We start from the raw sequence: 72089 nt of genomic DNA, 5'->3' as shown, positions 1-72089 counted from the left end.
TAGAGCTGGTGCCCTTTGGAGCTCTTCTAGGAAGGGTGGGGTATATGAAGTCTGAGATGGAACCTCGCCATGAGACTCTCCCCGAGCCCTGGTAACTCGTGGCGCTCGACTAGTTGTCTCACCAGGCACTGACTTTTCCTTCTGGGCGGTCGTACTCTTTGGAGGCATCGCTGAAAATATAACATATCGTTAGGAACATGAATTCTTGTATCGCACGATCTGAGATAAAAAGAGAGGATAACATCCTATATATCCTGTAGCCTTCTGTCTATAAGTGTGGTGCACAACACACCCATAAACAAGACTCTACTAGACACGGTCTGTAGACAACCCTAGGATAGAACGGCTTTGATACCACTTTTGTCACGACCCAAACCGATGGGCCGCGACGGGTGCCCGAGTCCTACCTGTTAAACACCCCTAAGCATGCGTCTAAGATATAAATTTGAATAACATCTGCTGAATTATGAAAATAATGTACATGAAGGAAATCTACCCAAAAAAACATACAGTCATATACGTGCAACTTACGTAGGGCGAGTCGACAATGCTGCTATAGACAACTATACATCTCGAAACTGGAAGCCAGCAAGGCCACATACTATCCAACTAGACATATTGTCTACAGACCTCTAATAGAAATATAACTGTACAAAGACGAGACTGAGCCACGTCATACCCATATATATATATATATATATATATATATATATATATATATATATATATATATATATATATATATATATATATATATACTGATCACCATAAGAAGGGGGACCGTCAGCTTGCCTACCTGCACATGCGGGCATGAAATGCGGGCCCCGTGAAATAGGGCATCAGTACGAAAAATGTACTGAGTATTTAAGGCATGAAAATTGGTATGTAAAAGACATAGATGAAACATGGAATAAAGAAACACATCTTTAAATCTGAATAACTTTGTAAATTCTGAAACATTTATAATGTCATACACGTGCGTATAAATGTCATGCCATGCATAAGTATAGGTGTACATAATATCATCAAGCCATTGAGGGCATCCCATCATATCATCTCGGCCACTGTGGGCAACATCATCAACATATACCAACTGATCAGGTGGTGGTGCGTATATAACGCCGTAACATTTTCTCATATCCCATATACATATATTTACATATATACGTGTATATAACTCCATCTGGTCATGGGCCAATGCACATGTATAAATGGGTGAAATGCATGAAAAATACGTAAAAATCTCAATATTCCTTCCGAATAAACTTTTTTAACTACTTATTATTCTGAGACCCATGAACAGAAGATAATAATAATTCACATGGGGAATAAAAAATATAGACACCCCTAGTATTTCTATGAATAGAGTAATTTATGGAAACTGTGCGTTTGCCCGTTTCTTCAGTATAATTTGGACCATGCCAAAAGAAAGAAGGGATGACCTTAACATACCTGGAGTAGGAAAAACTCCATATAATATCCCGTTGAAAATCTTCATGGATTGAACTTAGAACCCCAAAAATTAGATTAAGCTTCTGCGTTTTGAAATTGTTGAATGAGATTAGCTTCTGTTCTTTTTTGAATTTCTTGAATCGAACTTAGCTTCTGTTTCTTTAAACAAATTGAGTCCTTATACTTTGAAGACTTTGGACTATGAAAATGCAATATCCTTACCTTTGGATTTTTGATGTTTTGGTCTCATTTTGTCCAAATGAATGGATAATACCCTTTTAGTTGCTAAATCCCATTAATTCTTAGGTAGCCACATAGGGCAATATAAATGCTTAGTCACTTCCAATATTTGTGGCTTCTTGCCACGTTTTAGGGGAATAATTTATAAATTTTTATCCACTTATTAGTTAATTGGTAATGTCCCGTTAACCGGTAATTAATCAATTACCCGTATAATTAAGAATTATCTCAAATTATCTAAAAATACTACTCATTTTTAATATTATCACGACCATATGGTACCTTGTATGGTACTAGTCCATAATTATCGGGTAGTATCGCTCGACCCGTACTTTATCCCAAATTGGTCATTTTCAACGAAATCGTTTTCTTTAATTCGTGTACCCTTTTATCCTTCATGACACTTATTTCTCGCTTATTATAATTAACATAACTACACTAACCTCAAGATAATCTCATCCCCGAGACTACGTCGATTAACTAAAGACGAAACTTTTAACGTACGAAAACACGAGATGTAACAACCATAATTCATGGTTCCTCTCAAATATTTCATTAGTCTATCTAATGTAGACCAATACTCTCTGTTGGGTTATGAGTATATCTACTCAGTCTACACACAATATATGCTATATTAGGCCTTGTAAAATTCATTAAATGCATCAGACTCCCAATAATCTGAGCATATTTAGACTGAGCAACTAGGTCACCATTATTCTTTTTCAACTAAGAGTTAGCATCAAAAGGAGTGCTCACTGTTTTGACATTAAAATATTCAAACTTCTTAAGAAGTCTCTCAACATAATATTTTTGTGATAATATTATGCAATCTTCACTCCTTATAACTTTGACTCTCAATATCATATTTACTTCACTCAGATCTTTTATATCAAAATTAGAAGACAAAAATAATTTAGTACTTTGCACAATATTTAAACTTGTACCAAATATAAGCATGTCATCAACATATAGATATATTATCACATAATCATTGTCTACCACTTTAGTATAAATACACTTATCCACCTAATTGAGGAAAAACCGTCTTTTAGTAAGACTTGTTCAATTTCTCATACCACTGCTTAGGATCTTGTTTAAGGCCATAAAGAGATTTAATTAATTTACAAACTTTATTTTCTTGTCCAGGAATGATACAGCCTTCAGGTTGAACCATAGAAATTTCTTCTTCTAAATCACCATTTAGAAAAGTAGTTTTGACATCCATTTGTTGGATAAAAAGCTTACGGATTGAAGCTAATGCAATTAAAATTCGAATAGAAGAAATTCTAGTCACTGGTGCAAATGTATCAAAATAATCCATATTTTATTTTTGCCAAAAATCCTTTTGCTACTAACCGAGCTTTATATTTATCTCAAATTTCTTTTTGAAAATTCATTTACAACCAATAGGCTTTGCACCAAGAGGTAAATCAGTTAAAATCCATGTATTATTTTTCAAAATAGAATCGATTTCAACTTTTATTGCCTCTTTCCAATATTTAGCATCTGACGAAGATATAGCTTCAAAATAATTTGATGGTTGATTATTAACAAGAAAAGTTTGAAAATCATTTCTATAAGAAAAATATTCTTTCCTAGGCCTTTTGCTCCTTCTCAATTCCTCATTAGAGGTAATTTCACTATTTCTTTTATATGAGACATTTTATCAGACAATGGATACATATAGTCAAAGAACTCAACATTTTTTATCTCAATTATAGTATTGTAATCAAGCACATCACTTTTTAAAACAAGAAATCTATATGTAGCACTATGTTCAGCATATTCAATAAGCATGCAATCAGTAGTTTTAGAACCTATTTTCCTCTTTTTAGGTTCAGGCAAAAGAACTTTAGCAAGGCACCCCCATACTTTTAAATATTTCAAGTGAGGTTTATAATCTTTCCATAATTCATAAGAAGTTTTGCCGGTTCTTCTATGCGGTATTCTATTTTGTAAGTGATATGCAGATAAAATAACTTCACCTCACAAATTATCAGGAGGATTAGAACTAACTAACATAGAGTTCATAATCTCTTTCAATGTTCTATTTTTCCTTTCAACTACTTCATTTGATTCAGGTAAATAAGGCGGAGTTACTTCATGAATTATTCCATTCTTTTCACAAAAATCATTTAAAGATAAATATTCTCCACTTCTATCAGATCTAATTCTCTTGATTTTTCTACTAAGTTGATTTTCAACCTCAGTTTTATAAGAAATAAAAGCGTCATATTTATTTCTAGGCAAATACAACTTAGTATATCTAGAAAAATCATCAATAAAAGTCACATAATATCTTTTACCACCTCTAGTCATAGTCTGTTTTAAGTTGCCTAAATCAGTATGAATCAAGGATAATAGTTTAGCTTCTCTATTTACAGAAAAATAAGTCTTTCTAGTACTTTTAGCTTCAGCACATATTTCACACTTGTTAATATTATTTGAGTCTAAATCAGATATTAATCCTAGCGACTGCATTTTGTTTATATACGCGATATTAACATGTCCTAATCTAGCATGCCACAAAGAAATTGACTCAACTATATAAGCAGAAGAAGATGCATTTTTATTGCTAGTATCGAAAATATTAAGCACAAATAAACCATGGTTACAATATTCATTGCCCTCAAAAATATCATTTTTGGTCAATATGACCTCATTATTTTTAAATGAAACCTTCACTCCAACTTTTCCTAATAACCCCACAGAAACCAAACTGGTTTGGATATTATGAACATGCAATACATCACTCAGTTGTCACAATCCAATTTAGGATCGTGATCGACGCTTCAGAGCAAGTGCTCCCAAATAAGCCTTATCGGTATTTTATAGAAAAACGGACAGAGTTTTCCCAATTTTTGAACTATTCAAAAAAATTTCTGTCTCATGAACAAGTAACACCCAACCAATATTCACCTAAATCAATCAAAAACTTCATCAACTAACCACAAACAATTCTCCACCACTATTAATCAACTATTTGCAGCACAATAATATTAAATCCATCTCTAAAATATGATAAGAAAGTATAATACTAGTCACATGTCTAAATAATGAACCAATACTCACGATACTAATGAAAATGACCAACGGAGCGACTCTAAGAGTTTTACAGAAAATGCCTGTAACAAATAAATAAAAAATTTGCCCACGTGAATAAATGTGGGGCTCACCAAGAACTATCAAATTGTGCGCTCTAACTAACGAGATCCTGCTTGCGTCAACTGATGTCTCTGGAAAAAAAATAGCGAGAAGTGAGTCGCTAGCTCACTGAGTAATAACACTTACCCACAACCATTTTTAATTAGGGACAAGTCAGAAAATATGCTAGTATATCAAACATAAAATATCATAAGAATGCCCTTTTAAAAACAATAAACAATTTTCAGTCTCATCATGTTTTTCATGTAATATAATTCAATTGATAATTCAGTAATAAACTTGATGAACACTGTGTCATATCAAATCTTTGTGTTTGGGAGGTTTACAAGAAAAGATCATGTAATCTATATTACTGTGTGGACCCCTTCATAAAAGAAGTCAAATATAACTGTAGGTCCTTACTCGAGGGAAAACTATAACTGTATACTAGTTCTACCTTCCCACTAGCGAGGGTTTAACTGTAATCGGTAATCTGTAAATACAAGGTGCACCAGGTCTTACGAACCCGCTGTTAGCTACGGGATCCTTCAAAGTCTCCTCCCATTTATACTCTTTCTTGTAAATAGTAAATACTCGTACAAAAGCATTTTCAAAATAATAAAGGGCATATCATTCCTTATCAAATCTTGTAATTTTATTTCGGTAATAGTAATCATGTCTCAAGTAACAGTAAAACATGTCTAGTAACAATTAATACTTCAAATAACTGTAACATCTCAAGTAACGGTAAAACATATCTAGTAACGGTGAAAATATTTAGATTAATCGGTAAACATCTCAAGTAAACTGTTCGGTATTATATCAAGTAAAGGACTTGTCCCACATGCAATTTCAAAGCATCGGTAATACATTTATTTTGAAAATCATATATAAACCATGCAGGTTATGAAAACACAAATTATGGTAAGATTACTACTCACAATACTCGTATCGAAATACCAAACGCGTCACCTCGAGCACTTCGTTCGATTTCTTCCACTACCTATATTATTACATAACCAATAGACAAATCAACATTTTGAACTACCTGTAAAGCCGAATCAATCCTGTGAAGACAAGGGTATTGTTCTTATATTTGGACTAATAGTATTATATGTAGAGGACCCAAAAGAAACTGATTTGTTAGACCAAAATAGCTAACAATACCCTTGTCTTCACTTGGTGTTTCACAAGCATTCATAATTTCTACACCAAAGTGCTTGCTAATGGACTTATAGAATCTTCATTCATCCAATAGAAAATTCATAACCGTGTTATCTTGAAAATACCTTAAATTCCTTTTTCCTTGTTTCTACCCTTAGTAAAATAATAATTAGTAATAGGATAAGTATTGGGTCAAGGAAGAGAATCTCAAAGAAATTTACCAAGGAAATAGATATTTCATATTACCTTCGTTCTTCTACACAGAAGGTAACTCAAGAATGACCTTGTGGATTTCTCAAATCTACAGTCACTTTAATTGGCTTCCAGTTGTGAGAAGCTAACAGCTTCTATGTTTGCTCTTCGTCTGCCTCACCTATCTCTCTCAAAAAAAAATTCTTTCCTCATGGTGTTAGTTTGCGTCGAAGATATGTGCTTCGTTCCCAATCCCTAATTTTTCGATCATTGTGTTTGTAGAGAATATAATGTCTCTAAGTCTCTTGTTGGTTGGGTTACGATTCCTTTATCGTAAGTGTCGTTTCTTTTTTTTCTTTTAATTTGCTCATGACTAATATGCCCTCAATTAGTCTGGGGTATCTTTTATCACCTCTAGTCATAGTCTGCTTTAAGTCGCCTAAATCAGTATGAATCAAGGATAATAGTTTAGTTTCTCTATATACAGAAAAGCAAATCTTTCTAGTACTTTTAGCTTCAACACATATTTCACACTTGTTAATATTATTTGAGTCTAAATCAGATATTAATCCTAGCGACTGCATTTTTTTATATACGCGACATTAACATGTCCTAATCTAGAATGCCACAAAGAAATTGACTCAACCATATAAGCAGAAGAAGATGCATTTTTATTGCTAGTATCGAAAATATTAAGCACAAATAAACCATGGTTACAATATTCATTGCCCGTAAAAATATCATTTTTGGTCAATACGACCTCATTATTTTCAAATGAAACCTTCACTCTAACTTTTTCTAATAACCCCACAAAAACCATATTGGTTTGGATATTATGAACATGCAATACATCACTCAATGCTAGAGTTTTACCAGGTGTGAGTTTGAGAAGAATTTTTCCTTTCCCAAGAACACGAGTTGTTCTTGAGTCACCAAGATAAATAGTTTCTTCTCCTTCCTCAACTTGTGTGTAAGATAAAAATTCATTTTTGTTTGCACAAATGTGCTTAATAGCACCAGAGTCTATCACCCAATCTCTCACAGTGGCCACATTATTTATTTGGAAAATGACCACAACAACTATATTATCCGCTTTAGTCAAATTTAATTTTAACTTAGTGAGATTATCATTTATCCCAACTCTTCTCTTGCATTGAGGTGCATTTTTGTTGAAGGTTTTAATTTTAGCATTGGATATATAACCATGTCTATTTACATACATGTGTTTTGACATTAGTGTATGCCAAAGTTGCGGATGCAATAATGTATTTGCAACACCATGGATATCTGGTGAGACATCTAGAACAATAGCAGCAGAGACAATACCAAAATTGGTAGCAACATCAAAAAAATTCGTAGTAGTATTACTTGCCATAGTTTCTTAGATTGTGGGAAAATGACACCGAAAAATAACGATAATAATACTGCAATAATATTATTTGTAAGCGAAAACACACGGATTTGCTTGAGTCGTGCTAGGCACTATCCTAAAAAACTATTTCAGCAATGTGAAATGTTTTCTCAGAATTAACAAGCCTATCTCTATTTATTTATAGGATACATGAATCAACAAAATATTAATATAAAACTTTCTAATATAAAAGTATTTTTTGTCAAAGTGGATTTCTAGAGAAATTATTTTATGAATGTAGTAGTTTGTATTTGGTCAATTAATTTAAAATACCTTTTTTAGTATTAGAATATTTTTTGTCAAATCTATCCAAAAAGTAATTTTCAGTGTTAAATTATGAATAGAAACATATAAAAATTCAATTTACATGTTGTATAAATAAATGATTTACATTTTTTGAGTGATGTGCCACTTTATTATTCTAAAGATCGCGTGCAAGAAATAGGAGAAGAGACGCCGTAGAAAAAATGAAGCGAATACAGTTATATTTATATTCTTAGTAAAATTTCTATTGTCTTGAAAAAAAATAATTTTTTGCTTTTACTTCCAAATATAACCTACAAAACATATGCTTCCTCATCATAATAGAAAAATTATATTTGCTACTATTCAAAATCACTTATTTAATCCTAGAATTTTGTCCACTTACATCAACTCTTTAAAATAAATGTTCTTTTAATAAGCGTTTTTAATTTCCCTGCCAAACAATGTACAATTAGCGGGTAATTATGGTTAATCTAATAACATAAGGATCAAAAGCAAAATAAGCTAGTAATACAGGGACTAAAGATACTATTCGCCCTACTATGAAACAACGGAAGAGGGAAAAGTGAGTTGAAGTAAAGAGATAGAAGAAGGTTTAGCAGAAAAGGAACGGAAGATTCACAGAAATGGCCCCGCAAAGGACTGGTCTTAGCTGAATATTCTAACAATAATCAATCATTAACTTTTATTTTTCACCGCCAGATAAGAATTTTAAACTTAAAAAAATTGAAAAATTATGTCCATCAAGTTAAAAGATGAAATATTTTTCTAAGATGAGTTAAAACGAAACATTCCGCCAAAATCAGGCCCTTTGGGGACACGCCCAAACTTTTGAAGGAAACTTTCTTCGTTCAAAAGTTTGCTTGTGTCAACCAAGCTTTCTTGTGTCAAACATTCAAAAAATTTTAGGTACTTTCTTCGTGGTCCTTGAAAAATGAATTGGTGGGCACAAAATAGAAAGTACCTAAAATTTTTTGAATGTTTGACACAAGCAAAGCTTGGTTGTAAACTACTCCCTCCGATCCATAATAAGATCCATAATAAGGGACTAATTTAATTTTTTTATTTTAATCTAAAATAAGTATCTATTTATATAATCAATAAAAAATTTAATTTATTTTTTCAACATTACTCTTATGTACGTATCCCTAAAAATTCATTTACTCCTCACATTTGAAAAGAGAAGTAAGTGTTACTATAACTATGCTGCAATATTTAATTAATGGTAGTTTAGTTAAACTAATTATTTTTATCTAGAATTTAGTATTTTTTTAATGAATATACCAAAAGCAAATTGATTATTTATTATGGACCGGAGAGTATCCAAAAGTGAGAATTTGATCATTGAAAAGCCATATTTTTCGTCGGTTGTCCCGAAGGAGCATTAAAAAGTCATAATGGAATGCTACTCTGGCGGCTAGCCCGCAGCCTAAAAAACACATTGGTTTTGCATTATTCACCAATTTTTTTAAATATCAGACGATTTGTTTGGCTGAAAAAAGGAAATTGAACAAGAATTAGTAAAATTGGTTTTTGTAAATGCAATTTTTTCCTTACAAATTCCTTTTTTTTTTGCTAGAGATTAATTTTGATCCAAACTTAATATTTGTCCTAAGACATTTATTTGACATATATAAATTATTAAGTTAGAACTCAATAATTTCAAAGAACTAGAATCTAAAACCTATAAATTTAAAATTCTGGCTTTGCATTTGCTTCTCGATCAACTAAGTATTCTTAAATAAGCTGCTTGATATATAAAATTCCAATGACAAAATTTGTACACTCAAAAAGAATCTAATTGTTGTTTTTGATTAGCTATAAAATTTAAGCTTCCATTTTATTGCGTTACTATTACCTTTATACGCTTTAATTTTGATTTTAAGATAATACTAAAATGATAGTTCTCTTCAGCTTATTATATTTGCCTAGTGTGGCTCTTCAGCTTAGTATTATTTGCCTTTTCACGCCTTCAATATTTGAAGTCAAAGCCTACCTCGGTTGAATATTATTTTCTCTTCCTTTTTTAGCAAACAAAATAAAAATAAAGAACCTTTCGCCAACCATACAGCACTCCACTTTTCTAGCAGCAGAGTTCTTTTTCCATCCACTTCCCACCTTGGGATCTATTTCCTCTCTCTATTTCTCCCTAGGTAAAAGGTAACCCTCCCTTTTCTTAATCTTCATTTCCAGAATCTGTTATTCAATGATTTTATCAGTGATTTAATCTGCTTTCACGATCTTATTTGAATTCATTGGTGATTAATTTTCGACCTTTGGCTGATTTTTATGGAACAATTCCTCTTCTATGTCCTCGTTTTGGAAATGCAAGTGTGTGTCGAATTTTCACGCGATATTTTTTGAAAATTGACGATTTTGTTTCGTTTTACTCTTTTTTTTTGGGTGATAAATAATTAGGAATTGTGGTCATAATATGGCTTTTTTATAGCACTAATTAAACTTTATTTGCAGTTAATTTGTTGATTTTTGCGAGCCATGGTGTTCTATCGCGGCGTTTCTCTGCTGTCAAAGCTGCGTTCTCGAGCGGTAAGTTCAGTTAATGATTTTAATTTACCTTTTTAATTCCTTTTGCTGAAGTGCGTATATTCCTGACTTAACATCCAATTAATTATTGAATTATAGGTCCAACAGACAAATCTTAGCAACTCTGTGCGCTGGCTTCAAGTCCAAACCTCTTCTGGTCTTGTAAGTTCTAACGTCTCTCTGTCAATATATGCATCTCCTTGTATACACATATTTCTCCGTGATTAATAAGCTTGTGGATCAACCAATCATTTGCCTGCACTTCAATCCGTGGCTAGCTGGCATCGGCTATATAAAAGTTCTCATAATTAAATAAAACATAACCAATCATTGTTGTGTTGGGGCATCTTCATATCCAAAAGACATTATTAGTTGACATTTGTATGAATATATGATGTACATACTTGGAATTGAGGACATTGAGAGGGAACCAGAGAAAATTAAGTAGAATACTTATCACTTGTAATAAGAGATGGTGGGAGAATGGTTTGGGAAAAACTGAGATTGCCATTTTAGGTGATGCCTTATGGTAAATATTGAGCTGTCTATTGCAGGTGCATCATCTTTCATTTCCTTTTCCTTTCTGTTCTTGATGTTAAATTACGTACACAATGTATTTTAAGAATTAGTGTCATAATATCTGAGGAAATATATCGATCATTTAATCTGAGGAAATATATCATAAGTTAACTAACTGCTTTTTCCCTTTTGTTTTAAAATTTCTGGATTTTGATGACCATTACCTCAGGATGAGAAGCTGGTTTGAGTTTGTGATAGTGTTTTTAAATTTATTTCCCTCCTTTCCATTTAAGCACATGGGCTTCTAGCTTATATAACATCCTTTATGGAAATAGAGATTTTGCAATGAAGACACTGCAGAAACACTATGAAGGCGTTAGGATCTGATATATTGTGAACAAATTGACTACCAAGATAATGAAATTACTGGTTCTTCTTAGTGTTTGGAGTGAATGGCCTGCTTGGGTCAAGTTAGTCTGCCACTTGAGTAGTTGTGTAAGCAAATTAATTTAGAAGTTGCATTTGATGTAATAAGCTAAATTATATGTTTGGCCAACTACTTTTCTTCGAACTCTTGAAGGCGACGGCTCATGAGTGGTTATAAATTGTAATGTAGTTATAGGCCCTCCAAGTGTAGCAATTTTTTTGTCTCGGAACTTTGGAAGTCACCTGATATTATTGTTGCAAATTGACTAGTCCACTAAAGCTTATATCTCTATGTGCATTACTGTTACTATATATTGTGCTATCAGATTGCTAGTATTTATTGTTATGCCACAGAGGAGAAATAGACGAGAAGGAGAGTCATTAGTGTTTAAAACCTGGGCTAATAGCCATTGTATGGTTGATTGCTTACCTTCTTTCTTTCCGACTTTGATTTGTAATGTCCAGTAAATTTCCGCCTGAACCTCTGCTGCCATTGTTTGCTATTTTGTCTTTCCACGCTAGAGGACAAATTAATGAGGCAGAAGAGTATATAAATTCTATCTAATTAGAAGTACTGTGGTGAACTTGAAATGATAAATGCAAAATGTTTTACCCTTCATCTTTTAATTACTTCTTCTCGCACTTGGTTCTTAATGTCTGCATAATGGTCATATTAATAAATTTATTTGACATAGGATCTGCGTTCTGAGCTGCAAGAATTGATTCCAGAACAACAGGTATATCTAGATTCATTTTCTTTTAGTTACCTTTGATTGCAGAGTTTAAGTTTCATATATACTGAGGCACTATTTACTTCACATTTTCTTTATGAAATTAATTTATTGGTTATGTTTTTTCTCAATTATACGGGACAATGTTTTCTCTATAACATGGTTCTTTCTCCCTTTGACCAATGAAAATTACTTTACATAGAGAAAAAGAAGAGGTCATGTTTGTATGCACTAACAGGGGCTTTCATAAAGTTGTGAGGTCTATCATGTGATATATGTATATGATATATCCATGTTTATGATTTCCTGATTCTCTAATTCTTGTAATTATGTTCGTTTTCATTACAGGATCGCCTAAAGAAGCTCAAGTCAGAGCATGGAAAGGTTCAATTGGGAAACATCACAGTTGATATGGTAAATAGCTGTTTAAGTTAATTATAAGTTTGGAATAAAATGAATGATATAAGTCTGAATTGACATTTGTTGTTCAATTTGATAGGTTCTTGGTGGAATGAGAGGAATGACAGGATTACTGTGGGAAACCTCATTACTTGACCCCGATGAGGTTACATTCTACCTAATATTTATCCGATGGTGAATGCAAGTAAATCGCAAAAACATATTGATTTCGGTTGATTGCTTCTGCCCCACTCATTACCTTTGCTCTATTCTCTCAGGGAATTCGCTTTCGGGGCTTGTCTATACCTGAATGCCAAAAGGTATTACCTGCAGCAAAGCCTGGGGGAGAGCCCTTGCCTGAAGGTCTTCTCTGGCTTCTTTTAACAGGAAAGGTGAGCTCTTAAGTGCTTAATTTATCATATCACCAGTGGAATTTGAAATAGAATTCACTATAATTGCTTCAATATGGCTATTATTGTCACTGAGTTCGAGTATGAATTAGTAAGGGCAGTTCAAAGATTCTCTGTTGAAGGGCTCTTAAGCCCTGGGTTTGGATTAGATGCCCTTTTTCTGCAGGTAGTTAGATTTCTTTTCTCATTTATACCAATCCGGACCTTCTCTAAGCATAGGATACTGCAAGTAGTGTGCACAACTGAATGTGATTCGTCCTAGAGAAATTGTTATTGGTGGCCTTGAGGTGGTTATAAATGCTTGGATTTTCTATAAAAATGCTTAGATTTCAAGACTATAATTATTTCTTTTTCTTACTCTTGTGAAGGTGCCATCAAAAGAGCAAGTGGATTCATTGTCTCAGGAATTGCGAAGTCGTGCTACTGTCCCCGGTACTTTAGCTTGTCTATTGTATTTTTCCTGTTCATCCCTTTATTGAATGCTGTTGCTGTTAGTTTGTGAGCTTCTACGATAGAGTTATAAATCCTTAAATTTGAACCTTTTTATTATCAATCAGTTGCATAATATTCATTCATCAGCACCACTTGATGTTTTTGTTTTTCTGAAGTTGTATCAGTAACTTTATTGCTGCAGATCATGTATACAAAACTATTGATGCCTTACCAGTCACAGCTCACCCAATGACTCAGTTTACTACTGGAGTCATGGCTCTTCAGGTGAAATTTGAACCATTTTATTCTCTTTGTTTCCGCTTTTAGTAATTTCCTAATTATCATGTATGCACGTAGATCCTTTGATTTGAGTCTGACGTTGCTGATACCAATTATTTCGTTGCTTGTCCGTAATTTGGTGATATCATGCATGTGCACTGATCCTGATTTAATTTGAGCTTGACGTTGTTGATCTTCAGAACAGACTATTTGGGTGCTTCTCAGCCAAATACTGTGATATAGGGAGTGTGAAGTTGGTTAACCTCCTCTTCAAATATTTGGAAGAAAAACTTTAACTTGATGCCTGCGCCGATTGGTTCTGTGAACTTGGAATCCGTAAAGACTCTTCATCTGTTCTTAGGTTCTCGCTAACTTGTCGTGTAATCAAGGACAGCTTGTCCTTTCTTCCTTTGGTATTCTTCCACCTGTGAAGAGCGAAGAATTTATCTTTTTTCTACTTTATGTTTAGTGTATAAAAGATATGTAGCATCATGAAGCAGCTCTGAGTCGTGGAAATTCGTATTCTACTGTTCTTATTGTTTGTGGATCTTTGAATACCTTGGAATTAAAAGATGAAAGAAGGAACCTCATCTGTGATTAACTCGTGAAATTGGTGGTTTCATTTGTTGCAGTCTTATTAGGAGATTTCAACCCTCATTTCTGTTCTCTCTGCAGGTTCAAAGTGAATTTCAGAAGGCATATGAGAAAGGGATTCACAAATCAAAGTGAGCCTTGTCAAAGCCATCTCTTGAATCTGGTTATTCGTTTTCCATGAAAACACTAACACTATTGTATCTTTAGGTTATGGGAACCGACATATGAGGATTCCATGAGTTTGATTGCTCAAGTTCCACTTGTTGCTGCTTATGTTTATCGCAGGTCAGATTATTGTATGGCAACCAGTTTTCATTTTTCTATTCTCTTTTGTCCCTCATTTGTGTTGCACTTAGAAGGAGATGACTTTCTAATCTGTTTTCTCTCAGCTTAATAGCTCTTGGTTCTGAGGTTTTAATGTTTACACGAAAAGTTAGCCCGTGAAATTATGTGCAAACTGACCCTTTGTTTACACTGTGAAGGATGTACAAGAACGGCAACACTATACCTAAGGATGACTCACTGGATTATGGTGCAAATTTTGCTCACATGCTTGGTTTCAGTAGCTCTGACATGCATGAGCTTATGAAGCTCTATGTCACGATACACAGGTTAATTTGATATCTGGATTATGATAACTACTTTATGATGCTTGCATAAGAGTATTTAAAGTCTATCCTGGGAATCAGGATTTCTGGTTGCGTCTATGTCTATGTATCAGTTGGCACTGATTTCATTTGTGTTGCAGTGATCATGAAGGTGGTAACGTCAGTGCTCACACAGGTCACTTGGTGCGTACTTCATTCCGTGTTTATGGACAAACTAACTGTTTACTAGTGGTTTAAGTCTTGATATGGGATTTTTTGTCAAATGGGATTATACATATACAATATGTTAAGCCTCGTTACGAAGCAATGAAGTTTCATAAGTCAGCATTCTTTTTATCAACTTTTTCAGTAGCACTAATTGCACTTAAATTCAGGTTGCTAGTGCTTTGTCAGACCCTTACCTCTCCTTCGCTGCTGCTTTGAATGGTTTAGCTGGACCACTTCATGGTTTAGCCAATCAGGTGCTTTGTCTGCTTTATAACTGTTGTTTCTTTCAATACTGCTGTGAATGCACACTAGGTTTTTCTCTGGCTGAAATTTGCTATGGCTATTGCCATACGCGTATCTAATAATTATCCCCATTGCCCAACAAAATGAAGTGGGGTGTGGTTTAACAACAGCAACTACTACTACTACTACTACTACGCCTCAGTTCCAAACAAAGTTGGGGCAGCGATATGAATCCTCACTTCTTTCTTTAAGCTCAAACTCATATCATCATCATTGCCAAAATAGAATAATAGTAGTGAAAATACAACAACAACAACAACAACAACGACCCAGTGTAATCCCACAAGTGGGGTCTGGGGAGGGTAATATGTACGCAGACCTTACCCCTACCCCGAAGGGTAGAGAGACTGTTTCCAGGAGACCCTCGGCTCAAAAAAGCAATAGGAGATGATATATTAGTACCATAAAAATATGTGATAAAAATAACCACAATATACAAGAGACATGAAATATGAAATACGAAATACGAAATACGAAATACGAAATACAAAATACGAAATACGAAATAGATGGCTGGTATAGTACAACTAGAAGGTAGAAGGTAGAAGGTAAAGCCCTGCATCAATAGACGACCAATGACATAGTAGTGAAAATAAGTTTTATATATACATATATATATATTATAGTAATAATAATTAGAAAAATAGTAATATTTAAAGCTTATTCCTAACTAGTAAGTGGTGTGTGGTTTAAGATGGAAAAATATGACGTTAAATTCCAATGAGGAGGAAAACAAAGATTCTAGTTACTAGATGAACAAGCTCTTTTCTCTAACTGATATTCTTCATAACTGGCATGCAATGGTTGGAGCTACACTGTATGTCTCTATTTATATTTTTCAAACTATAATATTAACAGAAAAGCCAAAATAGACTCTATAATTGATGGACTGGTCTCTGGTTATCTGGCCAGCTGTTCAGTAAATTTCTTCACTCCTCCAAATAAATTCCAACTGTTCATCATATTGTCCCATATTTAATAAGTATGCTTTATTATCCCCTCCCATTTAAAGACTGTTTTTTAACTATGTTACTCAATCACTTAAAATTTCACTATCTCCAGATGGTATGCCTTTTTGTCTAGTTCTATTAAATTCAGAGAATTCCAGTAAGCAGCGGTTTGCTTAGCTATGTTTTTATAGTGTGTGTGATTTATTTTACCTGCATTCTGCATCTGTTGGATGATTACAATCTTGACCCAGCTGCCACTTTCTGCTTTGCCATCAGGAAGTTTTGCTATGGATCAAATCTGTTGTAGAGGAGTGTGGGGAGAACATTTCCAAAGAGCAGTTGAATGACTACGTCTGGAAAACATTGAAAAGTGGCAAGGTAGTATATGAACCTCTCTGCATGATACTACTACAGACTGAGCTAGTTTTATTTTTCAACTCACTGATTGGAGCTCGCCTTAGATGAAAAGTTTGACCGCCTTCACATGTTATTGAGGTTCAAAAAAGTTAATTCTCCCTTCAGCATATTTTTTTATGTCATACAGTATTCGAAAATATCAAAATGTTTATCATATTCTATTTGTCTCATTGACTGCTCTTCTAATCATGGTTACTGAACTTTACTTCTCAAACGAGATTTCGTAGTTGGCCTTGTCCCAAACAAAACTTTCCTTTTAGCTTTTATTCATCGGATCTTTAATGTGTTCAGCTTTCAAAAGGTGTTCTCTCTCTCTCTCTCTCTCTCTATATATATATATATATATATATATATATATATATATATATATATATATATATATACACACACACACACACACACACACACACACACGTGTGTGGGGGGGGGTGCGCTCTCTCTCTCTTTCTCCCTTGTTTTATTGAAAGGGTTGGGATGTTGGTTAGGTAGATGACGGCAAACTTTATAGTCCTGAACTCATATTGTTGAGTTTGACATGCTCTATCATTCTCAAATTGCAGGTTGTCCCTGGTTTCGGACATGGAGTTCTGCGCAAGACTGATCCAAGATACACATGCCAGAGAGAGTTCGCTTTGAAGCATTTGCCTGAAGATCCACTGTTTCAACTGGTTAGTACTTAGAAACCTGAAGCTGTAAATTAATGAATTGCTCTTCAATTCAATGTGTTTGATCTTCCCATTGTGTTCTTTTGGCTTTCATTCTTGCAGGTTGCAAAACTCTACGAAGTTGTTCCTCCAATTCTTACAGAACTTGGCAAAGTAAATCTTTCATCTACATTGTTACTGAAATTGCTTCAGCCTTTAATTGTAGTTTAGCATGATTGGTTGTACACTGCTTTTTCTTTGTTTTTTTTTTGGTTCGGGGAAGGAAGAGCATTCAAGTTTTGATAATAACCCAAAAGCACCAGTAAGGTGATTGACGTAAAATTTTGGAAGAACTTAAATATGGACTAATATTTTGGAGGAATTTAAATATTTAGGTTGTTAGGTAATGATAACTTCTTTCGCGTGTCTGAAAATGGGATTGAGTGAGGTAGCAGTATCTTTATCCATTGTATGTAAGAATTTCCCTTTATCTCACTAGTCATTGTTTCACTCAGAAGCTTTGTATCTTTTATCAGATTTTTCCTCTGCCTTCCTGTTTCATATGAAACTTCAATAAAATCACGTAATCAGATTTGTCATTTCATGTGTCTTAACCATAGGCAGAATGCTTTTGTTTATTGACTGGATTCTTTTGCAGGTTAAAAACCCTTGGCCAAATGTTGATGCCCACAGTGGTGTGTTGTTGAACTATTATGGTTTAACTGAAGCAAGGTATTACAGATTCATATTGCTCACATAATTGAGTGGTTGTAAATGGCTCTGGATACTGATGTCTTATTCCTTTCATTTTTTGTACAGATATTATACGGTCCTCTTTGGTGTATCAAGAGCTCTTGGCATTTGCTCTCAGGTACTTTCTACGGCAGTTACTTTTTTTTTTTGGGGGTGCCTTCTCTAGTCCTCCGTTGACTTCCCTTGAAATTTTACTGATACTTCTTTTTGATCTTTACAGCTAATTTGGGACCGAGCTCTTGGATTGCCACTAGAGAGGCCAAAGAGTGTCACAATGGAGTGGCTTGAGAACCATTGCAAGAAAGCATGATTTGTTTGAAATCTCTGCGAGCATAAAAGCACAATGTAAAATCTTTATGAATAATTGCTTGAGAAAGCAGTTTTTTCTTGGAGCCAAGGTAGGTCGCATTAGGAGTGTTCATCGATTGGCTTAGTACGGTTTTGAAAGATTTTGGTTGTGTATTTTCAGTTTCGGTTTTAAAAATGTTATACCAATACCTTATCGATATAAATTCAATATGATTCGATTTTTTACTTTTGTTTGATTTTTGCGATTCCATAACTTTGGTATTACTCTTTCCCAATTGTGGTTCTTTTGTCAAAATTATAGACCAGGTATTTAATCAAGACTAGTCTTAGGGTATGCGTTTTGCAAATGTTTCCTATATCAATAAATATACCTTCTTAAAATATTAAAATAAGCAACATTAAACAAAGTGAATGAAATACAAAATAAAAAATGAGTTCCTAAAATTGATAGAATGTTAATTTCACTTTAGCTAGTTCAACAAAAGAAGAAATTATGCATTATAAAAGATCTTAAAATTATGTGAAATATTTTATAAAAATTGCTATTATTTTTGTATCTAATATCGAAAATAAAAAGGTAATACAAAAATACTTACCACAATTCATTAAAGATTCGGCAACTAACACAAATTTCGAAATATAATCTCTTGGTTTTCTTTAGATTGGGGAATGACATGTTTGCCTTATGGCTCTTAAAAAATGGTACACGTGGCTAAAGTCTAAGAACGATTAATATTAAATTAATATTTTACAACAAATAACTAAAACATTAAAAAAGTATAGGGAGTTCAATTTATTAGGAATGTTTACAAACAAAAAAAAGGAAAATAATTAATGACATCTCATATAGTGTTAAGAAACTAAACTCAAAGTAACAATATAGAACAAGAAAAACAAGCTAAGAAACATAGAGAGAAAGATATGAGAGATTCTTATTTCTTCCACGTATTTAAGTGTGTACAATGTGATGCCCAAACCCTCTATTTATAGGATGATATCTAGGTAATACAAAGGGATGCCATGAACATGGTATTAATTATTGATCATGGTAATATTGGAGTTACAACCATAATGGTAAGAATTAATGAGAGATTAATAGAGAACAGTAGTGGGCGTTACTCCCTTAGGAGTTATTGACATCCACCTTAATCAAGTGTTTCATAACATATAAAATATAATTTGTCTTCTACTGTTTCATTTTTATTGTTTCAAGCTTATATTTTACTGATTTGACTTTTAATATTACACAATAACTAATTTTACTCTATTTATTATTCTTTCACCGTTAATGCACTTCTTATGGAATAAATATATGTATTCTATGAGCTTTTCCAAAATACTTTTAATTATATGTTAATTTTGGGGGGAAAATGAATTGCATCCTTTTGTTACTTAGCTAATTCAATTATTTAATTATATATTTTAAACATTAAAACAATATTTTTTTTATTTAAAGCTGTTAATATTTAGCTATAATTATAATTTGGGATAATTTCGAAAACTTCCCTCCAAGATTCTCTTTATAACACAAATTTCTACTGCAGTTTGAGAATTACGCTTACCTCTCTTATTTTTATTTTTTATAAAAAAACACAATTCACATGATAAAATCTAATATCATCTATGTAGTGTTCCAAATTGCCCTCAAAGGTCTTCCATATTAAATATAATAATTTAGTAACACAAAATTCTTTATATGACTAAAAATAAAAGTATTTGTATTTAAAAAATGATTAAACTGGGATTACAACCCTTTCATCTCATGCTCGAAATCTAACATGTTCCATGATTCATCTTGCATATTTATTTATCTAAGCTGAATATTGATCTTTAGAAATGAGATAAATTAATCTTCTTTTTATTTGATTATTCATTTCAATTTATTTATTAATATTATAAAATTTATTAATGTATGATGAAAATTTAAACCCTCGATTTTACTCTGCAAATGTATATTAAAATCCAGATACTTAAAATATGTCATATTATAAAAGATATTAGAAGAAAAATAGCCCAAAAAGTTGTAAAAAACTAAAGCAAACATTTCAAACTCAATCTTATAATTGAGTCCTACATTTACGTAGGACATGTGAAAAAATACTTAGACAAGCTTGTCGAAAAATAACTAATATCATTTAAAATTTCAAGAGAAAATTCAATTAGCAGAAAAAATACAATTATTGTTCTTTAATTTTTATTAATAATTCGATGTTTTTTTATTAATTTTGCCAAATATAATGAGTAGTTTATTTTTTGTTATATATAGTTTATGTGTGCCTATTTTTAGTAGCTTCAAAGTAGTGCTTATCTGTCACATCCCAAACTACCCCCTAGACGTGACTGGTACCCAGCTAACACTACCTGCCAGGCGAACCTCTTTCTCTAACGTTTAACCATTTACACAAACACTGAGAAAAAAGTACAGGCCTAAAGTATTATTAATAATTAAAGAGATAATGATTATCACTCAATACTTTAGTCAATTGATAGAAAAACCAACAATCACTCAAATAATAAAACTCTAGCTCAAATCCCACACTAAGACCATGGAGCATCTAACAGAGTAATATGTGTTTTATTGACGGGTATGCAAACCGACAAAAAAAGAAGAAGTAACTAACACGAACTAAGCAAGTCTGAAACGAAAGCCTCCACGAACAATGTGGTGGCTCACCTCAGCAATAAGATCCACTCGAACAAACTCGTCGGCCACTAGCCCTATCTCCCGCAACGGTATCTGCATAGAGATGCAGGTAAGGAGTGAGTTATACGTAAATATAACCCAGTAAGATCCTCGACTCGCCACTTTAAATACCTCTGGAACAAGTGTTAGAAAATACAAACACACTACAACCCGAATGATATAGTAAATATGATAATTATATAATAACTTAATATATGTGTATCAACAGAATTATTAAGAATTAACCAACAAGGATACCCACTAAGGACTTATCATAATTGCAGTGAAAGAAATTTACCAACACACCAGGAGTCCACGACAACACCACAATGCCTCAAATATGTAATAGAGCATACACAATGCTCGGGTGATGTACAAAGGCATACACAATGCCCCAACATCATGGCGCACAGCCGTATCAAACTCAACATCATGGCGCACACCCGTATCAAACTCAACATCATGGAGCACAACCCTATCAAACTCAATATCATGGCGCACAGCCGTATTAAACTCAACATCATGGCGCACAGTCGTATCAAACTCAACATCATGGCGCACAGTCATCTCAACATCATGGCGCACAGCCGTATCAAACTCAACATCATGGCGCACAGCTGTATCAAACTCAACATCATAGCGCACAACTGTATCAAACTCAATATCATGGAGCACAACCGTATTAAACTCAACATCATGGCGCACAGCCGTATCAAACTAAATATCATGGCGCACAACCATATCAAACTCAACATCATGGCACACAGCGTATCAAACTCGATGTTATGGCGCACAGCCGTATCAAACTATAAAACTCAACCTCATGGCGCACAGCCGTATAACACTATCAAACAACTTATAAAATAATTTTTTATTTCTTTCATAAAATAATATGTTTGCGGCTAGTCTAAGACCATCGACTCTACCAAGCGCACGCTTGTCCCAACACATGGACCAGGCAGAGAAAACACACTTCCAAAATGGGTCTTAGAAAAGTAAGTATCAAAGCTTAAAGTCTCACTTACCTCGCTAACGAGAAGTTCTCCAACCTTGCAATGTCTAAGACACCAACCAAACGGCCTCCAATGGCCTCAATCTATCCAAAATATTGAATAATATGTCCTAAATAGTCTAGATGAATAATTTTTCATAATCTTACGACAGAGTCAAAATCAAAGCCAACCCCCAATCCAACTAATAAATAATTGTACACAAACATATGCTGACAGTAGTATTTCGAAAGTGCCGAAACCGTAGTAGCTTCAGAAAACTATACCATAACTTATACTACCATATGATTTTTTCACTTTCTCATTACCCTCATCATTACATCATGATTGAAAGTTATACTCTATGTACTAAATGATAAAAAAGTCCACAACTGTAGCTTTTTTAAATATGTTCAATTTCACAAGCAGTACATTTTTTTTATAGTTTCCATATCTCACATCTATCCTTTACAAGCTAATAACCATTACATCATTATTATTATTTTCCAACAACATCATACGGTCATCATTACACATCTTTCTCTCAAAAATACATATGTTTCTAGTTGTGTCCATATTTTAACTTTGCCGCTGTGATTTCACAATTTACAGAATATCTAAGCACATGCTATGTCGAAATCTAGTCATTTACTCTATGATATTGGACGAATCTCGAAATACCTGAAGCTCACACGATGATAGTTTTTATCGCCGCCGCCAACGAATCCTCAGAAGATCAGCTTGCTTCTCTTTTTCTTTTTTTTCATCAAGAGCAAGGAACTAATTACCCAAATTTTCTACTCTTTAGGTCACTAAAAATGTGGCAGCCATAAGATAATGGGCTTAGCCCACTCCGATTTATTTAATAAATAACCAAAGTCAACTATATAAGTGTAGTTTAAAAAATTAGCCACTAACCACTTATTTAGTATCATATCTCATATAGGAACAAAATTTCCTTCCACAACTTAATATTTGACCCCAATATCTACAAATTAAATTAGTTCTCCAATCTCCTAATTAATAGGTGTATAAAATATTTCGGATTACTACATTATCTGACGGAAAAAGGTAGTACAAATATGAATTCTTAATTTCTAAGTTTTGAATGATTGAAAAATAATACGTAATCTAAATAAAATAAAAATTTAATTACTTTTAGAATCCTAAGTATCAGGATTCTCTACATAATTTAAATATGGTAAAATTTAATGATTAGAATTATAGGTTATTTCAATGTCCCATATATTAGGAAAATAATTAAATGATAATTCTTTCATATTAGGAAAAATTTTAAATTACTATTTTATCCAGTGTGAACTCTATTTTTAAAGGGTAAAAAAGGTGAACGACATTTCGCTAAGTGCGATACGCGCGTTGCGCGTGCGATACGCGCATTGCGCGTGTATCCTATCTAAGTGGGTTATTTTTAATAATTAATCATATTAATATTATATTAAAAATTATATTTGAGTTATTTTAAATAAAAGTGTATGTTCCTAAAATTGAGAAATATTAATCCTACATACCTAATTTATAAGGGAAGACATTGTCACATAAAAATAAAAAATATCAGTCATATACAAATAGTGAAGAGGTTTAAAAGAAATAAAGAGATCATTTACCAAAAACAATTTTTTTTGCAGGGGAGGGGGTGCTAATTCCTATATTAAATCTTAGATTTTTATTATGAAAATTTTCATCTCTATATTCTCCATCAATAATTTTTCACATTATGTGAGTATACTCACATATATATGCATCCTAATTAAGTGATTGTGGTTTCTGAATTCTTTCCTTTCATTTTTAAAGAAACACCACCTTAAAATCTTAACATTCAATCATTGAGTAATTACGTAATTATGTATGTTGTAATTGCTTTTATTGAAGAATAAAATGTTAGTTCATGAATAATACTTGCCAACTTAAGGTTCTCACATGATACAAACTTCTTGGCAAGTTGTTAATTTAAAAAATTCAAGCAATGCCAAGATTTTGCTAATTTACCAAGATTTGGAGTAGCCATTTTTAGTTGACTTTAAGTTCTTAGATATTAGTTAGCATTAAAATACCTTTTAAAGAAGAAATCTAATTAGTTATATAAATTATAATTACAATTTTGTCTGACATGAAGCATATTGTCAAAGCGCAAAAAGTTAATTAATTTATTATGTATAGGTTTCTTGTTCTTAAAATAATATAATTATAAATAAATATAAGCAATAGATAAATATGAAAGTTTTTTGTTGATTAATTTATTTTTAAAAATATTAAATTAAATTGCTAAAAAGTTAATTTGCCAAAAGCTGTAAATTATAAACTCCGTCCAATATTTACTTATTTATCCTACTTACCATATATCAATATTTTAAAAAATGGGGTCAAAATTGTCATTCATGGACGTGCTCTCTTGATCTATGCAAGATAACGTACTATTTATTCATGAATTTCAGTTGACCTAACACATAACCTTTATTAATTCTTTTAGAAAAATAAAGGACTCCTAAACCTAAAAGAAATTGAAAATGAGCAAAATATCTAATGTGATTTTCATGTGTTATTTCTTTTTAAACAAAAATATTAGATTATGCAATTCAAATAAGAAAGAATTTTAATACATAAATTGAATCTAAAGTCTAAAATATTAGAAAAAATAATTAGATGTTTATTCTTAATATTAAAAAATAATTAAATGACTATTAAATTAACCGAAGTTTGTAAGATGTCTGATATGAAATCAACCAATCCAAATTCAAAGTAAGAAACAAAGAATTATATAAAAGTTAACAAAATTTTGTAAAATAAAGAGCATATAAATTCAATTACCTTATACTTTAAACTAAAACCATTGTTGAAAGAAAACTTTCACATGATAGGTTATATAATACATTATTCATGTAACAGATGCCAATAAATATTGTATACAAGTGAAAGACTAGGTATAATGCAAATTGCTTTGGTATATGTTCAAAGTTCTAATCAAATACTTGAATGAAAAATCAATTACTAATATAAAGTTTATAAATATATTCACACAAAATTCAATTATTAATATAAATATATTCACACAAAATTCAAGCACTAATACAAAACTATTCTCAAAGAAAGAGAACCTAGAACCGTTATATACTATAAAAATTAGTTTGTCATAACTTTCCTAGTGTGTGAACTTTCCTACGAAACTTTCCTTGTTTGTGTGAATTAGGCCAAATTTTATTAACTAAAAAAGACCCCTAAACTTAAAAGGAGATAGAATGTAAATGGAGTTTAACGAAAAGCTCTCCTAATGTGTATGAGTTAAATGAAAGTATTTCCTTGTGTATTTGTATGATTTTTTTCCCCTAAATTGCGGGAAGTAATTAATTAGGGGAATAATTTATGGATATAATAAATGAGCATTCCTATATAGTACAGCAGTAATTAGATGACTATTTCGAAATATTAGGAAAATAATTAAATGACTATTTTGTTCGGTGTGAATACTAATTTTAAAGGGTAAAAAAAACGAACGACATTTCGCTAAGGGCCTTCGTGCTTTTAATATAGTATAGATATATAGATAGATAGATTCGTATTCTTACTTTTTGTGCACATAGACAAAGGGCTTTATTTAAGAGTTTATTAATAAATCTGTAACTGTAAACAAAGAGAAACAAAAAAACTACTAGTTTGTTGCCTGCAAACTAGTGTATACTCTTGTTTTTTCCCCCCTTCAAATCACAAACCAAAAATTTTGTGATGTATCCTGTAGGTTGTAACGATATACTTGAGATTTAGGAGGTAGATTTTGAATAACAAATGATGAATATTTAAGATAATCCATAATAATAGAATAAAAAATGAGCACAAATATCCTCCTTCAAAATAGTTTTGATGTTCAAGTAGTAATCCCCCCCCAAAAAAAAAAATCATTAGTTTTACGCCTTCAATTCAATGTCATATCCTAGCAATAACCGAGTGCAAAGAAAGGATCTTAATAATTAGTATTCTGACTTTCGTGCACATAGACAAAGGGATTTTATTTATGAGTTTATAAATTGATCATTAACGGCAACAAAAGAGTCGAACCAAAAACTACATACTAGTTTTTAGTTTGGGCTGTTTTGTTTTTAAATTAATGCAAGACATTGCATAAAATGAAGGATACAAGAATTAACTTGCATCCCCTACCTAATTTTGAACACCTTTGACCACTAGACTACCCCTAATATTATGTGAAAAGTGTTCTAATTCACTATATATAGAGTACTCCCCAGTCCCAATTTACGTAACACTCTTTCCTTTTTAGTCGATCACAAAAAGAATGATACCTTTTTATATTTAGTAACAATTTAACTTTTAAAATTTTTATTTTTACTCTTAATGGGATGATTTCTAGCCATACAAATTTATATTGTTTGTTTTAGATCATAAATTTTAAAAGAAAGCAGCATTTAACCTACATACACAACATGATTTTTTGTCAAAGGGTATTCGCGTGACCACCTTCAGTAATATTGTATCTTCGCCATTTATTCTTTGACCAGAACTAACAATATCCATTAATGGAAAAAGTCTCGAGTTTAAACTTATCTGACGCCGCTCAATTAACGTTGTAGGTTCTCGATAAGACTGACTCAAGCCTACAGTTAGTAACGCAATTGCTTTAAAACTCAAAAATAATCGCATAGCTCATTGTTTTAACTCTTTATCGAACAAGCTCTCGACACATGGAATATCTAATTATCACTAGTCAAATGGCAGAAGGTTTTTGCTACAAAACAAACTTTGCTTTAAAAGATGGCTTTTATTAACAATGGAAGTTCTCCCACGATTTCTTTCAATTTAATTTAATTATATTTCCTGACGGTATAAATTAATTTGAGTTAATCTATTGTAGTAGTATGTTATCTATCTTATTTTACGTATTTACTAATTCAACTAAAGAATATTCAACTTATTATAGTCAATTACATGTTGTTGACTTTTAGGTAATTAATATAATAATGTAAAAGTTCTTTCACAATGTCATCTTGGTATAAAAGTTAAACTAATTAACTTCCTTTATCGACAACCAGATTACTAGGATAAAACAAGTTCCTTTGACAAGAATATATATCTGCCTAAATTGTTTTATGAAAAGCTTAATACAAATTATTCGCTTCAAGCATATGGATCCACAAACACGTACTTTTAAGAATTAATTAATTCCATATCAAGGCCAACGTCCCTTTTAATTCTACAGATTGATTCTATAACTTATTCACGTTAGTATCATATTCCTTAAAATAGTTTATGTGTGATAAATGCTCAAAAATAAATAAATATAAGATATCTCTGATTAATGTAATATTTCTTCATTATGTGTTTTCCGTTTTCAAACCGGAAACCGAAAAAAAGAGCAGTGATGAATAATTTTAATTTTAAGCGTGCGCACAGAGAAATAGCCAAACAGAATATATACGATGTGAATAGCAAATAAAGTAGTCACCGACGAGGTTATGGTGGAGTGGTAAGTACTTCTTCATTATTAACCAGAGGTCTCGGGTTCTAACTATGGATATGGAGTTGTCTTTGTTAGAGACCGCTTTACTCCCAATATGAGACTTCTCAGCGCAAATTCGAATTTAATCGAACTTCAATACGAATAATGGACACTAAGTGGGAAATAAAAGAGCAAATAAATAGTCATGACGTACGAAAGCACTTTGTCGTAATCATCTTGTTAATAACATAATTAATCGTGAGGTTGTCAGAGGCGGATCCAGGATTTAAAGTATATGAGTTCCTGCCATATTCTCAAATTAATATACAATAATAACTGGGTTCACAGTTAGATATTTATAAATATTTAGTGGATTTTTAATAGAAATATAGGGTCTACGCAAAAGCTACTGGGTTCCCGGAAACCCGGTAACTGCACTCTAGATCTCTGAGGTTGTTAAGATTAGAATTTGAATGTAGTTATTTAACTAGTAGCCACATTGTTTACAATTAGTTAGTTAGGCTGTTAGTGCTAGTTTTGTAAGTGGCTAGTTTTGCAAGTAGTTAGTTACCTCTGTTAGTTAGTGTCAGTGAGTAGTTTGTATATATGTATAGGTGCACTATCATTTTCTTAATTCAGTTCAATGAGAATGTTTGCTCTCATTCCAAAAGATATGGAACCTTCTCTTTTCTTTCTCTGAGCTTCATGGCACACAGCCATGGCGGATGAGCTCTAGCTCAAACATTCCCCTCGATTATGCTCAATTTTGTCATGGTATCAGAGCAAGGCTTCATCTACTGAGGTAACTTGCGGTCTCCTGTCTTGTTTTATCTTCAATTTACAATCGAAGTTTTAGGTCTTTCTCGAAATTGTCAATTACTATTTTTCTCTTGTGAAATCCTGTTCAAAATTGCACTTTTTGTTGTGATCTCGTTTGATTGCAACAAATCATAGCAACTTTAAGTGTTCTCGAAGTTTCTCTGTTGAATTCTCGTTTCCTGTCTTCGATTCACGATTTAAATCAATCGAGATCTGTAGTTTAAGTAATGGCTGGAGATATTGTAAACAAAGATACTTTAGATACTTCAAGTCCACTATACATGCATTCGTCGGAAAGTGCGGGTTCTATGTAAGTTTCTGTACCGTTTGATGACACAAGATATAGTTCATGAAAGAGAGGTGTAGTTAGAGCCCTCTCAGTGAAGAATAAGGTTGGCTTCATAACAGGGAAGTGTCAGAAACCTGTAATTGGACATGCAACTTTTGATCAGTGGGAACGATGTGATGATATGGTGACCTCGTAGATTCTGAATTCTCTTTAAAAAGATTTAGCGGACAGTTTATAATATGTAAGTGATGCAAAAGAGTTGTGGCAGAAATTAGAAGATAGATATGATCAAACAAATGGTGCAAAACTCTATCAACTCCAGAAAGAAATCAATGATCTAAGTCAAGGAACTCTGGATATAACAAGCTATTATACTAAGATGAAGAAAATATGGGAAGAATTAAACGTATTAAATGCACATGCACAGTGCAATTGTTAATGCATATGTGGTGCTAAGGCTGGTATACAGAAAGCTGAGCAAGACAGAAGACTGATACAGTTTTTGATGGTGCTAAATGAGATATATACTGTCGAGAGAGGGAGTATACTGATGATGAATCCTCTTCCAAGCATTGCACATGCATTTTCTATCCTCATACAAGAAGAGAAGCAAAAAGAAGTTAGGCCACACAATCAACAGTTGGTGATTGAGTTTACATCACTGAATGCCAATGGCCCAAGAAATAACAGTTTTAGGACGAACTATAATCAACACATGAGTAATTCCTTTGGTGGGAACAATAGCTATGGAAGAGATTATATGGGAAATAGACCTAGGCCATTCTGTGAGTTCTGCAAGAGACCAGGGCACACCAAGGACAAGTGTTACAAAATCCATGGTTATCCACAAAATATGAAATACAACAATGGTAGTAGGGGAAGAAAAATAGCAACAAATGTATTTGACACAGCTGACAATGGAGCAGTTTTAACAGATGAAAGAGGAAATTCTCAGGAGCAAGGTAGAACCATGTAGTAGCTAACCAAGGAACAATATGGACAACTGCTGAGCATTTTGGAAAGCTTCAAGAGTGAAAATAATGGAGACAACTCAAAAAATATCAACATGACTAGTGGTGTTGTTAACTTTGCAGGTATGACCGCTTGTAACACTTCTGTTAATCCAAGTACACAGTCTTATGAAAGTCTTAAAGAGAATGTTGATTCCTGAATCCTTGACTCATGAGCCACTAACCATATGACTTATAACAAATCCCTTTTGAGTAACATCAAAACTCTTGTTTATCCTTTCCTAGTTTCTTTGCCAAATGGATATAAAGTAAGAGTGACAATAGTTGGAGATGTCATACTCAGTCCTCAATTTACCCTAAAAAGAGTCTTATATGTACCTAGTTTCAAGTTCAATATGATCTTTGTTCACTCATTGACAGTTCAACTTGATTGCATCATCATATTCACTAAATTTTCTTGTATCCTTCTACAAGGCCTTTCACTGAGGAGGCCTCTGGAGATTGGTAAATTCAGAGACAACCTCTACCTTCACTATTCAAATTCAAGAAAGAATAGTTCTTCTATCATGCCACTCACACACGGATCTGCACCTAGTGCATCTACCTCATGTAGTCATAATATTAATAATGTACACTGTCAGCACCATCTCTGTAATTCTGCACCTAGTGCATCTATTTCTCCTCATTTGTGATAATAAAAGTGTACGAGTTCCTTTGAATTCCAATAGAACTTCTTCTGACAAAATGGATACATGTATACCTGGTGAGAATCATGTGGATCTCTTGCGGCACAACATGCTAGGCCATGTACCTTTTATCAAGATGAAGGGTATCAATTCTATACCTATAGCCTTTGCAAACAAACAACCTTTTATGTGTTCCATTTGTCCTATGGCCAGGCAGAATAGATCTCCATTCCCAGAAAGAACCACTTCCACCACCAAAGCATTTGAACTCCTCCATGTGGATATGTGGGGACCCTATCATGCACCAACTCATGACAATCACAGATATTTCATCACCTTAGTTGATGACTACAGTAGATGTACTTGGACACATCTCTTGACTAGTAAAAGCAATACCCTACATGTCATAAAAGTTTTTTGTGCAATGGTCCAAAACCATTTCAATACCTCAATAAAAACTATCAGAACTAACAATGGTCTGGAGTTTGTGAACATTGAAACAACCATGTTTTTCTAATCCAAAAGGATCTTACACCAGAAAACTTGTCCTTATAGCCCTCAATAGAATGGTATAGTGGAAAGAAAACATATGTACCTCCTTAAAACTGTAAGAACATTGTTGTATCAGTCCAAACTGCCTATAAGATACTGGGAAGAGTGCATCCTAACTTCTACCTACCTGATCAATAGACTGCCATCCTTATCCCTCAAAGGGAAATGTCCTTTTGAGGTTCTATACAAGAAGAAACCAAACTATTCACACCTTAGGAGTTTTGGATGTCTATGCTTTCCTACAAAACTAAAACCTCACAAAGATAAATTTGAACCAAGATCAACTCCACATATTTTCATAGAATACCTTTTTGGATCAAAGGGATACAAGGTCCTTAGCCTAGCCACAAGGTAGATTCATGTATCTAGAGATGTGACTTTTCATGAAACAATCTTTCCATTTGCATTGCATAGAAATTACAATGATCTAGCATCTAAATATGAACATTTATGTTTTCCTTCTCCTCACATAGGACCCAGTATGAGTCATCTTGATATTGCTAATCCTACTGTCACCAGCAACAATGAGAGTCCACATCAACAACTAATGTCACCTAAATTTTCATTTGGCAATGATACTAATTCTGTCACTCATGAATCTGGTTCACCAGGATACCAAAGCTCTCCCACTTCAAATGGAACCTCAAACACATCATCTGAACCTAGTTTTCACCCACTGGATCAACAACAATCCCTTTCAGATAATTCACCAAGATCAATACAATCTGAACAGACCACAATCCTAACTTAAAATAGACCCTAAAGAACACTGAAGCCTCCAAGTTATTTGAAAGATTACATTTGCAATGTGCCCACTCTCAATACCACTCACAATACCACTGAAGAACAAACTACATAATTTGATCACAACTCACCCTCACAGTCCTTTTCCTTTCATACACATGTACCCTGGTTGCAACCTATATCCCTAAATGCTCTAAGTGGTAGCAGTCAGCATTTGATTGAAAAACTTTCTATTGACTGTGAAGCGGAGTCATATGAAGAGGCAGCAGCTATACCTGCTTGGCAACAGGCCATGAGCCAAGAATTTGATGCCCTCTATTCTAATCATACCTGGGACCTTATCCCACTACTTGCAGGAAAGAAAGCAATAGGCTATAAATGGGTATATAAAATCAAACATAAGGCAGATGGAAGTGTTGAAAGATTTAAAGCTAGACTAGTTGTCAAGGGTTACACTCAACATGCAGGAATTAACTACATCGAGACTTTCTCTCCAGTAGTGAAGATGACTATATGAGAGCATTAGTTGGCACTACAGTAAAGAAGAATTGGGATGTCTTTCAACTTGATGTGAACAATGCTTTTCTACATGGAGACCTAAATGAAGAAGTATACATGCAAGTACCACCAGGGCTGTTACTAGAAAACCAGAACTTGATGTGTAAACTAAACAAATTTTTGTATGGTTTGAAGCACGCAAGTAGACAGTGGTATGCTAAGTTGACAAAGGCCCTATGCTCTAAAGGTTATGTGCATTCTATGCTAGACTATTCACTTTTCTACAAGAAGAGGGGTAAATCAGTTATTTTGTAGCAGTATATGTGGATGATGTCCTCTTAACATGAACAGATTTAGGGAAAATCAAGGCATTGGAGTCTTTCCTACATGAGACTTTCAAAATAAAGGATTTGGGAAGACTGCATTATTTCCTAGGTTTGGAGATACTGTACAAGCATGATGGAGCAATAATCACACAAAGAAAGTTCACAAATGATCTGATAAAGGAGTTTGAATGCTCACGCTGCACTACCATGGCCTCTCCACTTGATCCCTCAACAAAGTTGAAGCCACTGAAGGTACCCTACTCACAGACCCCACTCAATACAGAAAGCTGGTGGGAAAATTGAACTTTCTCACCAACACACGACTTGATATTGCCTACAGTGTCCAACATCTGAGCCAGTACAGGCAAAACCCTCGAGATTCTCACCTCAAAGCTGCCATGCATGTACTCAGATATTTGAAAGGTGATCCTGGTATAGGGATTTTTCTGTCGAACAGTGGAGATTATAGATTAAGAGCTTTCTGTGATTCAGATTGGGCAGCTTGCCCTAAGACTAGAAAATCAGTTAGCGATTATATTGTATTGCTTGGAGACAGTCCAATTAGTTGGAAATCGAAGAAACAGTCCACTGTGTCACTGAGCTCTGCAGAGGCAGAGTATAGGTCTGCAAGAAAGGTAGTTGCAGAGCTTGTTTGGTTGTCTAAGCTTTTGGGGGAACTAACTGTACCCTTGAGTCTTCCCATTCCAGTATATTGTGACAATCAAGCAGTCCTGCACATCGCCAGAAATCCAGTGTTTCATGAATGAACAAAACACATAAAGGTCGACTGCCATTTTGTAAGGGACAAGGTAATTGAAGGATTGATCTCTCTACACTATGTTCATACAGACAACGAGCTCGTAGATATACTCAACAAATCCTTGACAGGAATCAAACATTCATCACTGCTTCACAAGTTGAAAATGAGTACCTCCCTTCCAACTTGGGGGGGGGGGGGTTAAATTAGAATTTGAATGTGGTTATTTAACTAGTAGCCACATTGTTTACAGTTGGTTAGTTAGGATGTTAGTGCTAGTTTTGTAAGTGGCTAGTTTTGCAGTTAGTTAGTTACATCCGTTAGTTAGTGTCAGTGAGTAGTTTGTATATATGTATAGGTGCACTATCATTTTCCTAATTCAGTTCAATGAGAATGTTTGCTCTCATTCCAAAAGATCTGGAACCTTCTCTTTTCTTTCTTTGAGCTTCATGGCACACAACCATGGCGGATGAGCTCTAGCTCAAACATTCCCCTAGGTTATGATCAATTTTGTCAGAGGTCTGTCTGTGAAATCACCTCTTCATCAGGTCATTTGCCATGTTCATCGATCAGTTAGGAGAGTTCATTAGGTTTTTTACCACATCAGCTCATATCTTATCTCTTAAGAGCCTGTTTGGATTAGCTGATTTAAAGTAGCTGATAAGCATTAGGTGCTGAAAAACACTTTTAAGTGCTGAAGTTAATTTAAAAAATAAGCAGTTACGTGTTGGATAAAAGTGCTGAAATTAATAATAAGCAGCTGAAGAACTGGGTATATGAAGAGTTTTGTTTTAAAAAGAAGTATTTTAGGGATAGAATAGTAAATATTTTGGTCAAACCTAAAGTGCTTATAAGCTGAAATTTGATAAGTTGGGGGAGACCAACTTATGGCTTTTGACTTATTTTTGGCTTATAGGCACTTAAATTATAAGCTCTTTTAATTTTACCAAACGCGTAGATAAGCCAAAAAGTGCTTATAAGCCAGTTTGACCAGCTTATATAAGCTTAGCCAAACACCCTCTAAGTACATCTTAGTGACAGCGCAAAAGACTACTAAAAGGATTTCTAGTTTCTGAATCAAACTTCAAAAATATGAAACACTGAAATCCATTTAATCTTTAAACTATAGATACCTTTTTCCATATCCTCCCAAAAATTGCCGCAATCTAAACTTAGCTATTGCGAATCCAACGCGATGACCTCTCATTGTGTTCTTTGTAAAGATTATATTCCCAAAAACGAGTTACCGGCCATCAAGATAAAGTTTCCGATCAATGGATTTTGTCTATTTTATTCTATTTTTTTTTTCCAGAGGAAAGACTACAATTTTACATGCATGACTGAAATAAAAAATTTAACAAAAAATGAACGAACTTGTAAGTTTTTAAACGCTTTTTGAGCTGGGCATAAAGTAGGAGTAAGATATGCATACATACTACCTTCAAACTCCACCTATGAGAATAAATTGAGTATGTCATTATCATTATTGTTGTATATATAGTGTTGAAACTCGAAACACTTCTAGTAAATAGTGAAAAAATTGAGGCGCAAGTACGCGGAGTAATAGTTTTCTAAGTCATATTTTTTCGAAATAAAATAATTCTTAGTGTGTCTCTCTCTCTCTTTTTCTTCTTTTAGAGTTGACGTATTGAATTTTTTTTAAGCATATATTGTATGGACTACATATTTTGTTCCTTTTCCCTTTTCCAAAAGAGACTTTCGTTGACATTTAATGATGAAATTTACCTGGTAGGTTCTATGAAGTTATTCCAGATAAAGAATTTCATTTATAATACATCTAATTGACGCAGCAAGAATCAAATAGTCATGGTTACAAGTGACACATTTGTAGTATTTAAAAGGGGTTAATAAATTGCCAAACGGCATCTACTTTAACAAATACAAAATACTTGGTAGAATAAGTCATACCTAAAAGAGTACTGTTGCAATATATAATTTAAGACAAACCTACCTCGTTAGAGAGGTCCAAAAGAAAAAGAGAAGTGGCCAAAGACGAGTTTGTCTCAAAACTTTTTAATTTTTTTTTGTTGCTAAATTACAATTTTTCTTCAAATTCCTTAACTATAATCACTGACACCATTTTATTGATGTGTTCTATTACGAATCATAAAGTTATGTCCTTATTTTCATATATTAGAAATGGCAACTTCCAAAGTTTAACTGGCCATATTGATAGGCTGGTAGGATAGTGATTGGATTTAAGTTTTACAATACCCTCATTTTCCTGCGTGCATATTATCATCGTTCCATCTCTGTCTTTAATTAATTATATATATGTTAAATCATCTGTAAGTGATTTGGAAATAAATAAAATTTGAGATATACACTCCCTTTTAAAAAGTCTCTAATTATCTAATTTCCTTTTGTACTAAAAAGAGTACTGGGAGTCTGGGACCGGACTCTTCCTAGGAAATTTATGAGTCAGGTGGGGATTTGTTATCTAGGATTTTTAGTACATGGTGCACAACTAAAAAAAAGGAAGAAAAAATATATTAAGTGGAATTGATTGTTATTCCTCTAGATAATAACGCAACTTTCAACTAAGAGCCCCGTTCGACCTTCTTAGAGCATGTGTGCCACCTGTTAATATTATACCAATTTTAAAAAATACGTACATAAAATATTTAATTTTGCCGAGAAATCATGAGTTCACGTGCCCGTCATTCATCCGCCCCTCGTGAGTTGGTAAGCTTTTAAAATCACATTCTAAGCTCAAGTTACTAATTCATCCGCCCCTTATGATAGTCTCTAAAATTTAATTACACCACGGTTAAAAATAATAATAAATATTATTGTTATTATATTCCATCTTAACCTCTATATTATAAATTAAAGCATGCCTTCATAGCACAGTTCGTTGCTTGTAAATTTAATTATGAAATATTAATGATTACGATAAAAGTATTTGAAAGTAAAAAGAAAAGAACGAGCTTATAATATTTTTTTAGTTTCTCGCCTTAAAAAAACCCTAATACTATAGGAGCTACTGTAAGGTTATGTATGCTACTTTGAGAAAGAAATTACATACTTAGTGTAGCTAATTAGTCGGTGACAAAATTCAAAAAACCTTTGAGAATATTTAAAGAACATAGTGAATAAGTAGCTAATTTAGTACAATAGCCAAAATGAGAGTGTAGGGAAGGGACCACCGAAGGATGTGGTGCAGTGAATGAGATTGTTCTTCCCTTAACTAGAGGTCTCGAGTTCGAGTTCTGAGTATGAAAAAATCTTTGATAGAGAGCGCTTCCCCTGGAAAAGGACCCTACGCGGCGCGAATCCGAATATAATCGGACTCCAATGCAAGTAGCGGATTAGAAGAAAAAAAAAGAGAGTATAGGGAAGGGGATGAGGAGAAAAGAAAGCTGCGTTAAATCCACGAAATCATAATAAAGGGCATTTAGGTAATCGTAAGCCACTACGATCAATCAATGTCGTCTTATTTTGTTTTAACCGGCGTTGATGTTTTTCCTTTTGTTTCTCCTATGTTATACAGTGTCAGTTAGGCAGCTCGAAACATCATCTTCCACTTCCACTCTCTCTCCCTTTCATTCAATCTGTCACTCTCTTACTCTGTCTTCTACTACTTTAACTTAACACTCACCACAACATAAAAAGTAAAGTAATTATTCGTGTAGAACTTTCTTTGTCATCTATTGGTGCTATGCTAAAGCACTAAAAAGTTCAAGAATTTCACTCTCCTGTTTACTCTGCTTAAAATCCGGTAAATTTTCATCTTCTTTGCACACCCTTTTCTTCAAAGTGTTAAAAGAATTGTTCAAGAAAGTGTGAGAACTAATAGTAAATTTAGTAATTTGTTGTTTTGATCACAAAAGAGGTCCACTTTTTATGATTATCGAGAAGTTAGCAAACGGTCCGAGAAATTTAAAGGTTGATTCTTTATGATCAAGGAGAAAAAAGGGAATTTTGTATTTTTGGTTCTTGAATTTGGTCTTTCTTTTCTTACTCTGCTGATTTCTTGGAAATTTGGGTTTGCTTTGATATATGAAGAGAGCAAGGAAAACTCTGAAAAGGATAACGGTGGTGACTCTATGAATTTGGTTTATCAAGAACCAGCGCTGTAGTGTGCTTAAGGTGGGTTTATATGTTCCTTGATATTTTGTTTTTCTGAAATTTGACTATTTTCTCATTTATTGAATGCCTGACAAGAAAAATAGTATACTCAATTAGGTGTGTTTGTTTCTCATGCTCTGTTTTCTCAATTAGATAAGGGTTTTTTCTGTTAAGGGGTCAGTATTTTTCTGGCGTGTTTGGTTGCTGCTCAGCATAGTCTTTTGCATATCTTTTTTGACAGGCAAGTTAGAGAAAGCTGCAAAACTGAGCTTTGAGGGCTCAAAAGGAAAAATGGCATACCAGAGAAAAGGATCTGATCTGCAACCACAGAGGCGTATTCTGCGGACGCAGACAGCTGGTAATCTAGGGGAGTCAATGATGGACAGTGAATTAGTGCCGTCATCTCTGAGTGAAATTGCACCAATTCTCCGCGTCGCCAACGAGGTCGAGCCTAGCAATCCGAGGGTAGCTTATCTATGTAAGTGATACATGTCAAAGTTTGTGCTGGAGTACACGAACTTGGATGTTTGCTCATATTTATCATTTATAAAAGTTTATTTGTCAAGGTTTAGTTGCTTATATATGTTAGAATGTAGTTTGAAAAGTATATATGGGCTCCATGGCAAGTATTTATATGGCAGTGTGAATCATGGAAAATTGAATCATTGAGAGGTTTTCGGTGTTGTGTTTGTACAATATATATGGTGCTTTCTACTCTACTCCTTTTGTGAACCACTGGACGAACTATGGTACTAGTCACATTTAGGCTGAACAAATTGTTTCGATATATTAAGGTAGCATTGTTCTCGTGGACTTAAAATTGAATTTGAGAACTACTACAGTTGAAGCTAATTATCATGATAAATATTGGGATTCTCGATTTCCTTGCTGCATGATCAAATGAATGGTCAACACAACAATTTAGTTATCTGTTTTGTTCAATTAGCATAACTTTGCTGCACAATAATGAGCATCTTCATGATACATTTACTCTCCAATGCAACCAACGTTTCCTCCTTTTTTAATCTTTAGTAGTGGCGGAGGAAATGGTATCCTGCAGATTGTGCAACTATCTGACGTAGCTTGTCTCCTGCACTAAAATCAGGTCGATTTTATGCCTTTGAAAAGGCTCATCGGTTAGATCCAACATCAAGTGGACGTGGAGTTCGCCAGTTCAAAACTGCCCTTCTTCAACGGTTAGAAAGGGTAAACTGTTTATACCGCCACTATTGATGTGCATGTCATGATATTTCAACGTAACATTTTTTATGTGCTGGTATTAGTCAAATCATATTACTATGATTTAGATTTCTGAGCAATTTTATTCTTCTTGCTATATGGGGGGAATAAGTGGGAGATAGCAGTTTCCATTTGCAATTTCAGTAGCACATAAGCATAGTAGTATAACCCTAACTTGCACTCAGCATTGTTGGTTGTGGCCTGTGGGCATGGCACGGGGGAATCTTTTTTGGCTTTTCCGGATGATCAAATACCCTTTTCCATGTGGGTTATTTGATGTAGGTAAGTTCAATAGGTACAAAACCTTAAACATTAGGTATAGTCGGAGGATTAGGTAGATGAAGAGAAGATTGAGAAGGGGTGACAATGAGGGAGAAGAGATTTTGAAAGCTATGATGAAGTTCATTACTGCTGCTCTGACATCAAGATGAAGACTACAGTTTGCTCAGAGCCAAAAAGTAGAGCTGCATGCTTGCAGTTTAGTGCACCTTTATCACATTTAGGGGTTTTAAAACATTAATATGTACCTTGAGGAGCTTTATTGATTATCACATTTATGCAGGAAAATGAAACAACCCTGGCTGGAAGAACAAAAAGTGATGCTCGTGAAATGCAGAGTTTCTACCAGCATTACTATCGGAAATATATTCAAGCTTTGCAGAATGCTGCTGATAAAGCTGATCGGTATATCTAAGGCATACTGACACTGCATCCTCTACTTTGCTGTTAGGTTTTCTTCATGCTGATTCTTTCTAGCTGTTTCTCTTTGGGCCTTCTTATAGTGCACGCCTTACAAAAGCATACCAAACAGCTGCTGTGCTTTTTGAGGTCTTGAAAGCTGTTAACCTGACAGAAGCTGTAGAAGTGGCTGATGAGGTAGACTAAAAAAAAAATCTGTCTTTCCCATCTATTCAAGTTGTTATCGGTATCTAGGGCTCCCAGTAACTTCTTGACAATATGAGATATTATTGTTGGAAGTAGATGTGTTGCGGATCTGATGTTTTATGTATATGCTTCAGCTTTTATCTACCATCTTGGCTCATCCTCTATTTTATATGCATTTCACATGTAGATTTTGGAAGCTCATACAAAGGTTGCCGAGAAAACTGAGATACTTGTCCCTTATAATATACTTCCACTTGATCCTGATAGTTCAAATCAAGCAATTATGAGATATCCTGAGGTTGAGTTCTAGTCTCTTTTCTTGTTTGACAGGCTTTAACTTGATGAAGATTCTATATGTGCTCGATCTTTTGCTTTTCATAGATTCAAGCTTCTGTTACTGCACTTCGTAATACAAGAGGTCTTCCATGGCCAAAAAGCCATAAGAAGAAAGTTGATGAAGACATTTTAGACTGGCTTCAAGCTATGTTTGGTTTTCAGGTACACTACTGCAATATTCTGGGTACATACATCACTGAGTTATGTAAATCCTTATGAGCTTCTGTTACTCAATGTTAATTATAATTGGGATTGACATACAGAAAGATAATGTGGCGAATCAGCGGGAGCATCTGATTCTGTTGTTGGCGAATGTTCACATCCGACAATTTCCAAAGCTTGATCAACAACCAAAGGTTGTTTTTTTGGATATTCCATTTGAAATAGCACTCTCTATCTCTTCGTTTTTGTCTCTGACGATGATATGTACATCACTCATACTAGTTGGATGATCTGGCACTTACTGATGTTATGAAGAAGCTATTCAAAAACTACAAAAAATGGTGCAAGTATCTTGGTCGGAAGAGCAGTCTGTGGTGAGTTAATCTTCTTTTTATGAATTAGTTGATATTGAGGTGTTTATTAGTACTAGCAGCTTTGTTAACTGATAGCCATGCAATTATAAGTATTATTGTCCACTGGGCAGTTCTAAATGCAATATGGCAAGAGAAAAGGAAAAGGATGTGAAAAGGACATGAAAAGGTAAGAAAAAACCAATGGGAGATGGTCAACTCTAGGCAATGGACAAGGCCAACTTTGCTGTTTAATTGATGTGAAAAAGAAGAAATTAAGATCAATACTATTTTGTAAAGAATATTTTTATGGTACTAGATTTCTCGGGTGTTGACGTGGTAGTATACGTTAATGCATACTTAGTATTCTTATGGAAATCTGAATTTTTTTTTACGGTCCACTCTCAACTAGGACTGCTATGATAAATATCCTCCAAACTGTAGCTCTGCCTATGACAAACCATTTCAAAAAAAGCTCTGCCTATAACTTCTAAATTTTGTCCAATTTATTAGTTCCGCTAATTCTACTAGTTTTTGGTTGCAGGCTGCCAACTATCCAGCAAGAAGTGCAACAACGAAAATTACTATACATGGGTCTTTATCTTCTTATATGGGGGGAAGCTGCAAATTTAAGATTCATGCCTGAGTGCCTGTGCTATATTTATCATCATGTATGGAGTGATTTTTTGTATCTTTTAAGTGTGTCTGTACCTCGTTGTGTCGGTTTCTTTTATTTTGTTGTTAGGTTCTAGAACTTGATTTATCTGTCACATCATTTTATTAATTCCCCGAGACATTGAACCATAATTTCTTTTGGATCATCTGTTAAGTATCTAGGTATTCATCAACTCTACCTCGATAGAATATCTAAGGTTGCAAAGTGTCTAATATAAAGACCTCATTGGGTTACTCATCTAAGTTTGAAAAGTAACATTTTGAGGACTGACACTCGTATCGTTATTGAACTTGACATTGAATGTTCAAAAATTAAAAATTGTGAGTTCACTCAGCTTACTTTTTGTTTTTAAAATTTTTGTTAGTTGAAAGTTATCTTATTTCTTACAAATATGTATTTAAAACCTTGCCATGTCAGGCATGTCAATGGGATTTAGAGAGACCTATATCTAGTGTATTCTCGTTTTGGCTAGAGGCTCTCTAGAAATAGCATAGGATTAGAAATCAGTCATCATATTTTTATCTTTCATGTCTGGAGACTTCTCTTCATTGGTGTATTTTTCATTCTTTCTAAGAAGATATCAGGCAGTTATGCATGACACTGATATCAGGCAGTTTAGTTTCTTAGAAGAACACTGGGATGTTGTTGTTGTTGTTGTTGTTGTTGTTGTTGTTTAGTTTGGGACCTGGTTATCCTATCTAGTGCTTTTTTATTTTTTAGGTTTTCCAGTACATTTACTAGTTGCAAATCTTGATTCAGATGGCATTTGAACTTTATGGTATGCTGGCTGGAAGTGTTAGTCCCATGACAGGCGAAACTATAAAACCTGCTTATGGTGGTGAAGAGGAGGCTTTCTTGAGAAAAGTAGTGACTCCCATCTATAACACTATAGTAGAGGTATTTCACGTGGACTGTTGGCCAAAATGCAAGATTCCTCTTTCGGGATGCACCTTGACTTTATTTTCTGCCTGAACAAACAGGAAGCTAAAAGGAGCAAAGGAGGAAAGTCAAAACATTCTCAGTGGAGAAACTACGATGACTTAAATGAGTACTTTTGGTATATTCTCTTACTTTATCTGAATATCTGTTCTCTTGTGTAACGTATACTGATGATTAGCATGGCGTTATAGGTCAGTAAATTGTTTCCGGCTGGGATGGCCAATGCGTGCTGATGCCGATTTCTTCCATCTTTCTGCTGAACAACGACGGGCTGACGTAAGTAATATCACCTACTATTATTTTGCCATCCCTCATATAACACTCTTCACCAATATCATATATTGTCGACATGTTCGCCCTGTGTTGATTTTCTATTACATTAGATTTTCCTCAATGTTTCCCTAAAGAATCACTTTTACTAAATTGTACCCCTCTCAATCCCGAGCACAAGCATAATTTTGACAAATATGTTCAGATATTAAGACCTACTCAGTATAGCTAAAGTTGAAAACATGAAATTGCAAGAGAAAGAAATGCGCTAATTAATCTAATCAAGATGAGTATGGGGAATCTGATGAATATTATGTTTGATATTTTAAAACCTCAAGAAGGGGGCACATTGTAACATCTGACACTGTTTCTGAAAAGTTTGCAACCTTTCAGAAACAGCCATGGTTGTTGGAACAGGCGGGAACGATTCCCGTTTAAAATATTTCGGGAAAATAAATTTAGAATAATCCGGGAAAGAAACGGATCGGGTCGCGTCGCGGGTCCTGGGTTATTCCGGGTTGATCGTTAATTAATTAAATAATTATGTTAGAATAGTTATGTAAATAACCCTAATCCTATATGTATTAGGAGTAGGACATGTTATGTATATATATATATATATATGGCTCATTGTATCATGTTTAATATATGAGAATAATATCAATAATATTTTCTCCCTTGCTTTCTCACATGGTATCAGAGCAGCAGTGAGAAAACATCCGGGAAAGAAAACCCAGCCGAAAAAAAGTCGCCGTGCTTCAATTTCGGCAACCTTTTTAGGGCTGTTTTTATTCAAACCAATTTACATCGGTGTTGTGCAAAAACCAACACCACCACAAGGTCCCCCAACCCCCGGCGACCAAACCCCAACAAACACCTCTGCCGACAAACATCTCACGCGCCTCCACGCGCCGATCAGAGAAATTCTTTTCCGGCGAGATCTACTCCACGTGCCTGCGCGTGGAGCACTTTCCGGGCACTTTTTGATGAAATTCCTTCAGAGCAGTTAGATCGCCCTCAAATGTCGAGCCTACCCATAATTTTATTTTTAAATTCTGACCATTGAGTTATTCCGGCGACTACACTGATTTTTTCCGGCAGATACAGTAATCAGTGTCTCCTTCGTCTGTTTCAGCGAGTTTTCAATTGATTCTTTCTGTTATTTGGTGATAATTTTATAGACCTCTCTTCAATCCAACGATGTCTTTGGGAGTTGATGCTTTCGGGTCTAAAAACCCAGGTTCTGGCAGTTTCGGTGTTATGATTACCTCCGAACCTTTAATGGGAAGTTCAAACTACTTAGCTTGGGCTTCGTCTGTCGAGCTGTGGTGTAAAGGTCAAGGTGTTCAAGATCATTTAATCAAGAAGTCTAGCGAAGGAGATGACAAGGCCAAAGCACATTGGGAGAAGATCGATGCTCAATTATGTAGTATTCTGTGGCGATCTATTGATTCTAAGTTGATGCCCTTGTTTCGTCCATTCCAGACATGTTATTTGGTTTGGGAAAAGGCTCGCACTTTGTACACTAATGACATATCTCATTTCTATGATGTGATATCGCGGATGACAAATTTAAAGAAACATGAATTAAATATGTCTACTTTCTTGGGACAAGTACAAGCAGTCATGGAGGAATTTGAGAAGTTGATGCCAGTTTCTGCTAGTGTTGAAAAGCAGCAAGAGCAGCGACAAAAGATGTTTCTAGTTCTTACTCTTGCTGGGCTTCCTAATGATCTTGACTCAGTACGCGATCAGATTTTGGCTAGTTCGACTGTCCCCACAGTTGATGAATTATTCTCTCGATTACTTCGCCTTGCTGCAGCACCAAGTCATCCAGTGATCTCATCACAGACACTTGACTCATCTATTCTCGCATCCCAGACAGTGGACAATCGGGCATCTCATACTATGGAAAATAGACGAGGAGGAGGTCGTTTTGGAAGATCTAGACCCAAGTGCTCTTATTGTCATAAACTTGGACACACTCGTGACGTGTGCTATTCTTTACATGGTCGCCCACCCAAAAATGCTTATGTTGCTCAAACCGAGACTACAGGTAACCAGGGATTTTCTTTATCTGAAGGGGAGTATACTAAGTTCCTTCAGTATCGAGCAAGTAAGCACACATCTCCACAAGTAGCCTCCGTTGCTCAGACTGATACTTTTGTTGCTGGTAATTCTTTTGCTTGTGTTTCCCAGTCTAGTACTCTTGGACAATGGGTTGTGGACTCAGCCGCTTCTGATCATATCTCTGGTAATAAATCACTTTTGTCAAATATTGCGTATTCACAGTCTCTTCCCACTGTTACTTTAGCCAATGGGTCTCAAACTAAAGCAAAAGGAGTTGGACAAGCGAATCCCCTACCCTCTGTCACTCTAGATTCCGTTCTTTATGTCCCTGGCTATCCTTTTAATCTTGCATCTGTTAGTCGTTTGACTCGTGCTCTCCATTGTGGTATATATTTTATTGATGATTCTTTTATCATGCAGGACGTAGATGATTGGAACAGGACTTGAATCCGAAGGCCTTTACTACCTTAACTCACTCAATTCCTCCAAGGCATATCTAGTTACAGATCCTCCTGACCTAATTCAGAGACGTTTAGGACATCCAAAATTATCCAAGCTTCAGAAGATGGTGCCTAGTTTGTCTAGTTTATCTACATTAGAGTGTGGGTCATGTCAGCTCGGGAAACATACCCGAGCCTCCTTTCCTCGTAGTATTGAGAGTCATGCAGAGTCTGTTTTTTCTTTAGTTCATTCTGATATATGGGGTCCTAGTAGAGTCACTTCAACCTTGGGATTTCGTTATTTTGTTAGTTTCTTTGATGATCATTCAAGATGTACTTGGATTTTTTTAATAATGCCTTAGAATATTTATCCTCTCAATTTCAACAGTTTATGACTTCTCAAGAAATTATTCATCAGACCGCATACCCCTCAGCAAAATGGGGTTGCAGAGAGAAAGAATAGGCACATCATTGAGACTGCTCGCACACTTCTCATTGAATCTCATGTTCCGTTGCGTTTTTGGGGCGATGCAGTTCTCACAGCTTGTTATTTGGTTAATCGGATGCCCTCATCTCCCATCCAGAATCAGATTCCATATGCAGTATTGTTTCCCACTCACCCTTATACTCTGTTCCCCCTCGTGTTTTTGGGAGCACTTGTTTCATTCATAACTTAGCCCCTGAGAAAGATAAGTTAGCTCCTCGTGCTCTCAAGTGTGTCTTCCTTGGTTATTCTTGTGTTCAGAAGGGATATCGTTATTACTCACCTGATCTTCATAGGTACTTTATGTCATCTGGTGTCACATTTTTTGAGTCTAAACCTTTCTTTACCTCTTCTGACCATTCTGACCACCTTGATATATTTGAGGTCTTACCTATACCGACCTTTAAGGAGTTTACTATAGCTCCTCCTTCACCTTCCGTCACAAAAGTCTTACCCATTCCAACCGTTGGGGAGTCTAGTGTGGCTCCTCCTAGACTCCCGGCCACAGGAATACCACTCTTGACATATCATCGTCGTCCGCACCCAGCATCAGGCCCAGCTGATTGCACTTCGGAAAGGTATACAGACCACCCTTAATCCTAATCCCCATTCTATCGGTTTAAGCTATCATCGTTTGTCATCACCCTATTATGCTTTTATATCTTCTTTGTCCTCTGTCCATCCCTAAGTCTCCAGGTGAAGCATTGTCTCATCCAGGATGGCGACAGGCTATGACTGACGAGTTGTCTGCTTTACATACGAGTGGTACTTGGGAGCTTGTTCCTCTTCTTTCAGGTAAATTTACTGTTAGTTGTCGCTAGGTATATGCAGTCAAAGTTGGTCCGGATGGCAAAATTGATCGCCTTAAGGCCCGTTTTGTTTCCAAGGGATATACTCAGATATTTGGGCTCGATTACAGTGATACCTTCTCTCCCTTGGCTAAGGTAGCATCAGTCCGCCTTTTTCTATCCATGGCTGTTGTTCGCCATTGGCCTCTCTATCTGCTGGACATTAAGAATGCCTTTTTACACGGTGACCTTGAGGATGGAGTTTATATGGAGCAACCACCTGGGTTTGTTGCTCAGGGGGAGTCTCGTGGCCTTGTATGTCGCTTGCACCGGTCACTTTATGGTCTAAAGCAGTCTCTTCGAGCCTGGTTTGGTAAGTTCAGCACAGTTATCCAGGAGTTTGGCATGACTCGGAGTGAAGCTGATCACTCTGTGTTTTATTGGCTCTCTGCTTCGAGTCTCTATATTTATCTGGTGGTTTATGTTGATGATATTGTTATTACCAGCAATGATCAGGATGGTATTACTAAATTGAAGCAACATCTCTCTCAACACTTTCAGTCTAAGGACCCGGGCAAACTAAAGTATTTTCTGGGTATTGAGGTCGCTCAGTCTAGTTCAGGTATTGTGATCTCACAACGGAAGTATGCCTTAGATATTCTTGAGGAGACAGGAATGACAGGTTGTAGACCTGTTGACACTCTGATGGATCCGAATTCTAAACTTCTGTCAGGACAGGGGGAGCCTCTTAGTGCTCCTGCAAGATATAGGCGGTTGGTTGGTAAATTAAATTACCTTACAGTGACAAGACTTGACATTTCCTTTCCTGTGAGTGTTGTGAGTCAGTTTATGGATTCTCCGTGTGATAGTCATTGAGATGCAGTTGTTCGCATTCTTCGATATATAAAATTAGCTCCAGACAAAGGTTTATTGTTTGAGGATCGAGGCCATGAGCAGATCGTTGGATACTCAGATGCTGATTGGGCAGGATCACCTTCTGATAGACGTCTGGATATTGTGTCTTAGTAGGAGGAAATTTGGTGTCTTGGAAGAGCAAGAAACAGAATGTGGTTGCTCGGTCTAATACAGAAGCAGAATATCGAGCAATGACTATGGCGACATGTGAGCTAATTTGGATCAAACAGTTGCTTAAGGAGTTGAAATTTGGTGAGATTAGTCAGATGGGATTGCGTCAAATCCAGTGTTCCATGAGAGAACTAAACACATTGAGATTGATCACTTTGTCAGAGAAAAGATGCTCTCGGGAGATATCGCTACAAAGTTTGTGAAGTCGAATGATCAGCTTGCAGATATTTTCACCAAGTCCCTCGCTGGTCCTCGTATTAACTACATATGTACAAGCTCGGTACATATAATTTATATGCACCAGCTTGAAGGGGAGTGTTAGAATAGTTATGTAAATAGTAGTAAATAACCCTAATCCCATATGTATTAGAAGTAGGACATGTTATGTATATATATATGGCTCATTGTATCATGTTTAATATATGATAATAATATCAATAATATTTTTTCCTGTGCTTTCTCACAAATTAAAAGAAATTTTGTCCAAAAAGATTAATCAATCTTTGACCAAATCCGAAGTCGAAGCCGAGCGAGCGACGGCGGCGGTGCGAGGCTTACCTTTTTCCAACCCATTTAACACCAAGGGGAGTGCTTTCTCAATATAAGCACATCCCCTCTTCTTTCCACCACCAATGAGGAACAATTTCTTTTTTCAAAGCATAAGGGAGCTCACTTTCCCTTCACATTTCTTCCCTCCATTTCCCATTCTTCACCAAACTTTCAATCCCAACAATCTCAAACCTGAATTCATGCCAAATTTCTATTGCCATAACCCAGACAATAAATGAAGACCACTATTCAAATGTTCTTACACATGAAGATCAAGAAGCATATCTTTTGCCAAACAGAGGTTTAGATGGTCATCCATATTTATCAGCTAAAGTTCCTTATAGTTCACGCACCACCTCTAAGAGAAATTTTTTGTAGTTGATTTCATGTTTGATAGATCAAAATCAATGCTCTATAGGTTTATCTAGTTTACTTGATCGCATGCAACAGTATGATGGGTTTGACACCTTAATCTTATGCATAAAATTACCGAATTGCTATCAGTGAATCTACCGCGCATATATACTTAAGGATGTTGAAAGGGTTTCTGTTTATCACCATAAACAGCATTCAAGAAAGACCTTCCTGAATGTAGTATCTGAATGAATAGCCTGTTCATTGTCTAGCTATTTGGTCACCTGTACCTCATGAAATTAGTTTACTTCTACGTCTTTTATGTTCAAGGTGAAGATTTATCTTTACAGCCTACTCTCAGGCAGGAAGCCATCATTTTCTCGAAACAATACTTCCCTTTTAATAGTTTTAATCAGTTTTTTCCTCATTACCAGTTGGTCTCTGGTCTAATGCCATTCAAGGAGAATGTAAGTTCAGTTTGCACTACACTAAAAAGACATGATCTCTGAAGCGATTAATATTACACATGAGGTTTGGCTTCAGGTCACTGTTTTCACGAAAAATTAGAACTCCAAGCGCTTTACTTGGCAATAAGTGGTCCCATGCTATCATAACCTCCTAGATATTCATAGCAGACTAGAACATTTACGTTTTCAAGGCCTATGTGAAGGGGTTAATATCACAGATTCCCTAGATTGCCAGAAAATGGCTATAATATGCCTTGATCCCAGAACTTTTCCTTACGAAATTTTCTGATCTTCTTCTTCTTGTGCACAAATAAATTCCAGTGTGATTTACAACCATTAAGTGGTTCGCAGTTCATCAGAGTTTTTGGTACCAAGTGAGTTAAGTCGTTCTATCCTGTGAGGATAATATTCCAACACCTCGGGTACTTGAGGGGAATAATTTCCTTAAGGACATACTGTGCATTCAGTGGGCTCGATTTCATTCCGAAATTATTTTCCAGATTCTATTTGATTATTTTGACATTCTGTTACTGCTGAAGTTTCTGTTTCTATTTTTCTGTTTCAGAAAATTTACCGTTTCATAATATATTATAGTAATACAGATTGAATAACAGAGATCACAGAACTTCATTACTTTTCATTTGCTATTTTGTTTTTCCAGTGTTTTACTGTTGAGTGTTCATGCATAATTCCCTTAATTACAATCTTTTGTAATATTGATTGTTAGATGCTATTTGAAACAACTCAATCTGTTATAACCAGCGTTCCACGATTAATCTAAATATTGATCATCTTCAGGCAAATGAATCAACTAAAAGGAACCAGTGGATGGGGAAAATCAATTTTGTTGAGACACGCTCATATTGGCACATCTTTAGGAGTTTTGATAGGATGTGGAGTTTTTTTATTTTGTGCTTACAGGTTAGTCTATCTTTTTCCTTTATCTCCAGATGTTTTCTTTTATTTCTCATTAGTTGTACCACATGTTGAGCGTCTTCTGTTACTGATTTACTTTGTGTTACTGAAGGCGATGATCATTATTGCATGGAATGGATCTGGCCAACTAGGTTCTATTTTTGAAGGTGATGTGTTCAAGAAAGTGTTGAGCATTTTCATAACAGCTGCCATACTGAAGCTTGCTCAAGGTGAAGTTTTTTTTTTGCAAAGATAGGCTAGATATAGTTCACTGTCCTTTTTGTTATAGTTCATTTCCTCTCCTACTATGTGACCTCTGAAATTGTCAAAGTAAATCACTTCAACGGCATTCAAGTGAAGATTGTACTTTTCTGTCAATATGAAATGTCATCTCACATAGTGTGGTGAAATACTCAACTAGCTTTTTTTAATCAGTTAACTATCTTGATGAATATTGTTAAGCGAAAAGTTTCTCAAGATCAGTTACATCCAGTATGTCTATACTGTTTCGTACTAGTTAAAAAAAGTACCTGCTTGTTTAAACCAATTGATCAACGGTGGGGGATCTTCTATTAGTAGCACGCCCCCTTGTTTGAGACCAAAGGCTAGCACCCGAGATGACTTTTCAAAGAGCTCATAAGAAGAATGAAACTTATAATGAGCCGATAAAAAAAAATGAAACTTATAATGAACATATGAAATAAAGCAAGGTTGATGTCACCATGAAAAGGGACCAACCTATGCATGAAGTTGAGCGTCCAATCCGATTATTTGTCACATTAGTTTGTGTAACTGCAAGTAATGTTGGAGCTTTTACTCTTAGCTAATAGCTAAAATGAACAGTAATTGTTGATCACATAGGCTGTATATAGTTTAACTGATCTCGGACTTTTTTACTCCTAACTACTAAGTAACTTAAATAAACTAGTGACATTTTAGTGATGTTTACATCTGTCCTGATTTTTCTCTCATCTGTGATTTTCTTCTATATGAGGAGAATACGTGTAGTTGGTAGTTGATTTGCCTTAGCGTCTAAGATATCCCCTTTTTTTTTCTTGGATAAGTGTCTGAAGAAGAACTTAGAGACATGCTTTAAATTTTGCGAAGGATGAGAAGCCTCTAAGGGTTTTATTGTGAACTAAGTCCTATTATTCACATAATTTACTGTATCCATCCTTATATGTTCCAGAAAAATCATTATAACTATGATTATCTTGTTGGCAATGCTACCTTGTGTATGCAGCGGTTCTGGATATAATTATGAACTGGAAAGCAAGACACAGCATGTCATTCTATGTCAAGCTAAGATATGTGCTTAAAGCTGTTGCAGCAGCAGCGTGGGTGGTAGTGTTGCCAGTAACTTATGCATATAGCTGGAAAAATCCTCCAGCGTTTGCACAGACTATTAAGAATTGGTTTGGCAATGGTTCAAGTTCGCCTTCTTTATTCATCATAGCAGTTCTTTTTTATCTGTCTCCAAACATGCTATCTGCATTGCTGTTTGTGTTTCCTTTCATCCGCCGTTATCTTGAGAGGTCAGACTACAAGATTGTGAGATTGGTAATGTGGTGGTCCCAGGTATGCGAACATCGATCTCTCTTAATTTAGCTTGTCATTCTGTCTATTTCCCTTCTTTGGATTTATTCTCTTTCTTTTGGGTGGTCTTTGATCTCATACTTTCTGTATGCTCTTTATTACAGCCTCGGCTTTATGTTGGAAGAGGAATGCACGAGGATGCATTTTCTCTTTTCAAGTAATCTACTGTATTGAAATATTAGATCGAAACAACTTTCATTTAGTTCTGCTATTCTGTCTAATTGATTGTAGTATTGATCATAATGTTGTTCTTTCCAGGTACACACTGTTTTGGGTTCTTCTCTTGGCAGCAAAATTGGCATTCAGTTTTTATGTAGAGGTAATTAATTCCCTTTCTATTCCGTCATTATGTTCGTCTGACTGCTATTAACGGGACCCCCGTTTGTGCTGCTATTTGCTTTGATAGCAAAAATACTATATGAGACCACATATTTGAGATGGAAAAATTTCTAGTATTTATTTTCTAGGGGTTGTGTATTTTTTTTTTTTTTTTTTTTTGGGAGTGGTTCAGGTAATACCTAACTCTTAACATTTACATGCAGAAATAAGACCTGATCTTAACAGTGCTAAACTTTTGGATAGAAAAAAGTCATGCACATGACCCATTTGTTAGCCTTTGAAGGGCTGAACAATTTCACATGTTTATCCCTTTTTTGTGTGGATAAAATTCATAATTGATGTCAAACATCTATGTATTGACGGATCCTCTTAATGTAGTACTAAACATTAGTTTTTTATTTTAAAAATTTACGATAAAATATATTTCTTCTTTTTTTGTGTGTGTTTTTATATAAAAAAATAAAGTTCTATCTCAATTAATTCAAATGTTTTTTAATTTTAATCAATAATTTTCAATACTCAAGAAATAAATTTTTTAATCCTGTAAAACTTTCGTGTGCATAACACAAATGGTGTCATAGTAAAAGAAGAAAAGAAAAATCCATCACAGCTGGCAGTTTTACTCTTTTATATGTCATGTTGGGCTGCTGCTGCTGCTGCTTCAATGTAATAAATTGAAATCTTCATGATATTTGTACTTTTTTAGCCAATATCAACTTTTATACAATTTTAATTATTTAAAATAGTAGAAGTTGATGACCAGGAAGATACTTATATTTTTATTTGTCATAGAATCTCTATAGTTTGATAACTGTCAATTTCTTTTCTGGAAGGTAAATTTTAAGAAGATAACTGTAGTACAAACTGGACTTTAACCATGCATTCTTCTTGTAGATTGTTTCTATTTGTATTTCCATGAAAACTGTTTTAACTGGAATATCTTTTCATCTAGTCCAAGGCCATTAGTTAATCTTTTCATCTAGTCCAAGGCCATTGTTCATACTCCACAGGTGGCATAGATTTGTATGTTGAAAATATCTGCTGCTTAATGATCTTCATGCTATTTTACTTATGTCACTTTCTGACTAACAAAGATGTCAAAATATTGGCCCTCAAAATACACAATAAAAAACATGAAGCATTTTACTTTTGCAGATAAAACCTCTTGTAGATCCAACAAAAGAAATCATGAAGGTTCACATCAGCGTTTATAAATGGCATGAGTTCTTCCCTCGAGGTATATGAATGAGAATTAAAATTGAGTGTTAACATATACATGTGGATACACTTATGCACTAAAGTAAAGATTTGTAAATTAATACTGTTCTCTTATGGTTGCAGCGAAAAGCAATATCGGTGTTGTGATTGCACTATGGTCACCTGTCATTCTTGTATGCATATCCATTTGCATGCTTTCCATTCTTGCAGCTTCTCTGTTATCACTTTTTCTGCACAACATCTAAATTGAAGACTATTCCAGGTCTATTTCATGGACACTCAGATTTGGTATGCTATTTTCTCTACCATATTTGGAGGCATTTATGGCGCATTTCGGCGTCTTGGAGAGGTTGGTAGAGCTTCCACCCACTAGTTGACATTAGTCCAATTTATAACCTTCATTTTGGACTTGTGGAATTGTCGCTACATACTTGTTAGTTTGTATCATCTTAATGCCAGATCTAGATTTTTTTTAATCTACCAGAAGCCTATGCGTCATTTGAGGTATTGCATAGATATGCCGAAAGTATGTATGTAGTAATTGCTATTGATAGAATTTCTGAGTGCATATTTTGTGATTTGGATAACTTCTGCTCAAAGATAGCTAGCATATGACGTAATTAAGTAAGATTTTCTTTTTCCGCAAATTATGCCTTCCACCTTGAATTCCATTGATTTTCCAGAATTGGCATTTTTTTTGGGTGATAAGTTCTCTTCCTGCCTTCTGCTTCCAGATTCGTACTTTGGGAATGCTTAGGTCGCGGTTTCAGTCACTTCCAGGTGCATTTAATGCCTGCTTGATCCCAGTGGAAAAGGATGAAAAGCCTAAAAAGGGATTCAAAGCCACATTATCTAAGAAATTTGATGAGGTCAAGTCCTAGGCATCTCCTTACGTTGACTTCGCAAATATCAGCGTTATAATTTTGTTAATTGACTTGTCTTTGCAGGTCACTTCTAGCAGAGGAAAGGAGGCTGCAAGGTTTGCACAAATGTGGAACAAAATAATAGAGAGTTTCAGAGAGGAGGATCTGATAAATAATAGGTACCGTTGTAATGGTGGTAGTGCCACGCAATCCTTTTCTTGAGAGCTTTGATCGGCTGCTTGCTTCCTTGGCCAGCTTCATGTTTTGTCTATTGTTTCTTTTCCAATTTTCCTTCTCTTCCCTTTTTCTATCCCTCTCTTCTCCCTTGCAATATTATTCTTCCAGCAGCTAACTTGCTGCCCTTACAGGGAAAGGAACTTATTACTTGTGCCATATTGGGCTGACCCTGATCTGGACCTTATCCAGTGGCCTCCATTTCTCTTAGCTAGCAAGGTTTGGGCTCTTATAAGCTTCTTTATTTTCTAAACTTGAAGGAAATCTAATGACAATCTTATTAAGTGGTGTTTATCTCACATGACTGCTATTAGCTTCCCATTGCATTGGATATGGCTAAAGATAGCAATGGAAGAGATGGCGAGCTGACCAAAAGGTTGAATGCGGACAGTTATATGCGCAGTGCCATTCGTGAGTGCTATGCTTCATGTAAAAGCATTATAAAAATTTTGGTCTTGGGTGAACATGAACAGCAGTAAGTTCCAATCAGTTACATTTACTTACCTGGCAAACATTTTCAGAGAACAGCTTTGACACCTTGAGCTGTTTCTTTTTTATTTAATTGGGATTCAATATTTTTCAGGGTGATAAAAGAAATCTTCTCAAAAGTTGATGATCACATAGATCAGGGTAATTTGATTCCGGAGTTTAACATGAGTGCTCTACCTACCCTCTACGAACAATTTGTGCGGCTTATTGATTTTCTGGTAAAAATTATCATACACGAATTTTCAGCTAATAAATTGTGCCTGTCATACAGTTCTCTCTTAAGTGCCTCTAAATTCTGCAGAAAGAAAACAAAAAAGAGGACAAGGATCAGGTAGTTATTCTCTTGCTTGATATGTTAGAAGTTGTGACCCGCGACATAATGGAAGACACTGTTCCTAGGTAAATCATAGTGGAGCAAGTTTCCTTATTCTTTATTTAATTGTTTATCATTGTCTCATTTTCATAACTCTGTTGTAGTTTGTTAGACTCCACTCATGGTGGCTCCTATGGAATGCATGGCGGAATGATTCCAAATCCACAATTTCAGCTTTTTGGCACTCTTAATTTTCCTGTAACAGAAACAGAAGCATGGAAGGAAAAAGTAAGTATATCTCTTCAACTAAATCGAGTATAACATATTTACTGTTAATTTTGTTGCAGGGTATAGTTTCAGACAAGTGACTGATAAAGTAGATTCAATCACTGGACTATAATTACACCGTAGCAAATAAGAGATGACGGGTCAAAATTCTCATAATCTATATATGATTGTGTTTTAGAATAACGCTTCAAAAGCAAAATGTTAATCGAGTTTTTCACCCTTGAAAAATGAAGTTCACCAATATTCCAAGTTGGATTAAATTGTCCTATTCATAATTAGGCAGATTCAAATAAAATCCTACTTGGTTTAGAAAATTACATCCAATTAGAAGATCTCATATTCCTAATCTTGCGAATTTCCTACCCTTAATCATGCTGAAATAAATACAATCCAGTTTTGGCTAGAAAACCACAAGAACATCACCATGAAAACTGAAGAAACCTTAAGAAAACAACAAACCTCATGTGTTCATAAAACATTCTATACTTCTTGCACCAACTTCTCATATGTCAGCTTCTTATTTTTGGTGTTTAACATATTTACTTCTTTATAAAAAATTTCTGCCGTGACTTCTCCTCTAAATTTCAAAACTCTTTACCTTCTGCCGTGAAAGCAAATAAGATTTTTTTCTAAAATGTGGTATATTTTTTTTTCATTTTTTAATATTCTTTGATTTTGAAATAATTAACAAAAAATTTACATGTAGAATGTGCGTGCGAAAGACTAGTATGGTAAAATAGGAAATGGGAGAAAGATTGACTCAAATCAGCAAGTGGAAGAACTTAAACACTGTTTTTGGTTCTGTGTGCCCCTTGTTTCAAAATGTAGTGAGTTTAAATTAGGACCATCTTAAAATAATATTCTCCTCACCTTGCCATCAAGCCATCCTGTGAGATTTGAAATGAAACCACTGTATATGTGTTTGTATATATATATTTGTGTGTGTGTGTGCGTATATGCATATATTTGCCATGCCATCAAACCATTCTGCGAGATATGAAATGAACTATGTGTGTGTGTAGGACTATCTTAAACTAGTGTGTGTGTGTGTGTGTGCCAGGTTCTTGTTTCTTGTTGAAACCATTTTAATAACCTTTCACTACATATTTGGTAAAAGAAGGTGATTAGTTACCTCTTTGAGCCACACTTATATGAAGCTTCTCCTTCTTTCCAGATCAGAAGGCTTCACTTGTTGCTTACTGTCAAGGAATCTGCTATGGATGTGCCAACCAACTTGGAAGCTAGACGGCGCATCTCATTCTTCTCAAATTCATTGTTTATGGACATGCCTTCAGCCCCCAAAGTTCGCAATATGCTTTCCTTTTCGTAAGTTTTCTGACTAAACCATCTGTTGCTAATTGATATGTGATCACAGTGCATCATGACACCATCACAGGGATGTTAGTTAAGACCTCAACTTATTTGTGCGTAGCTTGTCGGTATTGGAGACTCTAGCAGAAAAGAAAATCAGAGATTCTGGAGAAAATTAAAACATCACAATCATAGAAATATTTTCAAGACTTTAACTAGATGGAATCAAGGTCAATAATGATAGTTAAAGGCACTTGCACTTTGTGGATATTACACCATAACCTGTAATATCTTTGGATAAACTTTGGTTTTGGTTTCATTACCTTAGCGAACAGTTTCATACAAGCAGCTAACTCTCATCTAAATTGTCTCTTAAATGGGTAGACTATTCTTGCTTTGTCCTTATCTATCATTATGATACAACTCTTGTCAATGCTCTTGGGCTTTCACATCTGTATCATCTTAGATTATGAGGTTGTCCCATTCCTGAAGGAAGTAGAGTGAGCTGTTATGAGGATCGTACTCATTTAGGATAAGAAGTTTTGAAGATCATGATCCTGTTTATCTGATAGACTTGGGATAATAAATTATTTACTTGTCAAAAAAAGATAGTATGTTATTCTCCATGAACTTGCAATCATCAGTACCTAGTTCACTCCAGAGTACCGTGGTATGGTTTCGATGTACATCTTTTATCTGTGTGCATTTTATAAAAGTCAGTTATTTATAATTTATTTTTCTATAACTATTTTAGGTGATGTCTTTTTTTCTTTTTTAGTATTTTGACACCTTACTACAACGAGGAGGTTCTTTTCTCAATAAATTCCCTGGAAAGGCCAAATGAAGATGGTGTTTCTATACTATTTTATTTGCAAAAGATATACCCAGGTTAGTATTCTAATAGTAAACTTAGGCATGATGGACTTACCTTGACATATTATGATTCGATATCATTCTTCATGTTTTTATATCAATATGAAAAACCTTTAAAGATGAATGGGAGAACTTCCTTGAGAGGGTTAGCTGTAGCAGTGAAGAGGATCTTAAGGGCAACATTAAATTGGAGGAAGAGCTTCGTCTATGGGCTTCATATAGAGGCCAAACGTTGACCAAAACTGGTATGGTTATCTTTATGCTTATTTTGACCTTTAGCAGCAGCATATTGTCTTGACAATTTTCTTAATTTTCATGCGATTGATCAACTATAAAAATCAGTACGAGGTATGATGTACTATCGGCAAGCTTTGGAACTTCAGGCTTTTCTTGATATGGCAAAAGATGAAGGTGCTTACGAGAATTACTGTTCTTCTTCCCGTCATTTTGAAGAGTAGAATCTTTCATGAAGTGCAGTTTCTACATTTTTGCAGAGTTAATGAAAGGCTACAAGGCTGCTGAATCTAATACCGACGAACAGCTAAAAAATGAGAGGTCCTTGATGGCACAATGTCAGGCAGTTGCAGACATGAAATTTACCTATGTTGTGTCATGCCAGCAATATGGCATTCAGAAAAGGTCTGCTGATCATCGTGCTCAAGACATTTTGAGACTAATGACAAAGTATGATTCAGAAGCCACAACTCGTGATCTTGTGTTTAAGTGTCTACCTTTTTATTTCTAAAGTTTGTTCCTTTTGTTCTTTGGAAGGTACCCTTCTCTTCGAGTAGCTTACATTGATGAGATTGAAGAAACTAGCAAAGATAAATCAAAAAGGACTGGTGATAAGGTCTATTATTCAGCCCTTGTGAAGGCTGTACCAAGGTCTGTGGACTCAGCAGAGCCAGATCAGAAGTTAGATCAGGTACCCATTGCAGGTGTTGAATTAGAACATTATGATCACCTAGCAGCTAAAATAAGCACTTTCTCCTGTTCTAGTTTTCATTTTCTTTTTTCTGTGGCATTGGCTTTTTTTTAGAGTGTCATAACAAGAGTTTATCTTTAGTTTTATTTTGGTCCTTGGATTTATGGTCCTGGTTTGTGCCCTCCCTTTTATAATTTAGTTCTGCTGGCTGGATTGCATCTCTGCAAATTATTTGGTCAATTGACACAATAGAGTTTGTGCTTGGATACTTGAAAATCCACTCAATTGTTTGTGGAAGTTATAATGATATATCTGTTCTCTGTTACAAAAAGTAGGAGCATTCTCAAACTTTATTCATCAGTTACGAACCAGCTTTTACGTTGGAGATACATCTGCATCTGCTGGTCCATATTACTTTTTAGTCGTCTGCAATTAACTTCTGAATTTTTGTCTAGGTTATTTATCGAATAAAACTTCCTGGACCTGCTATATTGGGAGAAGGAAAGCCAGAGAATCAAAACCACGCAATAATATTTACTCGTGGGGAAGGATTGCAAACAATAGATATGAACCAGGTATCTGATAAGATTCTCATTTGCTATGAGAAAAAGTTGGTACGTTTGGTTTGACACATTGTTACCTTTTCAACTATAAGGATAACTACATGGAAGAAGCCCTCAAACTGAGGAATTTGTTGCAAGAATTTTTGAAAAAGAATGGAGTGAGAAATCCGACTATTCTGGGACTACGGGAGCATATTTTCACTGGCAGGTATCGAGATGGCCTCTTCTATAGAACCAATAACTTTTGTTGCTACGACGGTGTTGGAGAAAAGACTTTACTTGTGCATGCAAATTTTATCTTGCAGTAAAATGTACGTTTCCTTATCAGTCGTCATTGTGTTTTCTCTGTGCAGTGTTTCTTCACTAGCATGGTTTATGTCAAATCAGGAAACCAGCTTTGTCACAATTGGGCAAAGATTGTTGGCCAATCCATTGAAGTAAGTAGCCAAGAATATTTTGTATAGGACATGAAGTTCCGAGTCTTTCATTTTGAGTGCCAACTGGAACTGTTATATGCTATTATTCCCCCCTTCTCCATCTTCTTTTTTGTTTTTTGTTCTGTAAGTAGCCTATCTATGACAGGAGTTTCTTCGCTAATGCACTGAAATCTCTTCCGCACGTCCCAGTTAATCTTCATTTCTCCTCACTCTAACCAAGTTCCGTCCATCCTCCCTTCTGTAGCTAGAGGCTGAATGTCTGTTATTCAGCACTTGAACTCCTTTTCATGTCTAGGCCTGGCTGCCTAGGCCAAAAAGGTCAAAAAGGTTTTACTGATATGAAGCTTCGTCTATTTTCGATACTTTATCTCAGGGTACGTTTCCACTATGGTCATCCTGATGTATTCGATAGATTGTTTCATTTAACAAGAGGTGGTGTGAGCAAGGCTTCCAAAATCATCAACCTAAGTGAAGACATATTTGCTGGTATGTAAAAATCCATAAACTTTAACATGTAAATCCTGTAGCTTTTCTTACTCTTGCAAAATTTGATGCATCTCTCAGGTTTTAATTCTACCCTACGTGGGGGCAATGTTACTCACCATGAGTACATCCAAGTTGGTAAAGGAAGGGATGTTGGCCTTAACCAAATTTCTTTGTTTGAGGCAAAAATAGCTAATGGAAATGGTGAGCAGACAATGAGTCGTGATGTTTACAGGCTTGGACATCGATTTGATTTCTTCCGTATGCTATCATGCTTCTTCACCACTATAGGGTTCTACTTTACTACCTTGGTATTTCCCAACTGCTTCTCCAGTTTAGTCTTTCATGATCCTAACCGGGTTTATTCTCTTTAAAGTCCTATCTAAATGAATGTCTGCTTTGGCAGATAACCGTCATTATTGTATATGTATTTCTTTATGGTCGGCTGTATCTTGTCGTCAGTGGGCTTGAAGAAGGATTGAGTTCGCACCCTGCTATTCGAAATAATAAGCCTCTTCAAGTTGCTCTTGCCTCTCAGTCTTTTGTGCAAATTGGCCTATTGATGGCGTTGCCGATGATGATGGAAATAGGCCTTGAGAGGGGCTTCCGCAATGCCTTAACTGATTTTGTGCTGATGCAACTACAACTTGCTCCTGTTTTCTTCACATTTTCTCTTGGAACAAGGACCCACTATTATGGGAGAACATTGCTTCATGGGGGTGCTCAATACAGAGGCACTGGTCGTGGCTTTGTTGTATTTCATGCCAAATTTGCTGAAAACTATCGTTTGTACTCCCGAAGCCATTTTGTGAAGGGAATTGAACTGATGATTCTACTTCTTGTCTACCATATATTTGGTAGATCATACAGAGATGTTGTGGCATATGTTCTTATAACTGTATCTATATGGTTTCTGGTTGTTACATGGCTCTTTGCCCCCTTCCTGTTCAATCCCTCTGGATTCGAGTGGCAAAAGATTGTGGATGACTGGACAGATTGGAATAAATGGATAAGCAATCGTGGTGGTATTGGTGTATCTCCAGAAAAAAGTTGGGAATCTTGGTGGGAAAAAGAACAAGAACATCTTTATCATACAGGAATTCTTGGCACTGTAGTCGAGATATTGTTATCAATGCGCTTTTTTATATATCAGTATGGACTTGTATATCACCTCACAATTTTGAACAATGAAACAAGTTTTCTGGTATGTCCTTAGTTTGCATAGCTATTTGCAGAAATTCTGCTGAAGTAATCAAGTAACTCCTGTTTGTTTCTTGCTGCATAATCAGGTTTATGGTGTCTCATGGATCGTCATTTTCTTGATATTAGCAGTGATGAAGGTGAGTTCCCAGAAGTTTCAGTTGCTTTCTATATTCATTGTTAAGTTCCCAAATCTCACAAGTTTTACAGATACAAAATCTTATCTCACGAAATTGTAGTTACCACTAAAGTTTTTTACAGGATTAAGATATTCTGACAATTCACGTTTTTCCGGCATTTGTTAGTTTCTGTTTGCATCAGTGGAGTTTCTTCCTTTATAGATCATTTAAATGATTGCCTTGAACATTGTGTCTTTTAATTTCGGATAAAAACACTTCCTAACAAAGAAAAGTGCTTTCCTATTTAAGATAATAATTCTATAAAAAAAGAAAAAGTAGGTGAATCTTTGTTCTTGACTCATTCCGTTGACCCAACATGTAAAATGAGTATACCTGCTTTTCCTGTCCCAGTTGATCCAAATTTGCTAGTTGCGCTTTGAGTGCATATGCTGATTAATCTTTCGTCTTGCTTTTCTTCATTCTTTGCAGGTTGTGTCTGTCGGAAGGAGGAAATTCAGTGCTGATTTTCAGCTCGCATTTCGTTTGATCGAAGGCTTCATTTTCCTCTCATTTGTTGCCCTCCTCATTTCTTTGATTGCTATTCTACACCTGAAATTTCGCGACATTATTGTTTGCATTCTTGCTTTCATGCCTACCGGATGGGGAATGCTTTTGGTGAGTGCTCATTTGTTTGTTGCCTTTTGGTCTTTCTTTTGTTCTTCCGGAGTTTTGATTCTTTATTCTGCTTCTTTCAGATTGCTCAAGCTTTGAGGCCTTGGGTTAAACGTGCTGGCATCTGGGCATCAGTTCGGACACTTGCTCGTGGTTATGAAATTATTATGGGTTTGCTCTTGTTCACACCAGTTGCATTCTTGGCTTGGTTTCCATTTGTTTCGGAATTCCAAACTCGAATGTTGTTCAACCAAGCATTCAGTAGAGGTCTGCAGATTTCTCGTATTCTTGGTGGACCGAAGAAGGATCGTTCCTCTAGCAACAAGGAGTAGTTCTCACTGCTATAATACTCATTTCCAGACCGCTGAGATCGTTGGACATCTTGAGGCTATGGGATGATATATGGACAGAAGAATATCTTGTAAATAACATAAGTAACTTAGTTAATGTATATCTTATTGTAAATATATAAGGAACTTAGTTTATGTATAAAGTTTCAGTTAGCTTGTGTGTATATAGTTCCTACAAATGAGTTGTAGACTTGTACATGATATGTTGAAGCTAGTTTATGGAACTTAGTTGTAGACTTTCATTTCTTGCTTTGAACCGGGTATATCGAATGTAAGCATGTAATTTTTGATCCGCACAACTTTTAAAAGTAGTATTTTAAAAATATTTACTTATTTTCATTTTAATAGGATTTCAGTCAACTTTTAGTTTTAATTTTAAAACATAAGTTTAAAAACACAAATATAGTTTTATAATGTTTCTTTTCTTATTTATATATATTAACTTATTAGTATTTTATAATATTTATAACATTTAAAAAATATTTAAAATATTTTCATTTTAATATATAGTTCACTTTGATAGTTTAGTCTTATTAGCTAAGATTAATTAGTATATTTTAGTAGTATTTTTATTTTTTATATTTTGTTTAATAAGAAATAATTGAATTTGGGCCAATTGAGATTTCATTTTGAGATTTTAATGACCCAACAAGACAAAGGTCAATTCTTATCAATTCATTAGGCCACTCTTCGTCTCAATGCAAGATTTAATCTTAACCATATATTCTCCTCCAATCTAATGACCCATGTCGCCCATATTTAAACCCAATTATAACCCAACCTTAACCTACCTTTTAATTTTAGAGCTCACCCCAAAAGCTAAAAATGGCCAGCCTTTCTTCTCCATCTCCCTTCATTGCTGCCGAACAACCCTCTGAGCCGCCTCTCCGCCTTAACGAAATCTGCTGATTCTTAGAAAATCTCAACCACAACCTGCACAAAAAGAGAAAGAGGAACGGCAAAGAGGGGAGAACGAGAAAAAGTAACACGTTTGGCATCTGAATACTTCTTCACCAAAATTATTAGTATCATTTTTCATTTGTCATCTTCTTCTCATTTTCCCCCACATATACTTGCTTGTCAGATTTTAGGCACCACTAATTTTCCCTCCATCTATTTCCTCGGCTAAATCCTAGGTGATATATGTCCCTTGCAAATTCGAGTTACGTTTTTTTTTTTTTTTGGGGGGGGGGGGGGGGTGGGTGGGTGGGGGGGGCGTGATAGAGAGGAAAGGAACGACATAACAAAAGTCCAACAAACTGTGGACTATTCCCTACCACCAAGTCTCAAAAAGGATCAGATTCTATAGTTCCGTCCGTCGAGGTTCAATTCTAGGTCCCTGTTCGTGGCTAAGGATTTGGCGGGCAATATTTCAGATTTTATTTGAAAAATATATACGAGGTTCCGATTTGCGATTTCAGCATTTCAGTCCAATAATTGTTGCTTTGTTATTCTGATTGATGATTGAGTTAGCAAATTTTCTAACTTTGTTCATTAAATAAAGGTCCACTTTCTTATTTACTGGTTTTTATATTAGTTGGATGCTCTATTCTATTTTTGTAAATGTTTTATGGCTATGACATCAATTCTGTGATTCGTTTCCTAATTGATTTGGTTTGTCTCGTTATTGTGAAGTCATGGAAATTGAGTATATGTTTCTCGTTTTAAATCAAAACTTAAAGTTACGAATAAGATTATCCAATTCTTGTAAATACATAAGATGTCCATTTCTTTAATTGCTATAGTGATCAAATGTCAATTAAATTATATCACCCCTCCCACAATAATTTTCCATAACTTTAGCCTCACACCAAATCTCAAAGTAGTTTAGAAAAATAATTTTGAACATCGTAGCTCGCTTTAAGTGCGATTTATAATAAAGCATCGTGAATATGGGTACGGTTCCCGTGACATAATCATAATACGTAATCCCCAATTCGAGTGTGTGTTTCACGTGACTCGATCAAAACTTCAAATAATAATAAGTTGTATATCGCGGGTGCGTTTCACGTGACGCGATTCACAATATGTACAAAAACAAATAAGTGCGCGACATCGCGATTTGTTCAAATAAATTTCATAAATACTAAAAGCGGTTAATTGAATAATTAAAAGCGGTTAGAAGATAAAAATGCACAATAGGTTTAAATATGTATTGAATCAGATAATTAAGCCAATTATTGATAGTTGAGTGACAGTGCTAAAACCACAGAATCGGAAAATGCCTAACACTTTCTCCCGAGTTAATAGAATTCCTTACCCGGGCTTTTGATTTTTGCACACTTTAAACAGAGTCAAATTTTCTCGATTTGGGGATTTAAAATAAAGCGGTGACTTGGGACACCATAATTATCTCAAGTGGTGACTTTGAAATTGAATAAATAATCCCATTTCGATTAATGTTACTTTAAGTGGAAAAACTCCCTATCCCTTCGGGAAAAAGGAGGTGTGACAACTCTGGTGACTCTGCTGGGGAACAGAACCTAGAACTTCTGGTTCGGGGTTTAGAATTCGAGCTTAGAATAACTGTTGTACTTGGCTTTTGTTTATTATCTGTTTTTTTACGTGTTTGAGCCTAATGTGCTAAATATTGCTTTTTACCGCTTTGATATTGTTTGAACTGTTTATAAAATTGTTACGAAACCCTCTTCTCTCTGAGTCTTCTAAATCTTTTAGGAAGCGTGTGCTTCACGCGACCTCTTTTCTGTTAGAATCATACCCTAATTTAGAACGAGGTTCTGACAAGTTATAAAGTCGGTGAAACTTCTATATTCCCGGCACGATGCCCCCTTGGCTCGAGTTGTCCGCTCGGGTAAGCCAGGTCTAGAACAATGCACTCAGGTTTTAAACTTAGAATGACATAGCCTCATGCCGGATCCCTAGTAGGTACGTTTGTTTGCATCACGTGCATTTGACTTTGGGGACTCAACACAATGGTTGGGTCCGTCTAGAACAAGTATACCCAAATTAGAAAGACCATCCTGATGCATCTTACGTTCTACTTGCATATTTGTTTATTTCGGCTTGCATGTTGATTGGCTTCTAGAATAGAAAAAGAAAATAAAAATAAAAACAAGATTGAGAAGTAGGTATTTAAAATCCGACACTCTGCCAAAAAATTTTTTAGAAAAAAAGAGAAAAGAAAATAAGTTAATGTTTTCAAAAAGTCATGTTTCCCTGTTTCGTCAAAACTGGTCAAACTATGAGCGTCTGATTCTCACCGGATGTGAGATACGTAGGTAAACAAACTTTATCGATTCCGGCCCACAATTTCAAAAAATCCAAAAAATATTTTCTTTTACTTCCTTCTTTAGAAATTATTTCTTTTAGACCCCAATTTTAAAAATATAAAAATATTTTCTTTTAATTTCCTCTGAAAATCCAAAATGTTTTCATTCTTCTTTCAAAAATTGAAAAGAAAATTCAAGATTCAAAAATATTTTCTTTTTTATTTAGAAGTATTTCTTTCATAAATTCAAAATAAAAATTCAAAAATCAAAAAATATTTTCTTTCTTCTTTTAAAGCCGTTCTTTCGAAAATTCCAAAAAAAAAAAATGAAATTCAAAAAAATATATTTTCTTTTTCTAAAAGCTTTCATTGTCTGAGTTTTATAAAAAGTAAACAAAAAAAAGAGTTAGTTTATTTACTCCGTTCCTGATTTTTCCGAACTAGGCAAGGTGAGACGGTCAGAAGGTTCAACAAGAGGCTACTGTGGTTGAGGATAATAGAATACTGAAACAACAAATGACTGAAATATGTCATGCATTGGCCAATGGCCAAGGACCGCCCTTTTCTATTCATGGTTTCCCAGAGTTCACATCCATCTCGACTACTACCATTCTGGTCTCATTGTCTGATCAATCATATCCACCTGGGTTCAATCATTATCCCAATTGTACGACTACAGCTGGAACTTCTGTTGCGTTCTCCCAAAGTGTGCCATTGACAACCAATCAGACAACCACTACTATTGTGCCCGTCCTCACCCTCCTATAGCCCACAATGGTACATAAGAAAAGTCATGAGTCAAAATTTGCTACCCAGCAAAAACAATATCACTCTCCTGAGTACCACTCGTACCTATTTGATCTTCCTGCAAAGATTAAGAAGCATGCCTGAGAGGTGGCACATGAAGAAATGACCCAAAGAATAAAAAGCTTAGAACAACAGTTGAAAAACATGAAAGGGTTGGCAGGTCAGAAGAGTATTGCCTTCAAGGATTTATGTATGTTCCCCGATGTTTGTTTGCCACTTGGTTTCAAGACTCCCAAATTTAAAAAGTATAATGGACACGGCGACCCCATAGCCCACTTGAAAAGGTATTGCAATCAGCTAAGAGGTGCTGAAGAAAAAGAACTAGTAATGGCTTATTTCGGGGAAAACCTGACAGGGGTAGCCTCTGAATGGTTTATGGATCAAGACACCTGTCACTGGCATGTCTAGGATGACATGGCTCAGACTTTTGTCAAACAGTTCCAATACAACATCGACGATGTCGGAGGAGGATTAAAAGCTTGTGAATGTTAATAAAGCGAAAGCGAGTTTTGGAGCGTTGGGCATCAGTCGAGTTGTTTGAAAGGCTTGGGAGCCGGGTATGGAACTTCAAAGCGAGGTAAGTCTCTTTTCTAACCTTGTAAGAGGGAATTAACCCCATAGGTGAACTAAATTAATATGTGCCTCTATTTGTGGGTGCTACGTACGCATGAGGCGACGAGAGTCCGTACGTAGCTACTAGCTATGCCTATGTTCGGGTAGTTTTAGGTTTACACCATGTCTTGTTGATATTGTTGTTGATTTATGTTTATTGTTTGCCTTGAGAAAAAGCGAGATTGAGTTTTCTTAGTAAATGTCTTAAAAAGAGTTAAAATTGAGGAATTTGAGATCTTAAAAATTTTCATTTGAACTTCGTATTTTTGAAAAGAATTGAAGGAATATTAAAATAGCTTAAGAAATCTATGTGTAACCACGTCGCATGTATGTTTCGCGAGCGGGGTAATTTCCTTAAAAAGCTACAAGCTGAATTTCCCTTATTTTGAAAAGAATCAAGAAAGAGATATGATTTTAATGTTAAATTTATATCTAACCGCGTCGCAAGTATGATCCGCGAGCGAGGTGATTCCTTAAATTTATTTTTTACCGCATCGCACGTATAATTCGCGAGCGGGATATTTTCTTCTACTACTCTTGTGGGATCGGGCCGTTCGCCTGGGCAGGATTTATGTACCACACTCTCATGGGAGCAGGCCATTCGCCTCGGCACGTTAATAGATGCATCTATGGTTTGCGCCGTTCGACCCTCTACAGTGCATAATTTACTTTTATGTTGGATCGGGCCATATGCCTCGGCATTTCCTATATATATTATCCTCATGGAATCGCGCGTAATATTTGGCAAGAAGCCAGTGTATCCGAGGTTTTTCCATGATTTGAATTATGATAACCTCTTTGGTGAAATCCATTATATATATATATATATAAGCTCCGGTTACAGAGGAAACTTGCTGGTTGAGAGCTTGAGTAAAATTGTAAAGAGGGAAATTATACCACGTATTATATACATGTTTATTTCATATATTTACTCGGTTTCATATTTATTAACTTCTTTACTGTACTTGATATTGTTGGACTACTAGTAAGTGCCGAAGTCGACCCCTCGTCACTACTTCTTCAAGATTAGACTGGATACTTACTGGGTACGCGTTATTTTTGTACTTATATTACACTTGTTGTACATTTTGTTGTACATGCATATATACATTTAGTGGCCTTGTGGACGCAACAGCGTGGTTGACACGGGAACTTAGACGATCTGCATCTTATGTGCGATCCGCAGCCAGCAGAGTCTCCTTTAGAGTATTGGTATTTCCCTTTCTGTCCAAATTGTATTCCGGACAGTTATTGTATTTTATTTTATTCCTTAGTAAACGCTCATGCACTTGTGACACCGGATTTTGAGATGATTATGAGTTATTCAGTATTGAAATTGTTAAAAACATTACTATTTATTCTGAGTCCACCTTTTACTATTAAATTGAAGAAAAATTATGATTTCAAAAATATTATAACGAGAACTAAATTGATTATTTAATGTTGCCTTGCCTGACAGTGGTGTCTGGCGCCATCACGACTTTTAATGAAATTTGGGTAGTGACAAATATATTAGGTTGTTGAGTCCAAAATGCATGTCATGATCATTAAGTCTAGTTATTGAAAAAAAAAACTCTTCCTTCTATCCTTTCCGTCAAGGGAATTTCTTGTTAATATTATTTCTTTGCATCATTGTGTCCTTCACTCTGAGTCCGTCCTTGTGAAAACAAGCAAGAAAAGATTTCGAAATTTGTTACCAGCTTTTTAGTTGCACAAAGTAAATTTAGACAGCACACTCAGTTGTTACTGTCAACATGCCTTGAGAATTCATGCAAAGGCTCCCCCCAAAAGACTCTTGTCATCCTACTTAGGATAAGCAAAGATAACTTGTGATTCTCTCTAACAGACAAATTGCTCAAAAGCAGGAAGTCATTCTAGGTATCAGAAAATGTCACCTAAGAAAAGATCTCCAGTCGGGATTAGGCTGATTGAGCCACAAATCACAAATGGCATTGGGAGCAAAACAATCAGAGTTGATACAGAAAGTAAGGGTCCCTTGAAAGCAACAACAGAGTCTCCCCAATAGTGCAATCAATTATCAATGCAGTCGGTCTTTCAAAAGTTGGATGATCACAAAGCCAAGCTGCCCAAGACTCAAGACTACTAACCGACCATTACTTTCAAAACTGACAAATTTTTCTTTGTTTGAAACAGGAACAAAGCAGTGCAAGGAAAGTGGTTAAAAAAAAGAAAAAAAAAGAAAAAAAGAGATAAATGAAAAGAAGAGAAGGGTCGACAAAGGAAAGTTTATCAAATCTTTGCCTTTATCTGTCTTTCTAGTGTGCATAAAATTTTGCGATTGCTCTTCACATTTTTCCTCCTAGGATAAAAAGTTCTAGTCTAATGAATTTTCCTCACAATAAAAATCTTAGTCTCATAAATCTTTCTCCTAAGATATATAAAACCTAGTCTGATGAATTTTCTCCTAGGATAGAAGTCTTAGTCTGATGAATCTTTTTCCTAAAATGATAAATTAGAAAACCTAGTCTGATGAATTTTCTCATAGGATAGAAATCTTAGTCTGACGAATTTCTCCTAAGATAAAAAGTCTTAGTCTGGTGAATCTTTCTCTTAAGATAAACAACCTAGTCTGATGAACTTTCTCCTAGGATAAGAAATCTTAGTCTAATGAATCTTTCTCCTAAGATAAAACAATCTAGTCTGATGAATCTTCTGCTAGGATAAACGTCTTAGTCTGATAAATCTTTCTCCTAAGATAAGAACCTAGTCTGATGAATTTTCTCCTAGGATTAGAAGTCTTAGTCTGATGAATTTTTCTCCTAAGATAAGAAGCCCTAGTCAGATGAATTTTCTCCTAGGATAAACGTTTTAGTCTAGTGAATCTTTCTCCTAAGATAATAAAAAAAAAACTAGTTTGATGAATCTTTCTCCTAGGATAAACATCTTAGTCTGATGAATCTTTCTCCTAAGATAAGAAACCTAGTCTGATGAATTTTTTCTTAGGATAATTAAAAAAGAAGAAGAAGAAGTCTGGTTTGAAAAAAAAATCATTTGTTCATGCCCTCAGAAAATAAGCGTTGGGGAAATTTATTTTATTATTTTAAAAAATGTTTTTGCTTTAAAAATAAAAATAAAAAATCAAAAAATCAGTCGTATGTTAGCATAGGATACATCTTTCCCTAGCTGCATTTTCCAACATAGTGTCTCCACTCCCTAGTTGATTTTATTTTAGACGTAGGGTCTCCACTTCCTAGTCTCATTTTCTAACATAGGGTTTCCATTCCCTAGTTGATTTTATGTTAGACAAAGAGTCTCCACTCTTTATCCTTTTCCAACATAGAGTTTCCACTCCCTAGTTGATTTTATTTTAGACATAGGGTATCCATACCTAGTCCCCTTTCCAACATAGGGTATCCACTCCCTAGTTGATCTGATCTTAAATGCATGGTACACCACTCCCTGATATCATTGCCAATATAGGGTATATCATTCCCGGGCCATATTTTCCCAACATAAAGTACACCAATCCTTAGTTGAGACATCTTTTTGACAATAAAGGAACACCATAAAAAAAACAAAAAAAAACTCATCATGATCTTTTCAGGGTACATTTCCGACTTTTTATGGCTTTCAATAATGAAGTAGTTTAGAGTGTTTGCTACAAATAACTCACGAATTTTTCTTAGTGAAAACTGGGGTAGAAAAATTTTGTTCGTTTGCTTGTTTTGGTGTCTGAGCAGGTATTTACCTCGAGAAACAAGGTTCGAAATGACCAAAAGAAAAAGTCTCAATCCAAAATGAAGAAAGAAAAGGTGAATCCAAAATACAGAAGCAGATGAAAAGGATATGGACTGCTCAAGACATGACTGAAGTCACGAGCATTGCATTTACCGTTTCGATCAGAAGAAGCCATAGAAGATGAACTAACCTATAGCTAGCAAGCATCAAGGTTCATATCATAGTCAGCACGAAGAACCAATCAAGACTCAAGATCAAGTTTCAGAAGACTTATAGATAAGAATCTTGTAACTCATAACTGATAGGCCTATTTAGTTTCTTTTGATTTTGATTTTGATTTTGATGTAATAACAGGACTACGGACTGAAACCTCGATGGAATGGTACCTCACTCCACTCTCTCCTCATCTTATCACACCCATCACTTCATTCACTTCTGAACTACACGTGGCCTAATTCCTTTATAGCCAAGGATATGTAGGCAACTCAGATACCAGGGCTCGGTACAATCTTTTGTCCATCTTTATTTCGTTTTGAATAAGCGTCAGGCCATAAATCAATTACATTGCTTATTGTTCTTTGCTCCAAAAACTCTTCATGTTTCTAAGCAAAGAGGGGCAGTTGTAGGCACGTAATTTTTAACCCGCACAACTTTTAAATGTAGTATTTTAAAAATATTTACTTATTTTCATTTTAATAGGATTTCAGTCAACTTTTAATTTTAATTTTAAAACATAAGTTTAAAAACACAAAAATAGTTTTATAATGTTTATATTCTTATATATATATATATTAGTACTTTATAATATTTATAACATTTAAAACATACCAAAATATTTTCATTTTAATATATAGTTCACTTTGATAGTTTATTCTTATTAACTAAGATTAATAAGTATATTTTGGTAGTATTTTTATTTTTATTTTTTGTTTAATGAGAAAGAATTGAATTTGGGCCAATTGGGAGCTCATTTTCAGATTTTAATGGCCCAACAAGACAAAAGCTCATTCTTCCCAACCCATTAGTCCACTCTCCACTTAAATGCAAGATTTAATCTTAGCCATCTATTCTCCTCCAATCTAATGGCCCATGTCAATTCTTACACCCATATCTAAATCCAATAATTATTGCTTTGTTATTCCAATTGAGTTGCAAATTTTCAGCTTTGTTCATGAAATAAAGGTCCACTTTCTTATTTACTGCTTTTTATTTTAGTTGCATGCTCTATTCTATTTTTGTGAATGTTTTATGGTTATGACATCGATTCTTTGCTTCGTTTCCTAATTGATTTGGTTTGTCTCATTATTGTGAAGTCATGAAAATTGAGTACATATTTCTCGTTTTAAACCAAAACTTAAAGTTACGCATAAGATTATCCAATTCTTGTAAATACATAAGATGTCTATTTCTTTAATTGCTATAGGGATCAAATGCGAATTAAATCACATCACCTCTCCCACAAAAAAATTTCATAACTTTAGCCTCACAACAAATCTCAAAGTAGTTTAGAACAATAATTTTGAACATCGTAGCTCGCTTTAGGCGCGATTAATAATAAAATATCGTGATTATGTGTACGATTTCCGTAGCATAGTCATGATATGTAATCTTCAATTCGAGTGTGCATTTCACGTGACGCCAAAACTTCAAATAACAATAAAAATCAACATGTTGTAGATCACGAGTGCGTTTCACGTGACGCGATTCACAATATGTACAAAAACAAACAAGTACGCGACATCGCGATTTGTTCAAATAAATTTCATAAATACTAAAAGCGATTAATTGAATAATTAAAAGCAATTAGAAGATAAAAATGCACAATAGGTTTAAATATGTATTAAATCAGATAATTAGACCAATTATTGATAGTTGAACGACCATGCTAAAACCACGGAATTCGAAAATTCCTAACACCTTCTCCCGGGTTAACAAAATTCCTTACCCAGTCTTCTGATTTTCGCAGACTTTAAAACAGAGTCAAATTTTCTCAATTTGGGATTTAAAATAAACCAGTGACTTGGGACACCATAATTATCTCAAGTGGCGACTCTGAAATTAATAAACTCATTTCGCTTAATGTCACTTTAATTGGAAAAACTCCCTATCCCTTTGGGAAAAAGGAGATGTGACATTGAAAATATTTTTTCTGCCTACACAAGGTATGATAAGGCTACGTACACACTATTCTTTCTAG

At 34.9% G+C, this 72089-nt stretch overlaps 2 protein-coding genes and 2 long non-coding RNA genes across 6 annotated transcripts; 2 read left to right on the top strand and 2 right to left on the bottom strand.

The window, feature by feature from the left end:
- Nucleotides 1–4689: 4689 nt before the first annotated feature.
- LOC107779258 (uncharacterized) lies at nucleotides 4690–6516 on the bottom strand. The gene is made up of 3 exons (XR_001646573.2): nucleotides 6247–6516; nucleotides 5778–5839; nucleotides 4690–4928 (listed from the first exon to the last, which is right to left on the bottom strand). It is a non-coding gene; the product is annotated as an uncharacterized LOC107779258 (long non-coding RNA).
- A 3371-nt stretch (nucleotides 6517–9887) lies between these two features.
- On the top strand, nucleotides 9888–18628 carry LOC107779254 (citrate synthase, mitochondrial-like). 2 transcript variants are annotated; one of them, NM_001325278.1, is given in 22 exon segments: nucleotides 9986–10027; nucleotides 10340–10414; nucleotides 10511–10573; nucleotides 12052–12093; nucleotides 12436–12501; nucleotides 12587–12652; nucleotides 12765–12878; nucleotides 13265–13328; nucleotides 13531–13613; nucleotides 14283–14332; nucleotides 14409–14486; nucleotides 14684–14812; nucleotides 14950–14992; nucleotides 15184–15270; nucleotides 16546–16647; nucleotides 17247–17354; nucleotides 17454–17473; nucleotides 17475–17504; nucleotides 17989–17994; nucleotides 17997–18062; nucleotides 18150–18201; nucleotides 18304–18628. In NM_001325278.1, coding segments are annotated over 21 exon segments (1410 nt in total). In that variant the 5' UTR covers nucleotides 9986–10027; nucleotides 10340–10363; the 3' UTR covers nucleotides 18394–18628.
- A 2186-nt stretch (nucleotides 18629–20814) lies between these two features.
- LOC107779255 (uncharacterized) lies at nucleotides 20815–22886 on the bottom strand. Its single transcript, XR_012711715.1, has 2 exons — nucleotides 21374–22886; nucleotides 20815–21129 (listed from the first exon to the last, which is right to left on the bottom strand). It is a non-coding gene; the product is annotated as an uncharacterized LOC107779255 (long non-coding RNA).
- Nucleotides 22887–36608: 13722 nt separating this feature from the next.
- On the top strand, nucleotides 36609–61787 carry LOC107779256 (callose synthase 2). Of its 2 annotated transcripts, none has more exons than XM_016599648.2 (44): nucleotides 36609–36912; nucleotides 37200–37283; nucleotides 37504–37740; nucleotides 38368–38468; nucleotides 39064–39185; nucleotides 39284–39377; nucleotides 39574–39684; nucleotides 39768–39884; nucleotides 39986–40078; nucleotides 40167–40258; nucleotides 40779–40905; nucleotides 41670–41807; nucleotides 41891–41967; nucleotides 42041–42125; nucleotides 49156–49278; nucleotides 49385–49502; nucleotides 50516–50850; nucleotides 50973–51025; nucleotides 51127–51187; nucleotides 52363–52444; nucleotides 52549–52598; nucleotides 52688–52774; nucleotides 53160–53294; nucleotides 53373–53467; nucleotides 53657–53741; nucleotides 53837–53997; nucleotides 54106–54229; nucleotides 54313–54410; nucleotides 54489–54612; nucleotides 55787–55938; nucleotides 56702–56811; nucleotides 56916–57041; nucleotides 57139–57207; nucleotides 57291–57480; nucleotides 57568–57721; nucleotides 58177–58296; nucleotides 58377–58492; nucleotides 58638–58721; nucleotides 59095–59207; nucleotides 59286–59515; nucleotides 59611–60408; nucleotides 60494–60544; nucleotides 61013–61198; nucleotides 61279–61787. In XM_016599648.2, exons 3-44 carry the CDS (start codon nucleotides 37554–37556, stop codon nucleotides 61525–61527), a joined length of 5823 nt encoding a protein of 1940 aa, XP_016455134.2. In that variant the 5' UTR covers nucleotides 36609–36912; nucleotides 37200–37283; nucleotides 37504–37553; the 3' UTR covers nucleotides 61528–61787. The 2 variants fall into 2 exon arrangements, with proteins under 2 accessions (XP_016455134.2, XP_016455135.2); XM_016599649.2 differs by having other exon boundaries at nucleotides 36896–37079.
- Nucleotides 61788–72089: the final 10302 nt, after the last annotated feature.

Source organism: Nicotiana tabacum, chromosome 7 (assembly GCF_000715075.1).
Source record: "Nicotiana tabacum cultivar K326 chromosome 7, ASM71507v2, whole genome shotgun sequence".
In the NCBI taxonomy this organism is placed as follows: Eukaryota; Viridiplantae; Streptophyta; class Magnoliopsida; order Solanales; family Solanaceae; genus Nicotiana; species Nicotiana tabacum.
The sequence above is the reverse complement of the archived record's forward strand: the minus strand, read 5'-3'. Positions and strand labels throughout refer to the sequence as shown.

Excerpts from the sequence above, each read along its gene's own strand:
- LOC107779256 (XM_016599648.2), top strand. The coding sequence starts at position 37,554 with ATGGCATACCAGAGAAAAGGATCTGATCTGCAACCACAGAGGCGTATT. Across the intron at positions 51,188-52,362 it reads CATTCAGTTTTTATGTAGAG|ATAAAACCTCTTGTAGATCC; the intron begins GTAATTAATTCC and ends TTACTTTTGCAG. Across the intron at positions 52,775-53,159 it reads CATTTCGGCGTCTTGGAGAG|ATTCGTACTTTGGGAATGCT; the intron begins GTTGGTAGAGCT and ends TTCTGCTTCCAG.
- LOC107779254 (XM_075256734.1), top strand. The coding sequence starts at position 10,364 with ATGGTGTTCTATCGCGGCGTTTCTCTGCTGTCAAAGCTGCGTTCTCGA. Across the intron at positions 10,415-10,510 it reads CAAAGCTGCGTTCTCGAGCG|GTCCAACAGACAAATCTTAG; the intron begins GTAAGTTCAGTT and ends ATTGAATTATAG. Across the intron at positions 13,329-13,530 it reads AAGTCGTGCTACTGTCCCCG|ATCATGTATACAAAACTATT; the intron begins GTACTTTAGCTT and ends TTATTGCTGCAG.